This window comes from Scleropages formosus, chromosome 10 (assembly GCF_900964775.1).
Source record: "Scleropages formosus chromosome 10, fSclFor1.1, whole genome shotgun sequence".
NCBI classification, from domain to species: Eukaryota; Metazoa; Chordata; class Actinopteri; order Osteoglossiformes; family Osteoglossidae; genus Scleropages; species Scleropages formosus.
Genome location: NC_041815.1, coordinates 11820936 through 11893024, shown reverse-complemented (window position 1 = coordinate 11893024; position 72089 = coordinate 11820936). Strand labels below are relative to the sequence as shown.

The window sequence follows — 72089 nt, the reverse complement described above, 5'->3', positions numbered from 1 at the left end:
TCCAGCACCCTCATCAATAACGTGGTGCAGGACCCCCTCACAGGCCGCATCTATGTGGGAGCCATCAATGCCATCTACCAATTGGACTCCTTGCTCAAGCAGGAGAAGAAAGTAGAGACTGGTCCCAAGAGGGACAGCCGCCACTGCACACCCTCTATCCAGTCCTGCCACGATGCCAAGATGACAGACAACACCAACAAGCTGTTGCTAGTGCACCCGTCTAACGGCTCGCTCATCGTGTGTGGAAGCCTCTTCAAGGGCATCTGCTCCCTGCGGAAACTCAGCAGCATTGACCACCTGATCTACTATAACGACAGCAAGGGTGAAAAGGCTTATGTGGTCAGCAGTGAGGAGACGGTGTCTGTAGTAGGAGTGATGTCAACCTTCACCAAAGAGAATGATACATTTGATGTGTTTGTCGTGGGGAAAGGCTACGGAAGCCAGGGCAACGTGAAGCTTATCAGCACCCCCATCCTGCAGGACTTTGGCAATTGGGATGTGTTTGAGGACATTGTTGAGGCTCCTGCTATTCCGGTCACCCCATTTGTCAAGAAGTACAGGCACAATTTTCGCTACTCATTCAAGGAAAGTGGCTTCATCTACTTCCTCTTCACCCGCACAAGAGGGGGGCTACATAACAAAAACTTTACCTTCATCTCCCGCCTTTGTGAGGATGATCACCATTACTATTCCTACATGGAACTGCAGCTCAGCTGTGGCCCCAACAACATGTACAACAAGGCACAGGCCGCCTTTGTCTCCTCCCCTGGGAAGGAACTGGCCCGAAACCTGAGCGCATCCGGTCAGTACGGCCAAGTGCGGTCGCAGGACAAGGTTCTGTTCGTAGTGTCCAGCACCGATGAAGACAAGCCCCGTTCGGGGCTCTGCATGTACCCCCTGAGATATATCAACCAACGAATTATGGAAATCATCAGTGCCTGCTATACAAAAAATGGGAAAATTGGAAACAAAGTAGCTGTCGATTCTCCGTACACAACCTCAGCACATCTATTATGTTCAGTATCAGTCCGTGTAAGTAGCGCTCCGTTTCAAACGTGACATTAGCAATGTTTTCAGTAGTGTCTTGAGGTTCTGTAAAGTCGGAACAGTGAAATGGGATAGCTCACCTTAAGGTTTATTGTCTTTATTAGAATTTTCTAAAAGTGAAAACCTGAGTATCCGCTCTTGCACACTTGACAAAGTGATTGTATGAGGAAGCTGACGTTAAAGACTTCTCTCTCTGTGCCCATCAGCAAGACACGCTGACAAAGTACAAATGTAGTGCCGATTTCCTGCCTTCACCGCTGGCCAGCACACCAGGCTTTGCGCTGGCTGCCCAAGCTGTCCACACCACCAGAGACCTGCTCACGGCTGTCGCCGTTGCTGTGGAGGCTGAGCGCACGGTGGCCTTTCTGGGAACCAGCAATGGGAAGGTGTACCATGTGAGTACAGCAGCAGAGGGTGTACGGTATCTGAGAGCAGTCCCAGGTACCAGTGTGGTCAAACTCATTTTCATAGGAAAGAAAATGGTGTGAAACTAGAACACAGGTAAACTTCCAGGTACACCTGTCCAGCACACCAGAGGTGTACCGAACTGTCCCTGGACCCAGCTCTGGTGAGGCAGTGAACAAACACCTGCTATTCGACAGAAACCACAGGTATCTGTACGTCACCACAGGAAAAAGGGTACCGTCTTGGGAAGTGGACTGTATTTGTACTCTGTGTAAGACGCTTGATGCTGGATATCCTTGGCTCTGTGTCAGATCTCAATGGTACCGGTGGAGGAATGTGATATGATGAAGGACTGCAAGTCTTGCATGGACCTCAAGGATCCCTACTGTGGCTGGTGTGCCTTGGAGGGCAGGTAAGCACTCAGTTCACACCCAGTTAGCAGTGAGATATTCACTACTTTCTACACAACAGTTTGCTCCTACTGCTTTCTGCATGAATGGCTCCTTTGTCTAAGGCATAATAAATGCAGACAGTCCTATTTAACAACACGCCACATTTCACGTATCCATATTTTAATTGAATAAATGGTTTGATCAAAGTCATTGATGGAAAAAGTATGTGAACTTCTAGGGTAATGACATGCTGAAAAGAGGGTAATTGGAGTCTGCAGTCAATGCATTGGGTGTTCCAGTCGACTGAGGTGTGAGTTTGGCCTGCCCTGCCGTAAAAAAAAATACACACGGTTTTTAGTACCTGCTCTTCACAGCACAATTCAGTTGAAATACAATAGCCTGATCAAGCCTACATAAGAAAAATACTGAACAAGAGCTGTGTTTGTGGGAGGTTACCATGGAAGAAAGCAGTGCTCTCCAGAAAGACATTACTGCCCATCTCACCTTTGCTGTCAGCCGGGTGTTCACAGGTGGAACAACATTATGTGGACAGGTGAAACAAATTTGACCTTTTCTGGTAACTGTATAGAGTATTATTTTTAGAGAAAGCCAAACACTGCATACCCACATCAGTAGCCAATCCTGTGATCTAAAAAAAGGGGTTTTCAAACTGGGGTCCAGAAGAGGGAGTTAGGGGGTCCGCGGAAAACTTGACAGAAAAAAATATTACAGTAATATAATTTTTTACGTAATCTACGTATAGTTTCGTGATTTATGAGTGATTCCTTGTAACGTGTTTATCCCAAAATGCTTTGCGCTCTTTACATTTTGCACTTTTGCACACATGGCGCGTGCTAAGAAGCTGCGCACGACTGGCGAAGCCTTATTGTTACCAGCTACTAAAAACATTGTCAGGGAGTTATTGGGAGAGGGAGCAGCACGAAAAGTAGAGTGCGTGCTTGTGTCAGACAGTAACGCAGTGAGCAGATGCATAGGTGACATGGCCAACAATATTGCTTTGCAGCTTTTACAACAAGTGCAGGCCAACGAATACTGTGGCGCGCGGCGCTCTGGGTTCGGATGGGGCGAAAAAGGACGTGCAGGCAGTGTTCAGGAAGAACGTTTTACTAGAACACCGGCATACGGGGAAATGATGCTCGCGATCCGAGGACCCCATTTCCTCAAGAACCTGCACCTCATTTTATTTTTTTTTTCTTTTTCTTACGGATCAGAATGGGTCACCAGCCTACCCAAAGGTGTCTGACTCCACATACTGTCCAAAGCGACAGGAACTAATATCTCCATTCATCATTTCCGATAATTAAAATCTTTATTCAATAAATAAATCCTGAAAAACTGCCATGCCAAAAATAAAATTAAATAAAACAATAAGATCAATAAGTCCAACAAATATGAGAGAAAAAAAAAAAACGCATGGCAGAACCTTTAACACACTAAAAAAAAAAAACCTGCACCTCAAGCCCGCCTTCCCAGCCTGCTTTTTTTTTTCAAACTTTATTTAATAAAGTTATCAATAATACATAGAACCAAAACAATACATTAAAATCCACAATCAAACAAATCCAACACCGTTTTCCTACAGTTGGTCAACAAAATCACAAAGCAACCATTACATAAAATACATTGTCAAGACAAAGTCTTTCCCATAAAAATCCCCTTTCTGGCTTCAAAGAATATAACTGACCCATCTCTTCCCCACACCAACATACCCAAAAGGACTGTCCCAGCCTGCTTAGCGCCACCGGTTCGGTTTGGTTCGGTTCGGTTCGGTTTGTTTTTTCTTCCCCCCCCTCTCATTGGCAAACAGAGACACCCCTTTATTATCCCCTCAAGTCCCCCCAAGGGTTGCACTCTTTATTCACATTTTCCCCATAATGCAACTATTTACAATAAATGCATTCCCTGCTGGAGGATGTGGTGGTGCAGCATGTTTGGCTGGGTCTCGCTCTCTGGTGGGTCTGGGGTTTGAGTCCCGCTTGGGGTGCCTTCCAACTGACTGGAGTCCAGAGTAATGGCTGAATGAAGGTTGTATCTGGAGTTACAATGCGTGAACGGTTATGCCATGGATGGTCTGAAGAGATCTCGGGCAAAGTGGATCTGGAAGAGGTGGGTTTTCAGAGCCTTCTTGAAAACAGACGGAGTTTCTGCAGTCCTGAGTGACAGGGGAGGGTCATGCCACCACAACGGACCCAGAACCGAGAACCTCTGAGCTTTGCCTTTCGTGCGCGGGACCACCGAGCGAGCAGAAGTAGATGAGCGAAGGGGCCCGGCTGGGGTGTGCCGGTTGATCAAGTCCTGTAAATAGCCGGGAGCAGTTCTACTGATGATGCATTTGCACACAGTAACCGGGGTTTTGAATCTGATACGGGCAGTTATAGGAGGCCAGCGCGGAGAGGTGAGTAGAGGAGATAGATGGGAGCGCTTTGGCAAATCAAACACAAGTCGTGCAGCAGCATTCTGCAGAAGCTGCAGAGGTTTGACGGCATTAGCCGGAAGGCCACACAGAAGAGAGTTGCAGTAGTCCAGACGGGAAGCCAGCATGGCCTGCACAAGGAGTTGGGCGGAGTCACTAGTGAGGTAGGGACGGATCCTAGGAATATTTTTGCAGGATGTGTCTGCAGGACCGGCTTGTGGCTTCAACATGTTGAGAGAATGACAGGCTCGCATCAGTCGTAACTCCCAGACTCTCAGCAAAGGAGCGAGGCGTCCAGTTTGAGCGAGAGGTCGTGACAGGAGGGCAGGCCAGCTGAGGGGTAGAGAATCTCTGTTTTGGAGAGGTTGAGTTGGAGGCGGTGATCATACATCCGTGAAGAGATGTCCGACAGGCAGGCAGCAATGCGTACGGAGGTGTGCGACGCACCAGGCGGAAAGGAGAGGAAGAGCTGGGTATCGTCGGCATAGCAGTGGTATTTGAAACCACGGGAGGCTATGACCGGACCTGGGGGGGGGTGTAGATGGAGAAAAGAAGAGGACCCAATACCGAGCCCTGCGGAACACCGGTTGAGAGAGGCAGAGGAGAAGAACGAGCGCTCCGCCAGACCGCTTGATAGGACCTGTCAGAGAGGTAGGACTCAAACCCTGTGAGTGCCGCACCTGTGATCCCAAGCCGCTTAAGAGGGGAGAGTAGAACCCGGTGATTTACGGCGTCGAATGCCGCAGACAGATCGAGGAGGATGAGGATGAGGACCGAGGAGAGGGCGGCAGCTCTAGCGGCTTGGAGAGTGTCAGATACCACCGGAAGGGCGGTCTCGCTGGAGTGACCAACTTTGAAACCAGACTGACAACCATCAAGGAGATGGCTCCGGCTGAGTTGATCACAGGCTGCCCGCTCAAGGGTTTTTTTGGACAGGAAGGAGAGGAGAGAGACCGCTCTGTAATTTTGAACCGGACTGGGGTCCCAGGGGGATTTCTTTAGCAGAGGCGAAATGAGATAGAGCACTTTTGAAGGCAGCCAGGAAACAGCCAGAGGAGAGTGAGGAGATGGAGGAGAGTTGCGGGGAAATGTTCTGAAGGAGTGATGATGGGACCGGATCAAGCGAGCAGGTGGTGGCTCGGCGCAACATCAGGAGGTCAGCGACTTCAGATTCGGAGAGCGGCTTGAAGTTGGAGAGGACAGCTTTGCAGGGAGGTCCAGCGCGAACCGGGCAGGTCGATGGTGAGAATTTACCAGTGATTGCTTCGACTTTGTCTCAGACAAAACAAAGCAAAGTCTTCAGTGGTGAGAGAAGGGGGGGAGGGGGAGGGGGAGGAGGTGGCGGGGGACACAGAAGGGATGAGAAGGTGGCAAAGAGAGAGTGTGCGGGGTGTATTTTGTTTGCGGAAGAAGGAGGTTTTAGAATCAGAATCAGAATCAGAATCAGAACGAGCTTTATTGCCAAGTATGTTCGCACATACAAGGAATTTGTCTTGGTGACAGGAACTACCACAGCACAGACAGAATGACAGTGACAAGACACAGATGAGAAGATAGAATATGTGAATAAAGGATTAAAAAATATAAAGTACACAATATACAAAAATAGTACAAAAATAGTTGCTAGATACAAATGCAAGGGAGTGTAAGAGAAATGTGATAAATAGTTATAAATATAAATAGTATTATGTATTGCACGGTTTACTCTCTAGGGGAGAGATTTAGGTGTTCATGAGGTAGATGGCCTGAGGAAAGAAACTTTTCTTATGCCTGGCTGTCCTGGTGCACAGTGCTCTGTAGCGCCGGCCAGATGGCAAGGGTTCGAAGAGGAAGTGGCCTGGATGTGAGGGGTCTAGAATGATTTTGCTCGCCCTTTTACTGACTCTGGACGAGTGCAGTTCTTGGAGAGCTGGGGGGGATGTGCCGATGATTCTTCCAGCAGTCCGAACTATCCGCTGCAGTCTTCTGATGTCTGACTTCGTAGCTGAGCCGAACCAGACAGTTATAGAGGTGCAGAGGACGGACTCAATGACTGCAGAGTAGAATTGCAGCAGTAGCTCCTGTGGCAGGTTGAACTTCCTCAGCTGACGAAGGAAGTACAACCTCTGCTGGGTCTTCTTCACAATGGAGTCTATGTAGAACTCCCACTTCAGGTCCTGTGAGATGGTGGTGCCCAGGAACCTGAATGACTCCACTGTTGCCACAGTGCTGTTCATGATGGTGAGTGGGGATAATGCTGAGGTGTTTCTCCTGAAGTCTACGATCATCTCCACTGTTTTGAGCGTGTTCAGCTCCAGGTTGTTATGACTGCACCAGACAGCCAGCTCTTGGACCTCCTGTCTATAGGCAGACTCGTCGCCATTCCGGATGAGGCCGATGAGTGTGGTGTCGTCTGCAAACTTCAGGAGTTTGACAGAGGGGTCCTTCGCGGTGCAGTCGTTGGTGTACAGGGAGAAGAGCAGTGGGGAGAGCACACATCCCTGGGGGGCTCCAGTACTGATTGTGCGAGTTTCGGATGAGAATTTTCCCAGCCTCACTATCTGCTGCCTGTCTGTCAGAAAGTTGGTGATCCACTGACAGATGGAGGTGGGCACGGAGAGTTGGATTAATTTGGACAGGAGGAGGTGTGGGATGATGGTGTTGAAGGATGAGCTGAAGTCCACGAACAGGATCCTCGCATAAGTCCCTGGTTTGTCCAGATGTTGCAGAATGTAGTGCAGTCCCATGTTGACTGCATCATCCACAGACCTGTTTGCTCGGTAAGCAAACTGCAGGGGGTCCAGCAAGGGTCCAGTGATGTCTTTCAGGTAGTCCAACACCAGTTTTTCAAGTGACTTCATGACCACAGATGTTAAGGTGACAGGTCTGTAGTCATTAAGTCCTGTGATTTTGGGTTTCTTTGGGATGGGGATGATGGTGGAGCGTTTGAAGCAGGAAGGAACTTCGCACATCTCCAGTGATCTGTTGAAGATCTTTGTGAAGATAGGGGCCAGCTGGTCAGCACAGGTTTTTAGGCAGGCCGGTGAGACACCGTCTGGGCCTGGTGCTTTCCTTGTCTTCTGTTTGATGAAGACCCGACGCACCTCCTCTTCGCAGATCAAAGGTACAGGAGGGGGGGAGGTGGGGGTTACTTGAGTTGTTAAGTGATTGGTGGAGAGAGGGTCTGAATGGGTGTAGGGTGTGAGACAGGGTTTATCAAACCTGCAATAAAACTCATTCAGATCGTCGGCTAGTTGTTGAGTTGACACGGTGCCGGGGGGTGGTGTCTTGTAATTTGTGATGTCTTTCATGCCTTTCCACACCGACGCAGGATCGTTGGCTGAAAACTGTTTCTTCAGCTTTTCAGAGTAGTTTCTCTTAGCCACTCTGATCTCCTTTGCCATAGTGTTTTTGGCCTGTTTATACAAGACTCTGTCCCCGTTCTTGTAGGCGTCTTCTTTGGCCTGACGAAGCTGTTTGAGCTTTGCAGTGAACCACGGTTTGTCATTGTTGTATGTTAAACGAGTCCTGGTAGGGATGCACATATCCTCACAGAAACTGACGTATGATGTTACAGAGTCTGTGAGCTCATCCAGATCGCTAGCAGCAGCCTCAAAAACACTCCAGTCAGTGCACTCGAAGCAGGCTTGTAAGTCCTGCTCTGCTTCCCCAGTCCATCTTTTAACAGTCCTTATTACAGGTTTAGCTGACTTCAGTTTCTGCCTGTAGGTCGGTATAAGATGAACCAGGCAGTGATCAGAGAGCCCCAAAGCTGCCCGTGGAACAGAGTGATATGCATCCTTTACTGTGGTGTAGCAGTGGTCCAAAATATTACTGTCTCTGGTGGGACATGTAATATGCTGTCTGTATTTTGGCAGTTCACGGGAGAGATTTGCTTTATTAAAGTCCCCGAGAATGATTATAACAGAGTCCGGGTGTTGTTGCTCTGTGTCTGTGATCTGGTCGCCCAGCTGTTGCAGCGCTGCGTTCACGCACGCCTGCGGTGGAATGTAAACACTTACGAGGATGAACGAGGAAAACTCCCGCGGCGAGTAGAAAGGCTTGCAGTTGATGAAGAGCGCTTCTAGGTCGGGACAGCACATCTTCTTCAACGCTGTCACATCTGTACACCACCTTTCGTTGATGTAGAAGCATGTCCCACCGCCACGTAATTTCCCCGCTGATTCCGCGTCGCGATCCGCTCTGAACAGCTGGAAGCCCGGCAGATGTAGCGCGCTGTCCGGGATGGCTTCATTCAGCCAGGTTTCCGTGAAACACAGAGCAGCAGAGTTTAAGAAGTCCTTGTTTCTTTGGGACAGGAGGAAAAGTTCGTCCATTTTGTTGGGTAAGGAGCGGAGGTTCGCCAGATGGATACTAGGCAGCGCTGTCCTAAAGCCGCGCTTTCGGAGCTTGACAAGCGTGCCGGCTCGCTTTCCGCGCTTGCGCGTCTTGGAGCGCTTGGAGCGCTTGAGCAGCGCCGCTGCACCTCCGACTACAATGTCCAGCAAAACGTCAGAATAGTCGAAAACCGGTAAAATGTCGGGTGGTGTGTACTGCCGAATGTTCAGCAGTTCTTCCCTGGTAAAGCTGATTGTCGGAGTATAACTAAAGACAGGGCAAACTAACAAAAACAGTAAAACAACTGTGGAGCTCCACACCGAGGCGGCCATCCACGGCGCCATCATGCGTGATTTAGCTGAAGAGACAGCAGACTGAAAAGCAGCTAAGAGTGACTGGTAAGCATTGAGGTCCGACGGACTTTTGGACTTACGCCATCTTCGCTCTGCCGCCCGCACTTTGGTCCTGTTAGCACGTGACGCATCAGACAGCCACGGGGTAGCGATGGGGCGCGCCGGTCTAGAAGACACAGGGCAGAGAGAGTCGAGGGTGGAAGACAGGGCAGAGAGGAAAGCGTTAGTGGCATCATCTGTAGATAGAGCTGAGAATTGTGGAGCAGAAGGGAGAGCGGCCAGAGTAGCAGAGGCAAAGCAGGAAGGTGAGAGAGACTTTAAGTTGCGGCGAAGGGCGACAACGGGTGCAGGGAAGAGACGAAGAGTTAGCGGTGAGGGACGGTTGAAAGGAAATGAAGAAGTGGTCAGAGACATGCAGCGGCGTGACAGAGAGAATGGGATAGCCACAGGAAAACGGAAGGTCAAGACAGTTGCCCAATTTGCGAGTAGCAGGGGATTGGGACAGATCGAAGGACTGCAGAGCGACCGCTGAGCCGCAGTCAGCGGCCGACATCGTCACGTATGACCCTTCCTCGTGCAGGCGCGAGAAGGCAGTGGCAACGGGGTGTCCTCCGTAGGCGAGACGCAAAAGGGCAGCGGGCCCAGGCAGCGACGCGAGCTTCAGCTGACTGCGCGGGCAGGGCTTGTTGGGGATTTGAACCCGGGACCTTTCGCACCCTAAGTGACAATCATGCCCCTAGACCAACAAGCCCCGCCTGCGGCCTCGCTCAACTTTGCTTTTCGAGCCACCGCGTGTTACCGAGCCATTTCTTCATTTGTTGATCTATTTATTTATTTTTAATCCCGGCATCTTCCAAACGTAACGTTTCCCTTGGCCCGCCCGCTGGGCAGAGACGCTTCGAGGCAACGTGGTCCACGCACTCTCGTTCGTTTCCTTGCGAGCTGGAGGTGACCTCGCGGCGCGCCCGACTCCGCACGGGAAGGCTGCGCGTCGACGGGATCTTGTGACCCTGCGGAGCGCATTGCGATCCTCCGCTTGTGAAGGAACGCTGCAAATTCCGCGAGGCGCCGGTCGCCGAAGAGTGAGCGAAAGCCGCGCTTTTCCCGTGCCAGGTCGCAGGGCTCACGGCGCAAAAGGGAGCCTCTCTCCCGCCCAGCGTGGGGCTCGAACCCACGACCCCAAAATTGAGAGTTTCATGCTCTACCGACAGAGCTAGCTAGGCACACCTGCACTCTGTGGGAAGTGCAAGCAAGCTTAAGTGTGCAAATTCAGGAAACAGCCAGCTCCTGCACACACACGTCAACACCTTCTCCCTCCGCTACTCACCACAAAGCAGCAGTCTTGCATTGCAGCATTTGCTGGACAGAGACAGTCACAAAGTGCTTCACGCTTTGAGGATGTAACACTCTCCCTTGGCAGAGGAAACCACCACCCTGCAGAAAAGTGGCATGCGGGAGCTGCCACTCCTCCCTCCGGCCCAAAGGAAGCCGCTGGTTCACCCCCAAGGGAGCAGGCTCTGCTGCTGACCTTGACTGGAGCATGGCCAACAGAGGGGAGGGCTGGCCCAGCCCCTCCTCCCCCTTCAGCCAGGAGCCCCAGCCCTGCCCAGGCACAGCTCAGCTCCAACGCAACCAGGCAGGGAGCCCACAGGATTCATCCAGGATTTGAACCCAGGACCTCTCGCTCCTAAAGTGAGAATCATACCCCTAGACCAACGAGCCCCAGCAACACACACACCCCTTCCTCGGGAAAGCTGTCCAGAACCATGTCGTCCATAGCATTTGTACCTGGCTGGAGATTCTCACCAAACGTCTTTGGGACTTCTGAAGGAAGCGCGCCGCTTCGCACCAGTTGACCGGGCCACTCTGCAATGGAGACGGCGCAGTGACGCTGCCTCGGCAGGAGTTCGTTCCTCTCCCGCGCAACTCCCCGACGCGCTCATGGCCTGTCGCCCGGTCGAAGAAAGACGGCACGCGTAGCAGAACAACTCGAGTCGCCGACCTCCGGGCGGCGCAGGAGCCAACGCGGCCTTCCCTGACACCTTAGCACAGGTGGTGCGAGTCAGTCATTCAGTCAGTCAGTCAGCGAAAGGTTTAGTCACCAAATTCACAACAATAAATAGAGCATCCAGCAGTGGTTGCTGCGATGAAACGTCTTTTTTCCGCGTGCGGTAGGGTGATTTATGCAAAAAAAAAAAAAAAAAAAAAAAAACCCAGAATTGTAAGAACATACCTCAGGATTACAAATAACTTGATGTTCTCGAAGTGCAGCGCAATCGAAATCCGGTGAGAGCAATAACTATGAGGCGAGAGTACTTAACGAAGACCGGACGAGTTGCTGGATTCGGATGCCGCTCGACTGTCCGGGCGTCTAGCAGCCTGGAGATAGACGCTGTCCCGCAGTATGTCTGATTTTGACTAGATGCTTTGCCAACGTTTAGCGGACGGCAGGAGAGAAAACAGTGCGTGACCGGGACGACTGGGCTCCTTGAGGATAGCCCCGGCCTTCTTAAGGCACCTGGCTGCGCAGATGTCCTGGATGTTTGGAAGCTCAGAGCCACCGAGGAGCTGTGCCCACTTCACCGCCCTCTGCGCTTCCTCACAATGCTGGGCTGAGCAGCTCCCATACCGGCCAGCGATGCAGCCGGTCAGGATGCTCTCGACTGGGCCCCTGTAGAAATTGGCCCGGACCCGGGATGGCGTGCCAAACTTGTTCGGCCTACGGAGAAAGGACAGGCGCTCCCGCGCCGTTTTGGCCACGCTGATGTTGAGCCCCAGGTACTAAAAACCGCCCGCCCTCTCCACCGCTGCCCCGTCGATTTGAACGGTTGTGCGGCCTCCTCCCACAGTCATCGCCTTGGTTTCACTGATGTTCGGGGAAGGGCTCGTCGTCCTGACGCCAAGCCGCCGGGGTGTCAGCCTCTTCTCTCCATGCAGTCTCAACAGCACCTGCGATCAGGCTGATGACCGTTGTGTCACTTTTAGCAGACGCTGTTGTTCAAAGCGACGTACATCTCAGCGAAAGCACAATTTATGCATTACGTTGAGAGAAGGAGACATAGCTGCAAACATCAAAGTCTCAAGCAAACCTAGTTTGTTCCCTGCCACTTGCTACGCCGAGGTTCACCGTTCAAGTAGGTGCATAAGACACAGACAAATCCGGATACCCACGCCAATTTTTACCAGAGTAATGGCTGAATGAAGGTTGTATCTGGGGACGCTTCTGGAAAAACTGCTAAGAGCCAAATATCTTTTTTGGGTTCAGACAGGAGAACCAGAAACCTATGGTTTAGGTTTAGCTTTACTCACCTTCCTTCTTACAGTAATCCAGTCACAATGAGACCAGTTCAGGGTACCCAGCTTCTCATTAACTGTACTGGGGGCTGTAACTGACAGAGTTCAACACCAGAGGCAACAGGACACACTGAGTCCAGCAAAGTCTCCATCTCTCAAATAGAAATGAATTTTTAATTCACCTTTCTAAATCACATTCTTCCCACACCAAGTCACTATTTGTCACACATTTCAAGCAGATGAAATTGTCAACAATATCAGCAGGTGCAACTAAGCAGTACATATTACATGATACACAACATCTAAGCGCATCATCTAACAAAACATTCAGGATACATGAAACACGGATTCCATCATTTCTTAAACACTGTCTCAGCTGACACTGTTCAACTCTTCACTGTGGACACTCTGCCTCACACCCTTTTGCTGACTTATAAGAGTTTGAACCACTTCATATCTTGCTTACATTGTATGCGCTTTACCCTTCATTTCAGAGAAAGAGTGAACCACTGATGTACGGATGAGTGATCCACACACACACACACACACACACACACACACACACATTTTCAGAACCACTTGTCCCATACGGGGTCACGGAGCCTACCCGGCAACACAGGGCGTAAGGCTGGAGAGAGGGAGGGGACACACCCAGGACGGGACGCCAGTCCATCGCAAGGCACCCCAAGCAGGACTAGAACCCCAGACCCACCGGAGAGCAGGACTGCAGTCCAACCCACTGCGCCACCCCGCCCCTATGAGTGATCCATTATAAGTAATATATCTAGCAGTGTAAGTTGCCTTGGTGAATAAGGTGTGTGGGCTGATACTACACAGAGTTCACTGGAAGTCACTTTGGAGAAAAGCATCCATCATGGCAGTTGGTCATCATCTTCTGAAATCCATAAAATGGTGCTAACTTTCAAGGGGCTTAAATAGTTCACTGGGATGGATATGGACCATAGGAGTGATCTTGGATGCTCACCCATGACATATTAGGTCCCTGTTTCATGTCAGATTTTCACAGGGACCTTTTCGATATTTTGGAATCTATTTGAAAGGGTTGTCCTTATGGCCCTCAAAGACTGCATCAGTAGCCACTTGTAGAGGCCATACCAGCAGATTTTCCCTTTTTTCATCGTTAGTAAACTGTCCACTTAGATTCACCATTAACTCACTTGTTTGCTTTACTCTTTGCAGATTTGATTTAGGACCATGAAAATTCCATAATGCAGCAGTATAGCTAATCTCTGTACTGTATGACAAGGAAGCCAGTAATTTCAAAAAAGTGGTGGTGTGGTGTGGTGTGGTGTGGTGTGGTCCACAGTCCTGCTTTCTGGTGGGTCTGGGGTTCGAGTCCCGCTTGGGGTGCCTTGCGATGGACTGGTGTCCCCCCTCTGGTCTTATGCCCTGTGTTGCCGGGTAGGCTCCACGACCCTGTATGGGACAAGTGGTTCTGAGAGAGTGTGTGTGTGTGGGGCATCTGAAGTTATAAGCAACAGGAAGTTATTATAAACAAACAACATATGCATCAACAGGCAGTGAAAGTAAAGAATGGTGTTTTGTATATTCCATGCACACATCTTGAAAAAATTAATATCCAAACAATGTCTTAAAAGCAGCTCTGGCAAAATTGCTTTATCCATGTTCTGAATTAATCCAAGTGGAACTGTGTACCAATAATATTGGTTAATTAGTTAATATTGATATTATCAGCCTTTTATTTTTTGTTAGCGTGAAGTCTGTCCTCTGCACCTCTATAACTCTCTGGTTCTGCTCAGCTACAAAATTAGACCTCAGAAGATTACAGGGGATAGTCCGGACGGCTGGAGAAATCATCAGCACACCCCACCCTGCTCTCCAGGAATTGTACTCGTGTAGAGTGAGAAAAATGGCTAGCAAAATCATTCTAGACCCTTCGCACCCAGGCCACTTACTCTTTGAACTTTTGCCGTCTGGCCGGCGCTACAGGGCGCTGAGCACCAGGACAGCCAGGCACAGGAAAAGTTTCTTTCCTCAGGCCATCTACCTCATGAACAGCTAAATGCCCCCTAGGGAGTAAGCTGGTGCAATAAACAACACTATTTATATTTATTTTTCACATCATATCTCTTATTTACTTTCCCTTGCATTGTATATAACATACCTGTACAAACATATAATGTCTAGTGTCTATTTTGTATATTGTCTACTTTATACTCTCTCTCTCGCTATGTATATAAAAAAAAGTCTCCCCACTCGCCCCCTTTTAGCGGGCGGTCTTACTCCTTCAAACTTGGGTCCTCTACCAGAGGCCTGGGAGCTTGAGGGTTCTGCGCAGTATCTTAGCTGTTCCTAGGACCGCGCTCTTCTGGACAGAGATCTCGAATGTTGTTCCCGGGATCTGCTGGAGCCACTCTCCCAGCTTAGGGGTCACAGCCCCAAGTGTTCCGATTACCACGGGGACCACTGTTGCCTTCACCTTCCACATCTTTTCCAGCTCCCCTCTCAGTCCTTGGTATTTCTCAAGCTTCTCATGTTCTTTCTTTCTGATGTTGCCATCGCTTGGGATGGTGACATCTATCACTACGGCTTTCTTCCTCTGTTTGTCCACCACTACTATGTCCGGTTGGTTAGCCATTACCAGTTTGTCAGTCTGGATCTGGAAGTCCCACAGGATCTTAGCTTGGTCATTCTCGACCACCCTTGGGGGTGTATCCCACTTTGATCTTGGGACTTCCAGCCCATACTCGGCACAGATGTTCCTGTACACTATGCCAGCCACTTGGTTATGGCGTTCCATGTATGCCTTGCCTGCTAGCATCTTACACCCTGCTGTTATGTGCTGGATTGTCTCAGGGGCATCTTTGCACAGCCTGCACCTGGGGTCCTGCCTGGTGTGGTAGACCCCAGCCTCTATTGATCTTGTACTTAGAGCTTGTTCCTGTGCTGCTATGATTAGTGCCTCTGTGCTGTCTTTCAGTCCAGCTTTGTCCAGCCACTGGTATGATTTTTCGATATCAGCCACTTCTTCAATCTGCCGGTGGTACATACCGTGTAGGGGTTTGTCCTTCCATGATTGTTCCTGTTCTTCCTCCTCCTCCTTCTCGGGTTTCTGCTGCCTGAGGCATTCACTAAGTATCTCATCAGTCAGGGCCATCTTCCTGATGTAGTCAAAGATCTTTGTTGTTTCATCCCGGATAGTGGCTCTGATGCTCGCTAGTCCTCGGCCTCCTTCTTTCCGCTTAGTGTACAGCCTCAGGGTGCTGAATTTGGGGTGAAACCCTCCATGCATTGTCAGGAGCTTCCTTGTCTTGATGTCAGTGGCTTCTATCTCTTCTTTTGGCCAGCTTATTATGCCAGCGGGGTATCTGATGACCGGCAGGGCGTAGGTGTTGATAGCCCGGACCTTGTTCTTCCCATTCAGCTGACTTCTCAGGACTTGCCTTACTCTCTGCAGGTATTTGGCAGTTGCTGCTTTCCTTGTGGCCTCTTCATGATTCCCATGCGCCTGCGGGATTCCAAGGTACTTGTAGCTATCCTCAACATCTGCTATGTTGCCTTCTGGTGGTACAATCCCCTCAGTTCTGACTACCTTCCCTCTCTTTGTTACCATCTGGCTACACTTATCCAATCTGAATGACATTCCGATGTCATTGCTGTAGATCCTGGTGGTGTGGATCAGGGAATCGATGTCTCGTTCACTCTTGGCATACAGCTTGATGTCATCCATGTAGAGGAGATGACTGATGTTTACTCCATTCCGTAGTCAGTATCCATAGCCAGTCTTGGTGATGATCTGGCTGAGGGGGTTCAGGCCTATGCAGAACAGCAGTGGGGACAATGCATCTCCTTGGTAGATGCCACACTTGATGGTGACTTGCGCAATTTGCTTGGAGTTGGCCTCTAGGGTTGTTTTCCACTGCCCCCTTGAGTTCCTGATGAAGGCTCTTAGTGTCCTGTTGATCTTGTATAGTTCTAAGCATTCCAGGATCCATGAGTGAGGCATCGAGACATAGGCTTTCTTGTAGTCAATCCAGGCGGTGCACAGGTTGGTCTGTCTGGTCTTGCAGTCTCAAGTGACTGTTCTGTCTACCAGTAGCTGGTGTTTCACTCCTGTGGTGTTTCTACCAATTCCTTTCTGGGCCTCACTCATGTATTGAGCCATATGCCTGTTCATCTTAGCCACTATGATACCTGAGAGCAGCTTCCATGTTGTGCAGAGGCAGGTTATCAGGCGATAGCTGGATGGGACTGCTGCTTTCTAGGGGTCCTTCAGGATCACGACTGTCCGGCCTTCTGTTAACCTTTCAGGGTGGGTCCCATCTATTAGCAGCTGGTTCATTTGTGTTGCCAGGCGCTCATGGAGTGCAGTTAGCTTCTTTAGCCAAAAGACATGGATCATGTCAGGGCCTGGTGCTGTCCAGTTCTTCATACTTGAGACTCTTTCTTGGATGTCTGCCACTGTGATGGTTACTGGATCCTGTTCAGGGAGGTTGCTGTGGTCTGCTCTTAGATCCACTAACCACTGGGCTTTGTTGTTGTGTGATGCCTCCTTCTCCCATATGTTTTTACAGTATTGCTCAGTCTCCAACCTTGGTGGGTCCACTCTCATGTTGTTACCCTGCCACTGAGAGTACACTTTGGATGGTTCTGTGGAGAACATCTGGTTTATTCTTCTGCCCTCTATCTCTCTTGTGTACCTCTTCAGGCGGTTAGTCAAGGCTGTGAGTCTTTGCTTGGCAGTTTCTAAGGCCTCAGGTATACACAGCTTGCTGTACTTCTTAGGCAGGGTCTTCATCACACCTTTCTGTAGTTCTGATAGCTGGCTAACTTCCCTTCATGCTGCCTTGATCTTGGCCTCTAGCCTTCTTTTCCATTAAGGATACTGCTTCTTATGCTTGGTATTCATCTTGTATCCAAGCATCTCTGTTGTACATCAGCTGGTTGGTGTCAGTGATGGTGACAGTAGGGATTGTTCATAGTGCTGCATTCACATCTTCTAGTAGACTTTCAGTAGGTACTTCACTTGGTCATCAGCCATAACAGTTCCCTATTCTCATCTCTTGTCCAGTAGCCCACTTATCATCAGTATGTCCTGGTTCCCCAACATCTGAGCCAGCATGACTCTCTTTGTTTGTTTCACTCTCATATCCAAGGTAGGCAGAGCCAAGCATAAGGAGGTGTTGCCTAAGGACCCCCCTACTGTAGGTAGGGGGGCCATGACCAGGATTCAAACCCCAGTTTCCTATGTGAAAGGCAGCAATCTTACCACTACACTATCCAGCCACTATATATATCTTTGAATCTTTTACTAGCTGACTCAACTTGTATTATTTGTGTCTTGTCACTGTCATTCTGTCTGTGCTGTGGAAGTTCCTGTCACCAAGACAAATTCCTTGTATGTGTAAACATGCTTGGCAATTAAGCTCATTCATTGATTCATTCATTAAAAAGTAAGTAAAACAGTTGTTTATATTGTGTAATACAAGCAAATAGGTCAAATTTGAAGGAGAGAAGCCATTTGAGCTGGGTTGTTTCTTCTGATGATGATTATTCATGGTTATATATAAAGACTAGAGAAACTGAGATACTTCTCAAGTGTTTTTCAGCTTGCCATTTTACATTTCACATTGCAACATACTATACAGCTTACATTTTATATATAAAGTATATCTATTTGTATGCGCATTTGGTCTGTAAATTAGCACCACTGTAGCTAGAACAATCTGTCTTTCAATGTCTTAGTAACCAAAATGTAATAAATTTCAAAATTTTTATTGCACCTCTTTTCACATTTTTATATTTTTAATTTTGAAGCATTTTCTTTATTTACATTAATTTCAGATGTAAGGAAGTTATTATATGGAATGTATATTGATGTTTTGTTAAAAAAAACAATATATGGTGGAACATGAGAGCAGAGCAATAGAAAGATTTTTTTAGTTGTGCTTGTTGTGAGATTCAGTTAGTAAAGAAACTGAATAGTGTAGAAGAATAGATCTGACAGAAAGTGGAAAACGCAAAATAATTGGCTTTGTTGGTTTTATTAAAGGAACAGCACAATGAGGACGGAAAATTTTGTTCCTTAATTTATTCCTTTCCAAATCTGTTAATGATTTGACCTCATTGTACAGTTGCTTTTTTTTTCTCTAGAGTTAACTAGCGTAAAGCAAATTTCTCGGTGGGGTGCGATGGTGCAGTGGGTTGGACCAGGGCCTGCTCTCCGGTGGGTCTGGGGCTCAAGTCCTGCTTGGGGTGCCTTGCGATGGACTGGCGTCCGGTCCTGGGTGTGTCCCCTCCCCCTCTGGCCTTCTGCCCTGTGTTGTCGGGTTAGGCTCCGGCTCCCCGCGACCCCGTATGGGACAAGCGGTTCAGACTGTGTGTGTGTGTGTGTGTGTGTGTGTGTGTGTGTAAATTTCTCAGCTGTACTACAGAAAGTTCTTTCTTGAGCAAGGTACTCAACCTGAAATGCTACATTTGACATCCAGTTAAATAAGTGAGTAAAACTTTAAAAGACTGAAAAAACTGATGGCAAAACAGCAGTGATGATGATGGGAAAATGTAATCTAATTCCATTCACATTATAATCAATGATGAAAATACATTTTGTTTGAAACTGTTAAAAGTCTGTTAAAACAATTGCATTATACACTGTCAGTTTTTTTTTTTTTTTTCTGTAGAACCTCTGTCCCGACCTTGTGAAAATTGCCATTGATTTAGATAAGTTACCTTTTCTACAATTTACTAAAAACAACACACCCACAATCTGGATTGAACATTGTCACCTTCCATCACCTGACCTCAATACAATATATAGGCAATGCAGAGGAGTGGCGTAGAGACAGGTTTCTAAGATAGACTCCAGACCACCAAAATCTCAGGAAAAGGGATCGACTTGGAGTAGAGATGGAGTAGTTAATAATTAAAAATCATTCTGTGCTGTGTTAGGACTAGACTATGCTGTTTTGGAATAACCTTTTTCACTTCACAGTTATGTAACCGAGAGCCTTACTTTGAGCCAGGCTTATTTATAAGTCCTTAAGTTTGCTAGTTATAGCTACAGCCTACTCAAAACCCTATCCTTCTTGCTTTAAACTTTTTGCTCAATAACTCCTTAATTTCTTTAGTTCTGAAGCAATATATCAAAGGGTTGACCACTGGGGGAAAGAGGCTGTAAAGCAGAATCATAACAATCCGTACTTCTGCACTGAAGTTGAACCAAACGCGGTTGGCCAGATAATTAAAACAACGGGGGACATAATAGAGGCATATGACAAAAAGCTGAGGACTACAAGTAGAGAAGGTTTTGTATCTACCCTCCAAATGTGCTATTTTCATTACAGTGATAATAATGGAAATGTAAGAAAATAATATAAATGTGAGTGGACCTAACAACAGAGTCATGGCTGCAACATATGCTACAGTTTGGACCTTCCAAGTATTTTCACATGCTAGTCCCACTATTCCAATATGATCACAGTAACACTGGAAAATTTTGTTAGAGTTGCAGTATGAAAGAAAGTAGGCCTGTACAACAATAGTAATCATCCAGATTGATGGTATAAGCCAGGAGAGGCCACACAAGATCAGTACTGAAGAGTTTTTAATCAGTGTCTGGTATCTAAGGGGACTGCATATGGCTATGTAACGATCAAGAGCCATTATCATGAGAAGAAAAGAATTGATTGATCCCAACAAATGGACCATAAACATCTGAAGGAAACAGCCATTAAAAGAGATGATTTGGTCTTCTACCCAATATCGGGCAATGGCTTTGGGCAAAGTGGTGGTAGCAAAGGCAATGTCTGAAATGGCCAGATTACAAAATATGAGGTATGTAGGTTTTTGAAGACTTCTCTCAGTGCCCACAAAAACTAAAAGGAGCCCATTCCCTGATAAAATGGCCAGATAGACAACAAGGAAAAGTCCTGCCACTGGCCCATAGTACCAGGATTGGAGTCCAGGGAACCCCATCAACAAAAACTCGGTTATGGTACTTGCATTGGTGTACGACATGACAAACCAAAAGCAACGCTGACTGCAAAGCATCAAGAAGAGAGGAAAAAAAACATTAATTTAAAATGCTGAAACATTTCATTCAACACATTTAACAGTAATTAACTTTCACAATTTGAAATTGTGCATTTGTTCAAGTGGTCATTTAACACACGGTTGATAACAATATCTGAGTAACTGGAACAAAAATTAAATTATTTCATGCACTTGAAGAATTACATTACAGTAACATTCAGTTACTCCACTAATAGAACTAAAAATGATTTTGTTTAGCTGTGACAAACAATTCAGGCATATTGACAGATGTATACATGAGGATTATTCATAAAACAATTGTGCAATTGATATCTGTCATTTTATTATCGATTCAATTGATTTTATTTGATTATAACAATTTCAGAATGTGAAATTTTTTCAATTACAGTGAAATTGCTCCTTTATCTTGTCCTATTAATACATGGGGTCATTTTTTCATCTGCCTTCGAAGTATCGTTCTTACCTGCTCTAACAATCTGCCACAGGCACAAAACAACGCACACCCTGAGCTGTTCTCTGAGGCTTGCTGTGTATTAACCAATATTTAAATGCTGGGATGTATAGCATCAAGGATTTGAGCTCTCTGATTCCTACCTCACATTATTATTTGCATAATGCACAACTAATCTTAAGGGATTCATGGCATTTGAGAATTACCATGATAACTAAAAAACATCACCTGTAATGAGAGCGCGTTGCAGAGGGCAGCAGGACTGTGAAATGGTTTGGGCTGTTTACTTCCTATCTGAAGATCTCTAGTTCCAGTCTTCACTCCTTCTGTAATACCCTCGAGTAAGGTACTTAGGACTTGCACCACTCTGAACACCATAGTCCCCTTACAAAGCCAACTGCTTTCAGCTAGAAGTAAGGAATATAGAGCTCTATATTTACCTTAATGAACAAAAAGCAGATGCAGGGCTGAAAATTCATTTACAGGGCAATGAAGCCTACTACCACCAAGCCTTAGTGTTAACGCACACTTTAAGAAACTGCTTCACAATATGAAATTACAAGTTCTATGCAACTGGATTGTATTCTTTACATTATTCAAGAAGTGAACTACAGCAAATGCGTTGAAGCTGATTCTTGGCAAACACATACATTAATTTTGTGATATGAAAGGGTATAGAAGTGGTTCAGTGCTGTTTTGTTCACTGCATGAGTTTAGACTCTGGGAGGATACACACAAAACCCCACCCAGATAAAACCTAATATGAACCCCAGACCTGAAACCACAGCCCAGGAGTGCCGAGGCACTACTATTACCTGCTGCAGCATCATACCCCCATGAACATTTAAATGTGTGTATGTACAGTGCTGCTTGAAAGTATGTGAACCCCCTGTGTCTCTTAGTTTTACCACAAAATTATTAAATAAGAACCAGTCTTTTTTATCTGACATAATAGGTGTGTAATTACCAGCTCTGTATGTTGGTTTGGAGGAAATCATGTGAGTAGTACAAAAATGGAAGTAGTGCAGATGCAAAAATAACTGTACCCCAAGTTACATTCGTTAAACCAAATACTTTCACTTGTATATTTTGTACTGTATATATGACTAAGAACACTTTGTGAACCCATCACTTTGAATTATCCATTACAGAACAACCATGCCAAATCCTGCCTTATCCTTTATATGGAGAGAGAGGGAGAGAATCAGTGTGATACACTACACTGCTACATTTACATTTACATTTATTTACATTTACATTATTCACTTAGCAGATGCTTTTCTCCAGAACAACTTACAATGGTTACTATGTAGTGTTATCAGCCCACACACCTTATTTACCAAGGTGACTTACACTGCTAGATACATAACTTACAATGGGTCACTCATCCATGCATCAATGGAACACACAAACTCTCTCTGTGTCATTCACACAGTACAGGGGAACCTGAACAGCATGTCTCTGGACTGCACAATCTCCATAAATGTGTAGACAATTGTTTATTGCAGTGTATCTAGCATTCAAAGACAAATGTGTCAGCAAAATTCAAGATGATAATTATTGTATATCGCTTTGAAGAGAAGTGTCTGCTGTCCAAGTAAATGCAAACAAATATTATGATTACATAGAAAAATGACTTTATTTTTGACTTGAAATCATTTTCATATAGTTTATGAACTTTACATATTTCAAAGACTTTACTATGTTCTGTCATTTACTCCATTTTTACTTTGTTATTGTGTTGACTAATCACTCTTGACAACTCATCACTAAAATGATAACCCAGTTGTTGTATTGTCATGAATCACCTGTGTGAGGCTACCTGCATGCATTTGTGTCTAGTTTGCTCTTACTTGTTTTTCAGGTTCATGCAATGTAAAATAACCACAACAAAGACAAATACCATTCTACTGAATTATAAGTAGCCTGTTTTAAGAAGAAAAGAATTTGCATTATCACAAGCCACTTTAAAGGGTTTTCATTGTATGGGACTGTTATGGGAGGCATGAGTATTCAATTAGCAGTTGCTCTTCTCAAAAGCGGGTAGCATGGTGGCACTGTGAGTAGCACTGATGCCTAACAACACCTAAAATGTTAGTGTGTAGATCTGAATCCAGCTTAGTCTGTGTGACCTTTTGTGTTCTCCCTGTGTCTGCATGGGTTTCCTTTAGGCACTCTAGTTTCTTTCCTCAGTCCAAAGACATGTAGTTCATGTGAAGTGGAGACACTAAATTTTCCCATAGTGAGTGAATGTGTGAGCATATGGCTACCCTGCAATGCACTGGCATCCCATTCTTGCTGTAACCCCCTAGTTACTCTGGAATAGACTCTGGATGCCTGCAACCCAAAAGGGGGTGCGGTGGCGCAGTGGGTTGGACCAGGTCCTGCTCTCCAGTGGGTCTGGGGTTTGAGTCCCGCTTGGGGTGCCTTGCGATGGACTGGCGTCCCGTCCTGGGTGTGTCCCCTCCCCCTCCGGCCTTACGCCCTGTGTTGCCGGGTAGGCTCCGGTTCCCCGTGACCCCGTATGGGACAAGCGGTTCTGAAAATGTGTGTGTGTGTGTGTGTGTGTGTGTGTGTGTGTGTGTGTGTGTGTGTGCCTGCAACCCTAAACAGAACAATAGTAGTTGTGGAAAACTGAGCACCATTTGTCTGATACCACCATTTTTGCCAGTACTCATTGCACGAGTAGCTGCATATGAAATGGATAGGGAATACAAAGGTGATTATGATAATGTAACACATGTTATAGAAGATGGGGGGGGGGGGAAATTGATTCAAAACAGATGTATCTCCTACAACATGTGCAGAAGATGCCATACATCATGGGAAGGAAATCAGTCATCTGGCACAACTTCTCTAAGGCGTTTAATTTGAATTGCACTGCACTGGCTCATACAGTGTTTCAAGTGAGATTTTACGGTTCTTTATTACATTTTCCTCTCAAGTTGAGCAGCATAGTGGTACAGTGAGTAGCACTGCTGTCTCACAGTGCCTGGGTGGTGTGAGAAAATGTGAGTTTGATCCCCGCTCAGTCTGTATGGAGTTTGCATGTTCTTCCTGTGTCTGTGTGGGGTTTTGTCCCACAGTCCAAAGACATGCTGTTCAGGTTCCCCCATGGTGTGTGTGAGTGTCACAGAGTGAGTGTGTTTCACTGATGCACGGATGAGTAACCACTTGTAAGTAGTGTATCTAGCAATGTAGTCACCTTGGTGAATAAGGTGTGTGGGCTAGTAACACTACATAGTATCTGTTGTAAGTTGCTTTGAACAAAAGTGTCTGCTAAGTGAGTAAATGTAAGTTCAAAACACAAATTCTGGTACTATCAAGGATATGAACATGAAGTCAGGTTTTATGGAGTGTCCAGTTTTGTGATATCAGAACTGCATTACTGCTGTTTTTAGATGACGTGGTCCTGTTAGCCTCATCAGACCATGATCTTTAGTAATAAATAGAGTTTTAGAACTGACAGTGATAAGGTCAGATTGAAGGTCAGCAATTCCAGATATGGAAGATCATGATTCCAGATAGGTCATGCTTCATTCCATCTGTAAACCTTGAGAGTCATTCCAAATTGAGATGGACCAGTTAATGTGGTTTGGGAATATGTTGTATTTCATCTGAGTACCTCCCGTGAGAAGTACATTGGGATATCGCTCTATAAAGAGGCTTTAAATCCAGCACACAGTGAAGAGGTTATATCTTATATGCATCTTGAGAACACCTTAGGATTACATAGTAGAAGTTAGAGGTCATGTCCAGAGAAAGAGCAATCAGGTATGACCTGCACATCCTGTTGTCACCGAAATTCTTCCAAGGATAAGTGCTTTCATAAAAAAGATTAATGAGCCAACTCAGTAAACAATTACTTTATCAGGAAAGGACAGTTTTTTTCTTTAATTTCACCACCTATTTCATAAATGCGTTAATTTTTTATGAAAAACACAGTAAACCATTTTTTGATTAAGTGGCAAGCATCTTTACGTTTCCTATATTCCCTTTTTGTCTCTGCAGATTTTTGATCAGTACCTCCTTCACTTCTTTAGTCCTTAAACAGTAAATGAGTGGATTGACCATAGGGGGGAGCAGACTGTATAACATGATTATGGCAATGCGCAAATCTGTACTGAATGTTATTCCCACATTGCTTGCAAGATACACAAAGCACCGTGGAAGGAAGTAGAGGGCAATTACGACTAGCTGGGGACTACAGGTGGAAAGGGTTTTAAGGCGACCCTGACTATTGGCAATTCGAAGTACCGCTACAATGATGGCACAGTAAGAGAATACAATAAAGGCAAGTGGTACAAGTAACACAACCATAGCAAAAACAAAAGCTGGGAAAGCATAAGGAGTCCTGTCAGTACATGCCAGTGTTGTGATTGAAGTGTGATCACAGTAACACTGAATGATTGTGTTGGAGGAGCAATAAGGTAAGGGGTATGCCCTAATTACAATCATCACTGGGCTTACAACTGAAAGCACCCATGAAGTGATGCTAGTAATTAAAATAGTGGTATTTGTCATTATTGTACGGTATCTCAAAGGGTAACAAATTGCCACATATCTATCTAATGCCATTATTAATAATACATATGAGTTTAACGTTCCAAAAAAATGTACAAAGAACATTTGTAGAAAGCAAGCAGTGAATGAAATGGTTCCTGCCTTAAACCAGTACCTGGCAATGATCTTTGGTAAAGTGGTGGTGCTGAACAGCACATCAGATAGAACCAGGTTTAAAATGATAAAATACATGGGTTTCTGGAGGCTCCGGTCTGTTACAAATAGGAGAAGAAATGCTGCATTTCCCACTAAAGTGCACATGTAGACCAAGAAAAAAATAGATGCAATCAGACTATAGTAATTTTGCTGAAGTCCAGGGAAACCCACAATAAAAAACTCAGTCACCGATGTTTGATTTCCAACAGACATGTTGAACTGGAGTCTTCTGAAATGAGGCCTGTGGCAAAGAAGTATTTTTTTCTTAAATATTCTTGTTTTTTTTGTCTATTTTCATTTTTTTTGTAAACAGTATGTATTCTTTTGTTCTGTACTGTGACTTTGCTGAGCAATACATACAAAAACATACAAACAAAAAACTGATGTTTATGAGTACTTTCTAAGCATTAAATTTGAATCTAAAAGTTGTTACTGATTTTATGTTTTATTAGATATTAATTTTAAGAGAATAAATGATATCAAACAAAAGTTAAACATAATAATTTTTAAATCTCACATGTGGCAATATTTATGATGAGATGCAATTCAACTAACTTGCAGAAGGCTATAAAAAGGTAGAGAAAAATAGAAGTGTAAGTAACACAAATTATGATGTTTGTTCCCACATAGTTATTTTTTAAATATGCCATTTAAACATTTTCAATTTTTTTTTCCCCAACTACAGCTCATTTATTCTGATTTTTGAAAATCACTTTACTGTGCATCTCACAAATTGGATAGTTTGTGCTTAATACACACACACACACACATTTTCAGAACCGCTTGTCCCATACGGGGTCACAGGGAGCCAGAGCCTACCTGGTAACACAGGGCGTAAGGCCGGAGGGAGAGGGGACATACCCAGGACGGGACGCCAGTCCGTCGCAAGGCACCCCAAGTGGGACTCGAACCCTAGACCCACCAGAAAGCAGGACCGCGGTCCAACCCACTGTGCCACCACACCTTGTGCTTAATAAAGAATATGAATACCAGAGCAAACCCACAGAGACAACATGCAAACTCCACACAGACTGAGAAGGGATCAAACCCACATTCTCTTATGCTACCCAGGTGCTGTGAGACAGCAGTGCTACTTGTTGTGCCACCATGCCACCCCAGAGACTTACAATGTTAAGGTACTTGCAACTATTTACCCATTCATACAGCTGTGGCATTTTACTGGAGAAATTTAGGGTAAATACCTTCCTTAAGGCTGGAGGTGTATACTGAACCTGCAACCTTTCAGGCCCCAAGGGAAAACCTGTGACCACTGCACTACCAGGTAAGCAAGTAGTGCTGCTATCTCAGAGTGCCTGGGTGGTGTGAAAGGACATGGGTTTGAACCCCACCCAGTCTGTGTGGAGTTTGCATGTTCTCCTTGTGTCTGTATGGGTTTCCTGTGTGCACTGTTTTCCTCCCACAGTCTAAAGACATGCTGTTCAGGTTCACCCATAGTGTGTGAGTGACAGAGAGCGTCTGCTACAGAGCTAAAAATACAGGATAGAATATTCAGCCACATCCCATTTGATGAGATTATTTTTCCTGTACATGATGAGTTATATTTTTAACAAAAGCATTTGATAATTACAAGAACTAAAGAATAAGCAGTAGAGTAATGAGCTGTTTTGCATTGCAGGTCAATAGTCTCACACACACACATTTTCAGAACCGCTTGTCCCTTACGGGGTCACAGGGAACCGGAGCCTACCCAGTAACACAGGGCATAGGGCCAGGGGACACACCCAGGACAGGACGCCAGTCCGTCGCAAGGCGCCCCAAGCAAGACTTGAACCCCAGACCCACCAAAGAGCAGGACTGTGGTTCACCCCACTGCACCACCACACCCCCTGGTCAATAGTCAATCCCTTTCAATTTTTATTTCATTACCAATTCTGTTAAATACACACACACACACACACACACACACACACACACACACACACACACACACACACACACACACACACACACACACACACACACACACACACACACACACACACACACACACACACATTTTCAGAACCGCTTGTCCCTTACGGGGTCACGGGGAACCGGAGCCTACCCGGCAACACAGGGCGTAAGGCCGGAGGGGGAAGGGGACACACCCAGGACGGGACGCCAGTCCGCCGCAAGGCACCCCAAGCGGGACTTGAACCCCAGACCCACCGGAGAGCAGGACTGCGGTCCAACCCACTGCGCCACCGCACCCCCTGGTTGATAGTCAATCCCTTTCAATTTTTATTTCATTACCAATTCTGTTAAATATTTATAAATTAAAGAATAACCACTGTTAAATCGCTTCAGGAGAGGGTTTAGAAATTAGGAATTCATATATATAACAATATAAGGAAAAGTGTAATGCTGAATTATTTAAACACTTTGTCCAATCATCTACAAATGCAGAATAAAAAGATACCTTGTTTTGCTATTCTCTTGATGGTCTCTTTCAGCTTCAAATGCTCCAGTGTCTGAACACTACCAAGGTTGATGTGTGTGACAATGATAGTATAAATATATATTTTTTAAAGCTGTGTTACACAACCACAATCGAGATTCATCCACACCTGTCCTTACCTCTGATAAGACACTTTGTGGACTCCATAAGCATACTGTTGAAGAGAGTGTTATATTTAAACTCTCTTGTAGTGTTCATTCTTTTGGTACAACCATTGGCACTGGCTGATGTCAGCACATTCAGTAATAGAATCAGCCACAAGAGAGATAATTAAAACAGTTTGCTTTGAGAAATGTCTTAATGGTCAGGGAAAACAAAACATCAGATTTTGTCTGATACAGCTTACTCTATATTTACTTAAGCTTCATAACATTTTTACATTGATAAAGATTAACCTGAACAGTAATATAACATCAAAAACTGCATTACGAAATAAAATGCTTCAAAAAAGACAGAATTCAAACTCAGCTCAAACCATGCTTTTGTTAATATAACAACAGTAATAACTATTAGAGTAATCATCATACAGAAGTGCTTATAGTACTGAGTATTGATACTTGACAGGATTTTGAAAATGCAACATTTTAGGCATGAGTTCAGCGTTATAATGCTCATGGTAAGTCTGATCCTCACTTACTTATAGAACATTTATGGAAATTGGAGTTGTACACATTATTGGAAACAGATGCAGGGCAGCCTAGTGAAATTAATATGAATTTTAAATTAAAAGAGTGCTATTTTCCTTGGCTTTACAGTTTTTCTCAATTGTTTTGACACATTTCTCCAGATGAATGTAATTGCTCTCAAAACAATTAACACAGCCATGTAAACACACTCTTACCTTCACCAAACAGTTCAATTCCACTGCATAATGAAGTACTGTCTTTCATTCTACTAATGCATTTACTAAAAATAAATACTAACATCAAAAATACAAGTGTGTGCTCTGCTGATTGTATAACGTACTCTGATGTACACACACAAATACACACACACACACACACATATTTTCGGAACCGCTTGTCCCATATGGGGTCACGGGGAGCCGGAGCCTACTCGGCAACACAGGGCATAGGGCCGGAGAGGGAGGGGGACACACCCAGGACGGGACGCCAGTCCGTCGCAAGGCACCCCAAGCGGGGCTTGAACCCTAGACCCACTGGAGAGCAGGACCCTGGTCCAACCCACTGCACCACCGTGCCACCGCGCCCCCCCATACACACAAATACATGAATGAAAATATACGTTTATCGTGAAGTTCTCTACTGAGGAGTTCTGTTGTATAACAGAAGCTACTGCCTCAACATCTCCACAGCCCTCTTCCATTGCTTGAAGAAGACTGTAAGGGTTGCGATCATACACTTTCCATCTCCAACAGGAGAATAACTCCTCAGCTGAATTCAGGAAAGGAGAATATAGTGGAAGGAACACCATCATGAAATATGAGTGATGCTCAAACCACTCCCGCACCAGCGCCGAATGGTGGAATGGCACATTGTCCCAAAAAACTACAAAATCTCAATCCATTTGCTTCTGGTCAACCTGCGGGAAGAGGATTTCATTGAGGGAGTTTAAAAAATTTGTATCCTTTCGGTGTTGTATGGCTCTAAGATAGCATTGTGTGCCACAACACCAGTAGCTGAAATTGCAGCAGACATGGTGATGTTGCCTCCCCGCTGTCCAAGGACATTGACTGTGGCACGATGGCCAATCGCATTCCTCCCTCTTCTCCTTTTTTTCTTACAGTTTTTCTCGATCGATTTGACACATTACTCCAAACTCCGGTCACTTCTCTCAAAACAATTAACACAGTCATCTGAACACTTTGTAATTGTCATAAGTAGATTGTAAGTTCCTGTCTATCTCATACTACTTACAAATGAAATGCATACTTTTCCCAAAACACTATGCACAAAATTCTGCAATGTTTGCACAACAGTTCATGCAGCCAACCAGAACTGTAACATCCATCCATCTTCCTCCGCTATCCGGGGCCGGGTCGCGGGGGCAGCAGTCCGAGCAGAGTCCTCCAGACTTCCCTCTCCCCGCACACCTCCTCCAGTTCCTCTGGGGGAACCCCAAGGCGTTCCCAGGCCAGCCGGGAGACATAGTCTCTCCAACGTGTCCTGGGTCTGCCCCGAGGCCTCCTCCCAGTGGGACACGCCCGGAACACCTCCCCAGGGAGGCGTCCAGGAGGCATCCGGAACAGATGCCCGAGCCACCTCAACTGGCTCCTCTCGATGCGGAGGAGCAGCGGCTCTACTCCGAGCTCCTCCCGGGTGACTGAGCTCCTCACCCTTCCCTAAGGGTGCGCCCAGCCACTCTGCGGAGGAAACTCATTTCTGCCGCTTGTATCCGCGATCTCATTCTTTCGGTCATACTCCAGAGTTCATGACCATAGGTGAGGGTAGGAACGTAGATCGACCGGTAAATTGAGAGCTTCGCCTTACGACTCAGCTCCCTCTTCACCACAACAGACCGGTACAATGACCGCATCACTCCGGACGCCGCACCAATCCGTCTGTCAACCTGCCGCTCCATTTTTCCCTCACTCGTGAACAAGACCCCGAGATACTTAAACTCCTCCACTTGAGGGAGAAACTCCCCCCTAACCCGGAGGGGGCAAGCCACCCTTTTCCGACTGAGAACCATGGCCTCGGATTTGGAGGTGCTGATTCTCATCCCCGCCGCTTCGCACTCGGCTGCAAACCTCCCCAGTGCACGCTGCAAGTCTTGACTTGATGAAGCCAACAGGACCACATTGTCTGCAAAAAGCAGAGACGAGATCTCGCGGCCAGCAAAACAGACACCCTCCGTTCCCTGGCTGCACCTAGAAATTCTGTCCATGAAGATAATGAACAGAATCGGTGACAAAGGGCAGCCCTGGCGGAGTCCAACATGCACCGGGAACAGGTCTGACTTACTGCCGGCAATGCGAACCAAGCTCCTGTTCTGGTCATACAGGGAACGAACAGCCCATAGCAACGAGCCCCGAACCCCATAATCCCGAAGTAACCCCCACAGGATGCCACGAGGGACACGGTCGAATGCCTTCTCCAAGTCCACAAAACACATATGGACTGGTTGGGCAAACTCCCACGAACCCTCCAACACCCTAGTGAGGGTATAGAGCTGGTCCAGTGTTCCACGGCCAGGGCGAAAACCGCATTGCTCCTCCTGAATCCGAGGTTCGACTATTGGTCGGATTCTCCTTTCCAGTACCCTGGCATAGACTTTCCCAGGGAGGCTAAGGAGTGTGATCCCCCTATAGTTGGAACACAATCTCCGGTCCCCCTTCTTAAAAAGAGGGACCACCACCCCGGTCTGCCAGTCCAGAGGCACCGATCCCGAACTCCACGCGATGCTGCAGAGGCGTGTCAGCCAAGACAGCCCCACAACATCCAGAGACTCGAGAAACTCGGGGCGGATCTCATCCACCCCCGGAGCCTTGCCACCGAGGAGTTTTTTGACTACCTCAGCAACTTCAGCCAGGGTAATGGACGAGTCCCCCTCCAAGTCCCCAGCCTCAGCTTCCTCTACGGAAGGCGTGTCGGAGGGATTGAGGAGATCCTCAAAGTACTCCTTCCACCGCCCGAGGACATCCTCAGCTGAGGTCAGTAGCGCACCACTTCCACTGTAAACAGTGTTCGTGGAACACCGCTTCCCCTTTCTGAGTCGCCGGACGGTTTGCCAGAATCTCTTTGAGGCCGACTGAAAGTCTTCCTCCATGGCCTCACCGAACTCCTCCCAAGCTCGAGTTTTTGCCGCGGCGACTGCCAGAGCCGCGCTCCGTTTGGCCCGTCGGTACCCGTCAGCTGCTTCAGGAGTCCCATGAGCCAGCCAGGCCCGATAGAACTCCTTCTTCAGCTTGACGGCATCCCTTACCTCCAGTATCCACCACCGTGTTCGGGGATTGCACCCCGACAGGCGCCGGAGACTTTATGGCCACAGCTCCCAACCGCCGCCCCGACAATGGAGGCGCGGAACATAGTCCATTCAGACTCGATGTCCCCCACCTCCCTCGGGACCTGGTTGAAGCTCTGTCGGAGGTGGGAGTTGAAGACCTCTCTGACAGGGGCCTCCGCCAAACGTTCCCAACAGACCCTCACTATGCGTTTGGGCCTGCCAGGTCTGTCCAGCTTTTTCCCCCGCCATCGAATCCAACTCACCACCAGGTGGTGATCAGTTGACAGCTCAGCCCCTCTCTTCACCCGAGTGTCCAAGACATATGGCCGAAGATCAGAAGAAACGACTATAAAGTCGATCATTGACCTCCGACCTAGGGTGTCCTGGTGCCAAGTGCACTGATGGACACCCTTATGCATGAACATGGTGTTCGTTATGGATAAACCGCGACTAGCACAGAAATCCAATAACAACTCACCGCTCGGGTTCAGATCAGGGAGGCCGTTCCTCCCAATCACGCCCCTCCAGGTATCACTGTCACTGCCCACGTGGGCGTTCAAGTCCCCCAGTAGAACGACAGAGTCCCCGGTGGGAGCGCTTTCCAGCACGCCCCCCAGAGACTCCAAAAAGGCCGGGTACTCTACACTGCCGCTAGGCGCATAAGCACAAACGACAGTGAGAGACCGTTCCCTGACCCGAAGGCGTAGGGAGATGACCCTCTCATTCACCGGGGTAGACTCCAACACATGGCGGCTGAACTGGGGGGCTATTAATAAGCCCACACGCGCCCGCCGCCTCTCACCTTGGGCAACGCCAGAATAGTGGAGAGTCCACCCTTGATCGAGAAGCGTGGTTCCAGAACCCAAGCTGTGAGTGGAAGTGAGCCCAACTATATCTAGACGGTATCTCTCAACTTCCCTGCACCAGCTCAGGCTCCTTCCCCGCCAGTGAGGTGACATTCCAAGTCCCAAAAACCAGAGTTGGCGCCCGAGGTTTGGGTCGGCCGGGCACTCGGCCCCGACCACCGCCCAAATCACAATGCACCGACCCCTCACGGTTTCTCCGGCAGGTGGTGAGCCCACCGAAGAGCGGCTCCACGTCATGGCTTCGGGCTAAGCCCGGCCAGGCCCCGTGGGCATAGACCTGGCCACCAGGCGCTCGCATGCGAGCCCCCCCCCCAGGCCTGGCTCCAGGGTGGGGCCCCGGTGACCCTATACCGGGCGGGATGAACGAGATCCTTGATTTAATAATCATAAGGGGATTTTGAACCACGCTTTGTCTCGTCTGTCACCCAGGACCTGTTTGCCTTGGGAGACCCTACCAGGGGCATATAGCCCCAAGCAACATAGCTCCTGAGATCATTCAGGCACTCAAACCCCTCCGCCTCAAAACCCAGTTTTTTTCATTTATACAGGGCACAACTTTGATTTCAGATAAAAGGAAAATACAATTGGTTGAGATCATTGTAAGCATGGGTAATCTTTATTGCAGGGAAAAAGGTATTATTCTGACTGAAAAATTGAGTCTTTTTACTCAGAAAACAAACCTCATGAGTCCTGTTTAATTATATGTTCTTCAACTCTTTGTCTGGCCTAATGAAATGCTTGTGGACTCTTCAGCAATGACATTATGGGTATCTTTTAATTCTCAGTACCTATGTGTCATCCATGACAACAAAAGCAAAATATCATTATATTAATAACTCCAATTAGGATCTTTAGAAAGATATTAATCCTTTAGGAGATAGTTGGTTTTGGGCCATTAGACAGTCTTCTGGGATTTTAAATGTTTTTGATCATTATCTCTTTAGGCCACTGGGCCAAAATATTACTCCTGATAGATTTTATAGTGTCTAATCCTGCGGGATTCAAGATGTTGTAACATTTGTGCCAAATATCTAGCATAATCAGCTTCATTTATATTTCTATACATTTTACATTTACATTTATCTTTTTAGCAGACTACTTTCTCCAAAGCAACACACATCTCTGAGAATTTATATTTCTGTAATACTCTTTCTGTGACTTAATGAAAGTGAGTCTTATTACAGTTTAAAATAACCAGTTTCACTTTTTACCTAGGTCTGTGTATATCAGTTATTTACCAGTTTTATGATCTGGACACAAATTATAAACATCGATCACGTCTTCTGACTCTCTTAACAATAGCATGCACCAAAGTTGCAGTACTAGCTCTGGTGTGTTTAATGTGTTAAGCCCAAGAGCAAAAATCTCATTAGCAAAACTTAATTAAGGTCTTCACACACCTGAGCTTGACAGTTACACCTGATTAACAAAATACTGTCCGTTTGTATTGTTACTGAAAGTGGGTGCCCTCATCTCAAGAGACATAATTGGTTGTCAGATCATAGGGCTTGTTTGCTTTGAGCCTGAGCTGAGTATGCCATCAGGGATGTCTTCCAAGACAATTTCTGCCAGTGTTTACAGCCTATTATTCCCCATTTTAGCTAAACATCATTCTTCCAGTATAGTACCCAACTTACTAATAATAAAGGTACATAAATGTTGAGGAGGTGAAAGTTTGCTGTCGTTGCCTTGTTTTTCGGAAAGCTGTTAAGACATGAGGAATAATGTTCACTAAAGCAACTAAAAACAGGTATTATTCAGTAATATTTTGAATGTCACACAGATATCTGGGTATGTGAGTCTTATTTTATTTACATTTATGTGTTTGACAGACACTTACCTGTAAAGTGAAGTACACTAGCTCTTCAACTTCAAACCCAGTTTGGATTAGAAGTTTAATTGTTTGCAAATCCAGCCACTACATCATAATCAGTGGAATTATAACATAGAGAAATCATTGAATTTATTCACAGGTTAGGTTCTGTGAAAAAAAAAAAAGCACATAAATTAATAATGAAGGATAAATTTGAAATCACTTCAATCCCAGTTTTTATGAGTTGAATTCAGTTTGTCACCAGACCACTGTGACTATTAGTGAGAGACACACGCGATCAATAACTACTTATCCTGAGCAAGGGACACACCCTGGATGGGACGCCAAGCCATTGCAGGGCACCCCAAGCAGGGCTTAAGCCCGAGGCCTGCCACACGGTGGGCACTGGCCAAACCCATTGCATCACTGTGCCACCATGCCCCTTCAATACTGAGACAGAGAATTTAAAATAGTATGTAGTATTTAGCTTATACCTTTTATCTAGAATGACTTACATTTAATTGAAAATAAATGGATTGTAGGTATAGAGATAGTTATACTGTACTGAATAGATAGATAGATAGATAGATAGATAGATAGATAGATAGATAGATAGATAGATTTTCCAGCAGTAACTGGTAACAGAAAAATCCAAAGGCTTCTTCTCATTATTTCCTCAGTGATTATAAGCTATCCATGCCCAGTAGGAGCTTCAAACATTATGTTCCATACACCATGATTCATAATAGTGCAACATCTTGCTGTACAATGTTGTTTTCCCCAAACAATGCTGTGTCCATTTACCAGAAGTCTGATTTTGTTTCATTTGTCCACAGCAGTGATATCAAGCCATCAGGTGTTTGTGTGCCCATAGTTATTGTTTCAACTGATGCTTTTCTCTAGAACAACTTAATTTACCCATTTGTGTAGCTACATGAGCAATTTAGGGTAAGTACCTTACTGAAAGGTACTATAACCAAAGGTGGTATTCAAACCCACAACCATGGGGAACTTTTAGGTCCAAAGGCAGTAGCTCTAACCATTATGCTACCAACCATTGTTATGTTACCAGGGTACATAACCTCTTAGCAAACTTGAGATGCAGAAATGTTTTTTGGAGAGCAGTGATTTCCTCTCTGGTAACCTGCCATGATCACCACTCATATTCAATGTATTAATTACAGTAGACACATACATGAGATGCATACAGATCCTTAGCTATCACTCTAGGGTTCTTTATCACTTGAGGAGTTTGACCGCAAAATTACATAAATCCAAGTTTGATTGTTCTGAGAAAAACCCAGTTTTGTAATCCTAACATGCTACTTTGATCTGGTATGAAGCAATAAGCATAATAAATAGCTTGTGCTGATTGTGAAAAGATAATTGCTTGTTTTTTTGCAAAATGAAATAAATACAGCAGCAACTTTTTTTTTTTCAAAATGCTAGAAATTCAAACGTCTTTCTAACTTTCCTTTCAAACTTATAAAACCATTCAAAGTTTAACAAGTTTAGTTAGAGAAACAGTACTTGATGTTAACAAAATCAAAGCAACATAATGTTTTTATTCTATCATTCTCATCTTCACCAGTCACAGCCAACACTCCTTTGGAAAATTGCCTGGTCTCCTCATCCACTGATATGGCATCTAAGAGCTTGGTGACATCACTCTTCTTGGCTACTGATACAGTTGATGGGTTTGTAAGCTCTGTAAGGACAAGATTTGACTCTTTTTCCCTTCTGCAGAAGACTATGAAGGCATCCTTCAACAGTGTAGACAGTCGCATGCCTCCACTTTGTCTGACCCAGGTTGAATCATTTACACTTCAGCCTCAGAAAATTTAAAAGTCTTGTCTTTTTGATTACTGATGACACAATTTAAAATCTTGTGCTGAATGTTTATGGAATGGATATCATATTTGTTTTCTTTAGAATCATTCAGATCTAGTATTAGTTTCTTTGCACCATGTGATGACAATATTGCCATGCTATTTGGCCTTTTCCCCAAAATCCTCCTGACATACATGAAGATTGTTTACACTGTCCTGAAGCTTTCCAATGTTGCAAGCAGAAAGCAAATATTTGCCACCTGTGTGAGCCACATTATAGCTGTAGCCAGTTACCAACCCCTAAGCTGGCCATTGTGCTGTTAACTAGAATTAGAATGGTACTCAGTCTGACAGATCACAATACGTTGCTCATTGTAGCCACCGTAGTTCCATCCCTTATTAACCTGACTATTTACTGTCTTAGGACAAAGGACATCAGAACCAGACTGGGAAGAATAATAAAAACGGCAAAAGTATCATTGGTGAAATAGGACATGTAGAACATTTTGAGTCCATCTACTAAATTACAAGTGTGTGTGTGCATGTTTACTTAATTATGCTTGCCTGTTGCTGACCACTTAAAAGTTGCTATATAGCTTACATAGTACTTACATATGAAGTCTATAATAAAAAATGAATATTGAATAACTGATCATTTTGTTTGGTTCTTTCTTATGTTTGATGGAAGCTTGGAATAAGGAATGGAGTGGAAATGTCTTTCAGCTAAGCCTGACTTATAATGGTATACAATGTTTTTTGCATGTTTTTCCAGCTGATGGAGTGATTAAAAGCAGTTTACCTTTTACATCTATGGGGGACAAACACAGGGCAAAGTAGATTTGAACCCTCTCCTACCAAGCAGCATTGAGACTCAAGGTGTATCTATTGTTCCACCATGCCCCACAGGAAAGTTTATGAAACTGCTTGAAAAGTAGCCATAAGTATATTTTATAAGGATATTTTTTTTATTTTGTAAGTATATTTTACATTTACATTTATTCATATAGCAGATGCACACACACACACACACACACACACACATTTTCAGAACCGCTCGTCCCATACGGGGTCACGGGGAACCGGAGCCTACCCGGCAACACAGGGCGTAATATAGCAGATGCTTTTCTGCAAAATGATGTACATCTCATACAAAATACAATTTGTGCATTACAAGAAAGAAAGAGCTTCTGACATGTGATTCTTAAGTAAAGTTTGTTTCACCATTTGCACTGATGTTCATCACGTGGATACAGTGCATCCATCCAAACTGCTCACCTTACATGGAGCATGGGAGTCTAACCCAGCACACAGGGCATAAGGCAGGAGAGGACACCAGTCCGTCACATGGTACCCCAAGCAGGATTCGAACCCCAGACCCACCAAAGTGCAGGACCTGGACCAACCCACTGCACCACCACTACATGAGTACAGTAGCTGCATAAAACTTTCAGAATATTGACAATTCTAGATCACGTTCCAAGTAATTTTTTTTTTTTTTTTTTGCGCGATACATCTAAACTTTTACATTACATTACAGGCGTGGCTTCATAAAGGTTTATCCGAGCATGATCTTAAAGTTATAGTGCATAAACATTTATACTTTACATGAACTTAAGAAATCATGGGTGAAGTGAATCTGCAAAACGTGAGTTTTAAGACCCTCTTTAAATTTGAACAAAGATTCAGTAGTTCTGAGTGAAAGGGGGAGGTCGTTCCACCACAACAGAGCCAGAACCAAGAACCTCCATGCTTTACCTTTCGTGCGTGGGACCACCAAGCAGGCAGCTGTATATTTTAAAATGCTTACTTTTTCGCATTGGGAGAGGGAAAATGACCTACAGATTCATGTAAGAATGACAAATTCATGTATTACATTTTTCATTTAATGTATTGGATATTTTTTATGTAACAGGGTGAAGACAACAGGGTGTGCTGGCACAGCAGACTTGGCCAAGTCCTGCTCTCTAGTGGGTGTGGGGTTCAAGTCCTGCTTGGGGTGCTTTGTGATGGACTGGTGTCCCATTCTGGGTGTGTTCCCTCCTCTTTTAGCCTTGCACCCTGTGTTGCCAGGTTAGGCTCTGGTTCACTGTGACCCTGCCTGGAACAAGTGGTTTCAGACTGTGTGTGTGTGTGTGTGTGTGTGTGTGTGTGTTGGGGGGGGGTGAAGCCACAATTGTAATACTCCAGTGAGGCCTAAGGACACCAATAATTGCCCATTAATAAACCAACCTCTCCAATAAAAAAAGAGCTCACTAATGGCTCAGGAATTAATTCCACAGAGAAATGCTACCACTGCATTAATTGTATAATGAGGTTTTAGATAATTAAATTATATTTTCACTCTGAGGAGCAGCAGTACGGCCCCTCGTTTGTATAGCTGCTCCCATCAATATGTCAAAAACCTGCAGAACAACTATTATGCCAAAGTCTCACAATAATTTCCAGTTATAAATTACCAGACTGAATATTGTTCCATAATACATAGATTTCCACTGGAATAAACAAAAATGAACTATGATATCTGTCATTGTACCTCGTAGCATTAAGCGCTGTCATTATGATTCTATCGTCTTACTCTGTCTTACATGTTAAGAAAGAATTAATGGGCTTCATGACATGTTTTTAACAAGTTTCTGCATCAGAATGAGGACTTGTAATATCAAACAAGCCCACAAACACACACATACATTGACTTAAACCGCTTGTCACAAGCAGGGCCGCAGCAAGCCGGAGTCTAACCCGGCAACACAGGGCGGAAGACTGGAGGGGGAGGGGACACATCCAGGACAGGATGCCAGTCCACCACAAGGCACTCTAAGCAGGACTCAAACCCTAGACCCACCAGAGAGCAGGCACAGGCCAAACCCGCTGCACTACCACACCCCCCAAACAAGCCAAAATATGGCCAACTGTTTTCTGTGCCTTTTGTGCTGTACTTAAAATTGTTTTTCCATTAAATTAAAAAAAAAAGAAAAAGAAAAAAAAAAAAAACAGTTCTAAATGTATCGCTTGAACCAGACAGGCTCCAGGGAGTCACAGGCCTTTCAGGTTGGACTCAAGAATGCTGTGGTCTGTACCCACCAGATATAGCACACTGTTGCATCACCTCCTGAAACATCTGTTAGATATTTCACAAATGTCTCTTGCTCAGATGGGATGCCCCCAAAAATGACTTCTACTATTGAACTGTTCACTGTTTACTGTCAACTCTGAGGAGACAGCATGAGAACTTAATCAGTCTCTATGGGAATATTACAGCTTCCAAGCAGGCTGCCATCAAACTGAGAAGGGCATAGACAAACCTGCCAGGTTTTGACAGTATAAGCTAAATGTATGATGTAGAGGAAGTCTTAACTTTACAGGAGAACAAACAGTCTACAGAAACAAATGGTTAAGAAATTATAAGTTGTATATTGTATTGAATTCACTGCTACAACACTGTAAAAAAAGTTCTCCCTATTTTCTCTGTTTGTATATTCCAATTTTGGCCCACTCCTCCATGCACAACTGATCAGTTTATTGAGCATAAATTGACACAAAACTAAAATCTGATTCACCTCAGGATCATTAGACTTTTCCATAAGTGGTTGTTTAGATCATTTCTGATATCGACTTGCCTGTATTTTTGTAATCATTGTCTAACTTCATGACTCACTTGTGCTTCAGTTTCAACTCAGAACCATGATGATTTGACATGCTCCTTTAAATTTTCAGATATAAAGAAAAAAAAAAAAATCACAGTTCCTTCAGTCACTGCAAAATGCCAAGGTTATGTGGCAGAAAAACATCCCCAGACCATCACACTGCCATCACTGCGTTTGAATATTAGACAACAGCTCATACTCTGAAATGTTGTGCTTGGTTTTCACCAGACTTAATGACACTAATGTCAACCAAAATGCTCAATGAGATATTCTTGCAGAAGTTTTGAGAGGTGTCCAAGTGCTCTATGGCAAACTGTAAACAGAACTTTCATGTTCTTTTCACAGAATGTTTGCACTTTGCCATTCTCCTTTGTCCCCCATTTTTAGTTTTTTTATTAGTTATTTCAATTTTTTTTTTCCCCATCAGCAACCTTCATTGTTTAAACCATTTCTTCAATAATGAATGAGAATGAGAATACAAAATGTCATGTGTGATAGTTAACTAACTGCCTTAATTTATTGTTTTAACTTACAGTAGTGAAAAAAGTACACCACATGTAAAGATTGATCCTTTTTACATTTTTTGAACAAAAAGGATATATAAAGGATAGATGAAGACAGTCTAATGTTAAAAATAACTGAAAATTACCTTTTGCACTCATTTGTGCTATTTACATCAATATAAATGCAATTTCATGGTGCAGAAAAAGTTAATACCCCGTGCCTTTTCAATGCATCAAAGGCCTAAAATAATAATCAGGTGCACTAAAACAGCTTACAGTTGTGAAAACATTGAAAGAAAGTAATGCGAGGGGCACTGCCTCATATAAATATCAGAAACTGAGGTCTGGTTTGGTCTTAGCAATTGAGGTGTGTGGCTACATAATGCCAAGATATAAGAAGTTCTCTGAAGCAATCAGAAGAAATATTGTTGATGCCTATATGTCTGGAAAGCATTCTAAATCCATTTCCAAACAATTTACAGTCAATCATTCTACTTTCTGAAAAATCATCTACAAAATAATGGAGAAAATTTCAAACCACTGGCAATCTATCCAGGCCAGGTTATGTCATCAAATTCAGCCCAAGAGTTACCTGAAAGATGCTATTGGCAATCTCTATGAAAAACGAGTACATTAAATGATTTGTAGGCAAATCCTACCTCAGTCAAGGTTAAAGTGCATGAGTCAACCATTCCAAAGAGACTGCATAACTTTGATCTATGTGCAAGGTCTCAAAAAGAATGTAGTTTGCCAGACACCTTTGCGGAGAACAGGACTGGTGGAACAATATGCTCTGAACAGATGAGACAAAGGTAGAGCTGTTTGGCCACAGTGTCAGATGTCATATCTGGTGAAAACAGAAAACTAACTTTGACCAAAAGGACCTCATACCAGCTGTAAAGCATGGTGGTAGAAGTATACATATGTATGAGTTGGAGCTACTTTCTGCCTCAGGGCCTGGCCAGCTTTCCGTCATAGTCAACCATGAATCCCACACTGTACCAGAGAGTACTTGAGGAGAATATGAGTCCATAATCATTATTGCAGAGATTATTTCTGCCAGCTGTTAATATACTCTATAATGAGTCCTTTCACAGCCCGTTAAGTGGTATTTTATTGAACTGGGCCATCTCTACTATCTTTGTCACTTATTTGTTAATTTGCATTTATTTTTGTCTTTCTGTCTATGTGTCTCTCATCGCTGTTTCTTTGTTTGATTACTTAATTGATTTGCCGATCCCATTCCCATGGTAACTTTCATTGCAAGAGTCTTAATATGTTGTAGTATGTTCTGCTAAAATAACATGTACTAACAGTCCATGTTACCATATTTTACAAATATTTTAGTAATTACATCACAACAAAGCTGTAGAAAGACATTGCACTCTCACAAAAAATGTTCATAAAATGTCAAGTTTTTGTGCTTATTGAAGTGAAACTTGCCTATGCTTTCACTGACTTTGGCTATTTACTTTTGAGTGGAGCGTACATCTTCTTGATTATGCTGTGGTAAATGTTCGTATACTCACTGGACTAATTAGTGCTTTACAAACAGTCAACAGATCATTAGCCAAGCTCACTGTGGATTCTTCGCATGTCTCCTGAGCAGGACCTGTTGTGACAAATGACACTGACAGCTATTGTCAATACCTTTGTGCATACCCTTCCAGAGGTGGTGTAATACTCTTATTATCCAGATACACCCATGGAGGCTTAGCTAACAGTTTTTTTTTTTTTTTTATGTGCTAGAAGGTGAGACCATTTGCTCTGAACCTGGCACAAGCTGCCTGTATATTTCAGGCCATGCATGTATTAAGCCGTTCAGTATCCTATTTCTTCCTTCCTCCTTTAAATAAAGGCTGGCATATTTCAAAGTCATAGGAAGTGTTTTGTTTAAGCTTTAGTTTATGAATAGACTGGCTTAAACTGAACAGAAATTAAGTCCAGATTCCCCTCTGAGAAATACATACTACACATTTCATAGAATTATAAATTCTACAGTTACATTTATTCATTTAGCTGACACTTTTCTCCAAAGCAACTTACAATGTTAAGTTACTTACAATTATTTATCCATTTACACAGCAGGGTAATTTTACTGGTTCCATTTAGGGTAAGTACCTTGCTCAGGGGTACTACAGCTGCAGGTAGGACTCAAACCTACAACCTTTGTGCTCAAAGGCCTCATCACTAACCACTACTGTCACGCCCCCGGGAACAAGCAGATTGCCAACACCTGCGACCAATCAATGAGACCCGGGATAATAGGAGCTCCATGTCCGCAAGACAATGCTGAATCTTGCAATCGCCCTTGCGGTCTTGCAGTATCACCGTCCTTGTTCTGCTCTTTGCATCTTGCCTAGTGTTCCTGGTTTTCGACCCTCGCCCGTCTTCTACGACCACTGGTTTTTCCTTGCCTGTCTATCGACGTCTGTGCCTTGTACAACCTTCGAACTTCGAGAAAAGGAATAAAACCAACCCGCACTTGGGTCCACTCTCACCTGTCTCCAGCCTGTTTGTGTGACAACTACACTATCAGCTATCTTTTGAAATATAAAATTTAAGGTAATTTGGAAACCAAGTAAAAGTCTTGTTCAAAGCAGGAAGCATTTTTATTAATCTGTCTAATTAAAAAGGTGACTTTATCAAGGACACTACATGAGGGCTGGTGAGGTGATGAGAGCTGAGGCAAAGCTCATCAGTGTAGGAAAAGCTCACTGCGAGAGCCTTTGTCCAACAAGGACTTAGAATTTTTTCCAGGAAGGTGAAGGGATAGAATCAACACTAAGAGCCAGTGTAGGGCTCCATGTTATGGTTCATGATCAATAGTTGATGGCTGACCAGGTCAGGTTTCTGGTGACCGGCCAAGTGACGTGCTGGTCATAAAGCTAGCACCTCATGCATACACCACACAACTTGGGCCTAGCCAATGAGTGGAACTGGACTTTAGCTGCAAGTTGTACAAAGGATTCAGACAGGACAATAGAGCCCAGCTATTTCTTAAAAAAAAATGCATTTGTCACAGCTTTCAATCCATGTAATAGCATGAATAATGAATTTGTGTCAGGGTAGTTTTCCTTTTATTCTTTAAATTTTTAGTAATAGTTATGAAGCTTTTCATAATTTCTTTAAATTAACATACTTTCAAAGGTGGTTAATAATGCAATTACAGAGGAAGCCATATTGCTAAAATACTGCCAGATCCCCGATTTTCAACATATAAAACAAAATACAAGATGCAGTCTGCACAGAACAAATTAGTCTGCAATGTTAAAAAACACTCATATGTCTGTTGCCTCTTTGGCAACCATACACATGTTCAACATCACATATATTGCAGGGAAAACTTGCAAAAGGCTATTAGTGACAGTCAAGGAATTTATTATCACGTGTCACACACATGGAATTATCCAGAGTACAATGCATAAAGCCAAGGGGTGTTTTGCACATCCACCGATAGGTTGAAGGTGGTTCCATTAAAATAAATAATGTTTAGCTTTTACTACGGAGCTCTTTATATTTTGGCAAATGAAAGATTCATACATTCCATTCACATTTATTCATTTAGCAGACACTTATCTCCAAAGTGATGTACATCTCAGCAAAATACAATTTGTGCATTACAATAGGAGAAAGAGAGACATAGTTGCGAACATGTGATTCTTAAGTAAACTTAGTTTGTTTTTTTTCACTTTATGCACCAATTTTCATTGCAAGAGTAGGTGCATAAAACAGAATAGACGATCCCTGATCACCTTCCTACATTTTTTTTTTTTTTTAAGGTACACAAACATTTACGTACAATACTGGAGTAGTGGCTGTATAAAGGCTTATCTGGGCATGATCATGAAGTTATAGTGCATGAACATTTACACCATATATAAGCTTGAGAGATGATGGACGAAGTGAGTCCAGAAGAGATGAGTTTTAAGACCCTTCTTGAAGGTGGACAGTTTCAGCAGTTCTGAGTGAAAGGGGGAGGTCATTCCACCACAATAGAGCCAGAACTGAGAGCCTCCATGCTTTACCTTTCGTGCACGGGACCACCAGTCTAAATTAACATTACTGTAACAGCATACGTCAAATGTAACGGTGAGCACTGAAAATGCTTTTTTATACTGTAGTTCTAAACAAATTTTTGATATACTGTAGCACGCCAGGGCGGTTGGAAGAGGGGGTGGAGTCAGGGACGGGCCAGCAGCAGCTGGGACTGATCACAACCTCTATTTCTTCCCCCGGACCTGCCAGTGAAGGAGAGAGAGAGTTGGAGGAGCCGCTGAGACAGAACGGCCCCAGACGACCACAGCCACGACCCTGATCACGACATCGACCCCAATCGCAACCCCACCCTCGAAGCCCCCTCACGGACTACCCATTCCCTGTTCCCCCCTTCGTCTCCTTCCCTGCACGACCCTGAATAAACCACCCCCTTTAAGACAAAATTCTTACCTGTCCCGGCGCATCCTTAACACATACATTCAAGATATTTTTTATTTATCAAACATTGTTTTCCTGAAAAAGGGTTTTGCATTTCACATACAAACTTTATTCAGAGCAAATTGTTTTCTGCTGAGGGGGCATGGTGGTGCAGTGGGTCAAAGCGGTTCCTGCTCTCTGGTGAGTCTGGGGTTCAAATCTTGCTTGGGGTGCCTTGTGATGGACTAGTGTCCCATCCTGGGTGTGTCCCCTCCCCCTCCACCATAACGCCCTGTGTTGCTGGGTTAGGCTCCGGTTCCCCGCGACCCTGTATAGGACAAGTGGTTCAGAAAATGTGTGTGTGTGTGTGTGTTTTCTGCTAAAACTTCATTGTGAGGAAACACAATTTCAGGCAATGTGATATACAAATTTTATACAATATACAAATATAGATATACAAATATACAAAATTTATATACAAATAAACACACTCAACACTATTTAAAGTACGGTGGATGGATATACATGTATGTACATACAAATACATGTATGTAAGTGCATATATGTATGTAGTGATTAAGGACTTTTATAGTTTCAGATCAGCCAAGCCAAACTGGAAGAATACCTGCACGATGATGTCCAAGAATTCCTCCTCAAATGTTACTGTACGATCTGGATTCTTCTTCATCAGTGGATTTTCTAACATTCCACACAGCAACTATTACCACATTTTCTTGTCTTTTGTTTATGTTGTTACTATGTTGGGAAACTCATTTGTCATGATTATTATTTACAGAGGGCACAGTCTTCACACTCCAAAGTATATGGCTATTTTTAACTTAGCCATCACTGATATGTGCCAGAGCACTGCACTTATTCCTAATGTGATTAAAACCTTCCTGTTTCATTCACAGGAAATTACTTATGAGGCTTGCTTGGCAAATATGTTTTTGTGTTTTTCTTCAGCTGTATGCAGTCAACCGTTCTTGTTTTTCTGGCATATGATAGATTTGTTGCAATATGTTTTCCATTGAGGTATCATGCTGTAGTTGGGGGGCGCGGGGGTGCAGTGGGTTGGACTGGGTCCTGCTCTCTGGTGGGTCTGGAGTTCAAGTCCCACTTGGGGTGCCTTGCGATGGACTGGCGTCCCGTCCTTGGTGTGTCCCCTCCAGCCTTACGCCCTGTGCTGCCGGATTAGGCTCCGGTTCCCCACGACCCTGTATGGGACAAGCGGGTCAGAAAGTGTGTGTGTGTATCATGCTGTTGTCACAAACATCTCAGCAGGGGTGCTTATCACTATCACATGGATGTTCAATTCAGCAGTCATGTGTTTCACAGTGGGTTTGATCACCAGACTCTCCTTCTATAAGTCTACAGTGATTGACAGCTACTTCTGTGACAATCGACCAGTGTACAGATTGGCTTGTAATGACTATTCTCTGAACATCATGATGTCTTCTCTTAAGATAGTTACATTTATTTTTCTACCACACCTCTCTTCCTTAGAGTGCACTCAGTTACAACATCAAAACCCTGGAAAGGTAACACATGCAAGAGTTCAGATTTTTCCTGTTCCTTAGCCCTTGCACTAGTAATCACACCATACAGAGTTGTTTTACTGACCAAGTCAGGCAACACAGGGAGGTCTTGCCCCAGTAGCATAGGGTAGGGCAACCTTGGCACTAGTCCTACCCTCAACAAGAAGGTCTGGTCACAAACCCAAATGTACACATCAATAGTGATATGCTCACTTTGGTCACCATGTACACAGCGCATGGTGAGCCTGTCCTCCTCATTCCAAAATTCTGGGGGGACTAAGGTTTCCTGCACTAATGTCTGTGAACACCCAGTATCTACAAGACCTACAACAGGTTTCCCATTGAGGTCAACTATAACAACAGGTTGCCTGTTCTGTATAGTTCCTATAGGGGAGGTGGGCCTCATAGCACAAATGAGTATATTTGGTCTTTTTAACTGGACAGAATTGACTTTTATGACCTGGGACACCACAATTAAACCATCACACCAAACTTTATTTCTGGGCTCAGACTTTACACTATCAAGACCAGTGGGCAAGGTGTTCCTAGGATAATTGGGTTTAACATCAGAACCAGCTCCTTTACACACACCATCAGACTTACCCCTGGCTTGACAGTCCGGTCACCAGCATAGTGATGGGTCTTGGAGCTTTTGTGGGCTACTACATAGTTCTCCACCAGTTCAGCCGAATCTGTTGCAGTTGCAGGAAGACGTTCTTTAACCCAGATCTTCACTTCAGGGTAGAAAACTCGCAAATATTGTTCTAACACCACTACCTCCACGATATCCTCTTTGCTGCTTTGTTCAAACTTGACCCACTTACAGAAGACTTCAGCCGTACATTGAGTTTTCGGGGGTCTCCTCAATGCTGGTTTCCATAGACCTGAACTGTTGATGATAGGTTTCTGGGTTGATTTCATACTTTTTGAGCACTGATTTTTATTTTGTCATAATCCATACTGCTCTCTGACTCCATAGCTGCAAAAGCACTCTGGGCCTTACTCATTATCAATGGAATTAAACAAGTGGCTCAAACTACTTTTGGCTAGCCATAGACTACTGCCAGCCTTTCAAATGTAGTCAGAAAATGTTCAACGCCAGAGTCCTCCTGCTTTACCATCTTGGGTTCATAACACCTCACTGCTGTGGACACTGAAGGCCCTGAGACTGGAGCTGGTAGAGGAGTGCTTCCTCACTCCCTCTGTTGTTCCACATCAAGCTGTAACTGTTGCACCTGATGAGACAGGACTTTAAACTGTTGGAACTGATGGGCAGTCTTTATCTCCATCCATTCATCGCTGACTCTCTGGAAATCCATGAAAGTTTCAAACATCTTTGCAAGTTGCACCATGGCAAGATCACCAGCAGAAGGAAACAAAACTTCTGCAGCACCTTCATCTTCTGCTCCATCTTCTTCCTTCCATCACTTCTCCTCTCTCCTGGGGGCCGTTTACTTCAATGATCACTTCTCTATCAATTCTCTACTCAGTCAGTCCAAACTTCCACTTCTGACACCACACGCGAGCATATGGACAACAGATGGACACAGCAGTGGAGAACTGAAAGAGTTAGACCAAAAATATTTATTTTTCTTTACTTAAAAAAATCTTCAAAACACTTTAACCACAGCCAAATACAAAAATAAACATTAGGTTACAAAAGAAAATAAGGCCCATAGGCAATCCACAGTTCTCTGTGTGAGTACCTGTCTACCTGAGTCTCCTAACTAGTGACCAAATACAAGCTTTATAGCAGTAACTCCGCCCTTCTGGCTACACCAACAGCCTCAACAACTAATTCCAAAATACACACACACACACACACACACAACATTACCTGAACTGCTTGTCTCATACGGGGTCGCAGGGAACCGGAGCGTACCCAGCAACACAGGGCATAGGGCCGGAGGGGGAGGGGACACACCCAGGACAGGACGCCAGTCCGTCGCAAGGCACCCCAAGCAGGACTCGAACCTCAGACCCACTGGAGAGCAGGACCCAGTCCAACCCACTGCGCCACCGCACCCCCCTCCAAAATACATATTCCCCAAAAATAATACACAACTTAAATACAAAAACATACAAATCATAGAAAACATTTGTCTGATAAAAATATCCCTATCTTACAATATATAAAAACATTTATCCCATTACACTTCCCAAACACCTCTTTCAAGTTGGTTGTACCCAAGGACTCCCACCTAGAAATACCCCAAGTGGTTCACTCCTCTTAGTTTGCAATACAAGCTACCCAGCTAAACAAAATGCCAAGTAACTGAATGGTAAGCAAAAGATAACAGAAATGATTTTTGAAAACTGCAATAAATGTATTTACTTTTAACAACCAACTGCATGTACTTGTACTTTAATAGAAAAGGAAATGTTAATAGTTAATGACAAACATGGATACCGGTAAGCCTTTCCCAGCACCCAGTCTGATTCAAACAAAAAATGTTAACTGACATACTGACACCAAAATTAACAATATAACAGTACAAAGCAAAATGCATGTGAACAGGCAGCAGCAGCAGCAAGATTCAATATTTTATTGATGGTATTTTTGCCGGCATCTGGCTGAACCTTTGCTACCAGAATGCCCATCACAGCTCAGTATGTGACAGCCCAGATCCAGGAAGGCCCTTTAATTACAGCACAGGCAATATAACTGAAAAGATACGTTAAGTGACCTGTCATGAAAGATTCCACAGCACTTAGCAAGAATTCATAGAGGAGGTTAGTGATAGGAAGTTGAGCAACTATGAAGGGACTGATGGATATGTTCTGCTCACTAAATAGTTGAAAAATAAGGAGTATGATCTAAACTGCAGGGGCTTTGCAGGGAAGTGCAGGAAAGATAGGCTTTGTGAATAATAAGAGCAGGGGAAACCAACAAAATTGTTACTGAGGCCATGGAAGAGACATCAAGATGGTATAAGTTGATCAACAGCCTATGTTGCACTGGTTTTAAGAAGCATCTCACTTTTAGGGTTGTAAAGATGGATACTGAATCCTAGGAGATATACTGAAATGTGCCCATGTACCAAGCACAGTGTGGAAATACACTATAGGGCCATACCACTCCTAATTATTGACCTCAAGCTTCAGCCATTGACAAACACTAGCTGTAGAATAGCTTGTTCTAACGATCTCCACAATTTTAAACATGCCATTTTCATAGGATGCCACATTTGCCCCAAGTCAGTTCATGAAATATGCTCTGCTACATCTGCCCCAGTTGACTGTAAGTGCTATTGTTGTGAACTGGAAGCATCTAGGAGCAAAAACAGCTCAGCCACAAAGTAGCCAGAAGAACATCCTTTGAATGGTGGCTGACAATGCAATTCCAAAGGAACTTATACATCTTGAGTACTGTCAGAGTCCTTACTTTCAACACAGAAAACCAAAACCCTAGATTCAAAACAGAAGAGTTAACCAGGCAGTAATTCTGACCTTAAATGGAAAATTTTAAAAAATTCAATTACACTGTCATTCTTTTACTGTGATGTCATACAAGTGGACTTATTCAGAGTGCCATGCATAAAAGCCATGGAGTTGTTTGCAAATCCACTATTAGGTTTTAGGTTACATTGAAGATGACTCCACCAAAATAAATATTTAGCTATCAGGAAACAGGCAATAATATACAATCGGATGACTGGTTAATACAGAAAAAACAATTAGTAACTTGTGAGACTAAGATGTTATGGTGAGTATTGTGAATGCTTTGAAATATACATTTAAATGTATTTCTGATTAAGGTTTTATTTATCATACATTTTTTTGATTATATACTTTACAGGTGAACTTTTTCATATGTCTTCTTAATATTCTTCAATTTCATGTTCAATTTTAGTCAGTCAATTTTGATCAGCAATAAAAAGGCTTTTATAGGTACTCAGCCCCATTGTTATAAAAACATTATCATTTAAATCAAGATTTATACAAAATTTACATGTGGCTGAAAAAAATATTCAGCTCCACATTTCCCTTGTGGTTGATAATTGCAGATAACACAATAAATTTTATACTTATAGGTCTGAAAAGTTGAAGCCAGAGGAAAATGAGTGTCATGTTTTCCAAGAATTCCTCCTCAAATGGTATTGTGCGACCTGCATTCTTCTTCATCAGTGGATTTTCTAACATTCCATATAGCAACTACTACTACATTTTCTTGTCTTTTGTTTATGTTGTTACCATGCTGGGAAACTCATTTGTCATGATTATTATTTACAGAGACTGCAGTCTTCACACCCCAAAGTATATGGCTATTTTTAACTTAGCCATCGCTGATGTGTGCCAGAGCACTGCACTTATTCCTAATTTGATTAAAACCTTTCTCTTTGATTCACAGGAAATTACTTATGAGGCTTGCTTGGCAAATATGTTTTTTGTGTTTTTCTTCAGCTGTATGCAGTCAACCACTCTTGTTATTCTGGCATACGATAGATTTGTTGCAATATGTTTTCCACTGAGGTATCATGCTGTTGTCACAAACATCTCAGTGGGAGTGCTTATCACTGTCACATGGACATTCAATTCAGCAGTCATGTCTTTCACAGTGGGTTTAATCACCAGACTTTCCTTCTGTAAGTCTACAGTGATTGACAGCTTCTTCTGTGACACTGGACCAGTATACAGATTGGCTTGTAATGACTATTCTCTGAACGTCATGATGTCTTATTTTAACATAGCTACATTCATTTTTCTGCCACTAACCCTAATTGGATTATCATATACCTGTATTTTGGTGGCACTATTTAAAATCACATCATGGGAAGGGCGTTTAAAAGCCCTTAAAACCTGCTTTTCCCACTTGACATTGGTGTCAATATTTTACATTCCTGCAGTGTGTACTTACATAACTGCAATGACTGTCTCCATCTACGGCAATGCCCGAATAATCAATACATCACTGTCATGCTCATTACCTCCAATGATTAACCCCATCGTGTATTCACTGAATAATGCGGAGATCAAGGAGTTTGCCAAAAAAATGTTCAGAGTAACTAGACTCAATAGAGTTGCAACTGCATTAGTAAAATAATCTCATCATTCTCTATCCTTTTTGTACCGTATTCATATAGTGTATAATTACATTCCAATTTTAGCAATATTTCTTTTTCTTTATCATCTTTCTCCGTCATTCAAGAAAAAGACATCCCGGAATGTAGGCAGCTGTGGGGCAATAGAAACAGACACCGTTAAAATATGCACTGACAAGGATGGTGTTTCACTGATGTAAAAACAACAGATTAATTACATTTAAAGAACCCACGTAAGACCGCTGCTTCTAATCAGGAGTGCTGAAATGTGCTTGAAGTTTAATTTATTTATATCCTGAAGAACTTTTGTAGAAGTCTGAGATGTCTTATCCTGTACTGTCTTGTATTTGCACTCATCTATTGGTAGAACACTGCACTATACATTATATGTAGAACGGAGGTCCAGGGGAAACAAAATTTGTCTCCTGTGTGTTTCACTAAGCTATAGGTGAAGGGACATTAAAGTTCACTTTGATTTTTACATGAATCTAGACTTAATGAAGATATTTTTTTTAATGAAAATACAACACCAATTCCAAAAAACCTGGATCATTATGGAAAATGTGAAAATAACATAAAACAAAAAGGAATGACTTTCCTTTGGAATGAATTCAGACAAAAATAGTATCAAGACAAGGCATTTCATGTTTTACCAAATCAGCTGCATTGTTTCTTGAAGATATACGTTTATGCTGAAATTAATGCCTTCAACATGTTCCAGAAAAGTTGGGACAGTCAAGTGTTTAGGACTGTTAATGCTGTGACTAGTTGAAATAACAGGTGATGTGAAACAGATGAGGTAATCATGTTACACTGTATAATGAGCCATCAAAAAGGTCTAGTCCTTCCTAATATTTTTGAAATTGGGGTTGTATTTGAAAGCTTTGGTGTGGTTTTATGTAGATAATAACAGGCTATATAAAACTTACACCTGAAAAAAAAAAAATCACACAAATACTGTATGTGTAAAATGTACTTATATTTGAAATAGCTGAAGTTTTATGTTTTTTAATGAGACAAGGGATCTTCTAAGAAGAGCATTTAATATCTTTTGTGCCTTAAGGCTTTATGGTCTGTAGTCTCTTACCAAAGCACTTACTTATTTTAAATTGTTGTTTTACACAGTACTAAAAACAAGGCATCTAAAGTCTATATCTTTTTGTAATTATTTTCTGTCTCTTGTTTCCAGTTGGAGAACACTGCATTAAATGAGCACAGAAAAATGTTTAAAATTCTATATTAACAGTTTTGCTACAGAAACTGAGGTTTTCATCTTAATTTTATTTTTAATGACCATGAGCTAAATCCCAAATTCATTTTTTTCTACTAAGGACAGACATCAATTTTGTACTTTTGAGGAGCATATAATCTGAAATGTTAAATATGAAACAGGATGAATGTATAAACTATTAAATTATGTCTCTAACTGGGTTCCAATCATTATTTACTTCTTGTAACCTGTTTAACTCACACCCCCAGAAAGTGCAACTTATACATCACCTTTCAAACTTTTTACTGCTAATTTGCTAATGGGAGCACGCCTACAGTTGAACCTGTGTCACACACCACTTTTTGAATGGAGGAGACCTGTGTGTAGAAAGGCATTTAAATTCCATGATTATTTTTACATTAATTTATTCTACGTTTTCTCACAATACTTTTTAATTTGTGTTTTGTCTAGTGCTGTTGTCTCAGTCTCAATAAACACTTGATTTCACTCAAAATCTTGTAGTGTCATTTATTTCTTAACAGAGCAAAGCACTGACCACCATTACACAAAACCCCACAGAGAAGAGCACTAAGCTCAGACTTAACTGAGAGCAAATAATACAACTTGACAGGCCTGATTTGTTTTAGCTCATATTAAAAACCTGATTATTGATTAATAAACCAGAAGGAACATAACTCAAGAAATAATAGAGCGGCAACTGACAGATGATATAGAAAGGCCAACAGCACTGAGACAGTCCGAAGGTCAAACATTGCTCCGTTGTCTAAAACCTTTCTGAATCTTATGCCACACCCGCAAAGAGGGGTGGAGAAGTAAATGCCCTAAAAGCACAGATATCAGTTCAGATTCCCCAGACTGGCCAGGCAACATAGGATACACTTCAAAGGCTTAAACTTAAGTCATAGAAACATGTCTGACAAAACAGAAATACAAATACAAGATTTCAAGCAAACTGAAAGGATGCAGTGGGTCTCAATAAAAACAGCTCTGCCAACACTGGCCACGGACCTAGTCAGTCAGCAGGCAACCCTGATCACAATTCTGGTCCTTTATCTAGACTCTTCATGGGGGAGATAGTCCACAATAGACTGGGATCCTTTAACAAGTGGTTGGAGACATGGTGCCGCTCTAATCGCATATCATTTGTTAATAACTAGGATGATTTCTGGGAAAGGCCCAGGTTTTTCACATGTGATGGTGTAAACCTCAGCTGGAGGGGTTCGTTTGCTCCATTCCAGAACTTGGCCTGCAAGTTGCAGGACTGACTCATCCATGGGTCATCTGCTTTAGCAGCTGTTTGCATTGATGGGTCTGTTACTTGTTAATAAGTAACAATATGTCATTACTAAATGGCTGTGTTCCAAAAGCTTTTAATATTGCCGGTATTAGACCCCTACTAAAGAAATCGGATCTGGATTGTAATAACCCATGTAATTGCAGACCCATTGCCAATCTACCATTTTTAGCCAAAATTCTAGAAAAAAATTGTTGCTTCCCAAATTGTAAAATAGCTTAATTATCACTATATATTGGACAAATTTCAGTCTGGTTTCTGCACTGGTCACAGCACTGAAACAGCACTCACACGTATTGTTAATGATATTCTCATCTTTTCTGATGCTGGTCAGATCTCTGTTCTTATGCTACGGGACTTGAGTGCTGGATTTGATACTGTAGACCATAGTATCCTACTAAGTAGACTTGAAAACATGGTTGGACTAAGGGGTACTGTTCTCAAGTGGTTTGACTCGTATTTAGCTAACCGTGAACAATTTATGTTGAAATCTGATGACTGCACCCCCTCCATACCAACTACAGTTCAGTATGGTTTACCACAGGGCTCTGTGTTGGGGCCATTACTGTTGTCACTGTATATGTTACCATTGGATGACATCATTCGCAAACACAATGTGAATTTCCATTTGTATGCCGATGACTCACAGCTATATATATCGTTTAAGCATGATGATCCATCACATGTGGTGTCTTTAGCTAACTGTTTTACCAATATAAAATTATGGATGCTGGTAGCGGACATGGGAAAACAGCTGCAGATGCCATAGTGCATTGCGATCACGGCGTTGAGACCCGATATTGTGCTGTACTCCGAGGGTGCACGGATAGTGTACTTCATTGAATTAACGATACCCTTCGAAGACTCATTGAAAGATGCCTTTGAGAGGAAGAAATTGAAGTACACTGAGTTGGCTGGTGAGGTGAGAGAGTGAGGCTGGCAGTGCATTATTAGACCGGTGGAGATCGGTACTAGAAGGTTTGATGCAAAATCAACCATGTCACTACTGTTGGAGTTTGGTTTTAGGGGTCAGTCGGTGAGAGCAGCAATTAAAAGCTTGTCAGAGGTAGCAGAAAGATCCAGTCAGTGGTTGTGGATGAGGAGGCATCAGCGTGTTTGGGGGAAGCACACTTGAGTGGGGAGTACTCGCTTATGTGAACATCAATGGTTTGAGTTTTGTTTTCACCTCCATATGCTGATGTGGTGCGTTGGTTGGTTGTTGATGGTTGGGGTGGTTTTTTTTCTTTTTTTTTTGTGGGTAGAGTCGCTGGGATGGCACTGCAGGCATGGAGGGGGGTGGGTCTGGGACACCAGATCTCGCCGTTGAGCCTTCTGGAGGTGTCGTGGGCTCAATTCAATGAAACATCAACGAAGGAAGGTGCCCACTTGAAAACCCCAACGAAGCGCTCGCGGTGGCTCCCGGCGAGGAGGATGGTGTTTGCCCATGATGTGGGCTGATTTTTCTTGTGAAGGGAACTGTTTGGTGGGGTTTTGGGAGTGATGGAATACTGTGGCGTGGTTGGTTTGTGTCCAGCCCCCCTTGATTTTGGCACGAGGGGTTGAACATCTTTCCCTGTGTATTATTGTATGGATGAGTAAAAATTTTTTATCTCTAAATGCTAGTAAAACAGAGGTACTTGTGCTGGGTGGTAATGCCAACTCTCGACATAATCACGCCAATCTTTACAACAAATGCTATTACTTTCAAGCGTACAGATTGTATCAGGGATTTGGGTGTCCTGTTAGATAGGAAGCTGTCATTTGTATCTCATTTAATGCTTTGACTAAATTGTGCTTCCTTCAGTTAAGAAATATAGTTAAACTATGGCGATTCCTGTGTAGACGAGATGCTGAGAAACTGGTTCATGCTTTTGTTTCAAACAGGCTGGACTACTGTAATGTTTTATTATCAGGTTGTCCATACTAGACTGTATCCACACTACAGTTGGTACAACATACTGATGCAAGAATTGTCACTAGAACTAGGAACTACGACCATATAACACACACACACACACACACACACACACACACATTTTCCAAACCGCTTGTCCCATACGGGGTTGCAGGGAACCGGAGCCTACCCGGTAACACGCGTAAGGCCAGAGGGGGAGGGGACACACCCAGGACAGGACGCCAGTCCGTCACAAGGCACCCCAAGCGGGACTCAAACCCCAGACCCACCAGAGAGCGGGACTGTGGTCCAACCCACTGCGCCACTGCGCCACCGCACCCCCCACCATATAACACCCGTACTTAAATTGTTACATTGGCTCCAGGTGGCGTTTAGAGTTGATTATAAAATCCTACTTTTGACCTATGAGGCAGTACATGGCGTTGCTCCAGCTTACCTTTGTGAGATTATTGATTCTTATATCCCAGGACAAAATCTTTGTTCATTGGATGCAGGTTACCTTAAAGTACCTGTGATCAATAAGACCTCAGTAGGAGGCCAGGCCTTTAGTTACAGAACACCTAAACTGTGGAATACTTTGCCAGTTACTGTCAGAAATGCCCTGTCTGTTTCTGTTTTCAAATCCAGACTAAAGACTTACATGTTCATTCAGGCATTCCACTTCGAAATGTAATTCAACTTGCCTGTGTTTGATTTTACCACCTTTATACAAATGCTTATTAAATTGACTTGTTTAAGTTACAAATTACGAACTCTGTTCTTTCTTCTTGTTGAGCATTGCCTCGTTACATAAAACTTGAGGAGTTCGGCCGGTGGTGACAGATGAATCCCATGCTAACTGAAGATGATAACCTACTGCCATGGTGGATGGGACGTACCATGCTGAGCTGGGGATTCAAGATACCATATAGCAACAATATCATTATTACTTGTTAACTGGCCTAGAATTGTTACTTAATCTAGAATGCCCAGAAGGGGTAGGCAACCACCTTCCCTTGGACCCCCTGAGGTTTTTTTCTCCCTTGATTTTCAGTTGCGAGTTTTTGTTCCTTTCCTCCGTGGCCAGTAGGCATACTTATATCTCTATAAAAGTACTATATTATGGCAGTCATTAGTCAATTGTCTTCTTTGTTTCTCATTTGATATACTTGTTTCTCTTGTCTTATGCCTGTGATAAAGTGTTCTGTGTCACTGTGTGAGAAGAGCGCTCTATTAAAATAAATTGAATTGAATAAATTGAATTCCCTGCACTCTGACGTAAAAGTAGGCATGAAAGGCACTCATGAAAGGCAAGAAAAGAAAACATCAATCTGCGAACCATTACATGAACAAAACCCAAACAAACCTACATGTGTCTCAGAAGAGCTATTTACAAAGTTGCCCAGCACCCTGTGCAGGTCTAGGCCTGCTAGCCTACAAGTTCTCCTAAACTACAAATCCCCTCGAGGCAAGAACAAAAATACATGGCCTGGACTGGTTGGCTCTCTTCCTGCTAACCAGTAAAACATGCAACCCGCCACGATGCCTGAGGTTTTCAGTCATGCCTGGTGGGATGATCTGCTCCACCACACTGCTTCAGCTTCAATTTCTGGTTTCCATGTGAGGGCCAGGGTTCCTGTCAGTCAACACTAGGAATAAAGCATGGTCATTACACACCCACTCAAATCTCATACACCAGCTGGCTGTAAGGAAGGCTAATTCCTCTTTGCAGTTTAGTAGCCAGCAGTGCCTGTCCATGCATTTTACTTTGGTCAAGGTCTCCACCAAGCTGCTAAGCTTTCTCCCTGTCCAGAATGACAACTGAAGACCTCTTCTACCAGTAATAGAGACTGCCATGTAACAACAGTTCTGCCCATTTCAATACCCACCCAATTTCCCATTATGTACCTGCAAATAATTCCCATTAATTATGTCCATTCATCCATCCATCCATTTTCTTGCCCACTTGTCCTTCTAGGGTCACGGTGGCAACAGGGAGAGCAGAGAGGCCCATACACCCCTGTCGCTCACAACTTCCTCCAGCTCAACCCGGGGGATCCCCAGCCGCTCACAGGCCGACTGGGAGACATAATCCCTCCAGCGGGTCCTGGGCCAACCTCGGGACCTTGTCCCAGTTGGCCGTGAATGGTATACCTCCTAAGGGTGGTGCACAGGGGGCGTCCTTAGCAGATGGTGGAACCACCTGAACTGGCTCCTCTCAATGTGGAGGAGTAGTGGCTCTACTCAGGGTTTCTCCCAGATGTCCGAACTCCTCACGCTGTCACTGAGAATGAGTCCCAACACCCTGCGGAGAAAACTTGTTTCAGCGGCTTGTATCCGTGATCTTATTCTTTCGGTCATTACCCAGAGTTCATGAGAATAAGGGAGGGTAGGGATGTAGACCGAACAGTAAATATAGAGCTTTGCCTTATGGCTCAGCTCCCCTTCGCCCACTACAGCCCAGTACAGCAACCACATTACTGCTGCCGCTGTTCCCAGTCTGCAGCAGATCTCATGCTCCCTTCTCCCCTCACTCGTGAACAAGACCCTCAGATACTTACACTCCTCCAGCTGGGGCAAATTCTCTCCCCTTACCTGGAGGGGGCATGCCATCTGTTTCCGTGAGAGAACCATGGACTCAGACTTGGCCAGAGGCTTCTGATACCACGGGAGCCTGTGGCCCTGACTTCTGTGAGGGAGGCATATTTTTTCGGTTTAAGAGTTCATCAAAGTGCTCCTTCCACCTCACGACAATGTCCACATTCGAGGTCAGAGTTTCTCCACTTTTGCTGAGCGCAGCTTCAGCAAAGCTCCTCCGACCCCTCCTGAACCACCGAATGGTTCTCCAAAACCTCTTTGAGGCCTACCGAAAGTAATTTTCCATGACCTCTCCAAACTCCTCCCATGCTCTGGATTTTGCTTTGGCAACTGCAGCTGCTGCCGCCTTTTTTTTTGCCTGCCAGTACCTATCTGCTGAGTTAGGAGTCCCCAGATCCAACCAGGCCCCAAAGGCCTCCTTCTTCAGTTTGATGGCTTCCCTGCATGTCGATGATATTAATGGAAGCGGCCTTCTGTTGCTCCTACAGTGCTTCAATCTCTCCCTGTTCCAGTCCCCTGCTACTCACAAAGCGGGCAGCTGTCTTGACCTTGTATTTTCCCGCAACTGTGGCTGTCCCTGTCCTCCTCTCTTAACCAGCTTGGGATCTTAGGTGTGGCACTAAGATGGTTTGAGTCCTACCTCTCTGACACATCCTATTTACAGGACTTGATCAACCAGTACACCCCAGCCAGGTCCCTTCGCTCATCTACTTCTGCTCACTTGGTAGTCCCGCGCACAAAAGGCAAAGCTCGGAGGTTCTCGGTTCTGGGTCCGTTGTGGTGGAATGAACTTCCCCTGTCACTCAGAAATGCAGTAACTCTGTCTGTTTTCAAGAAGGGTCTGAAAACCCACCTTTTCCAGATCCACTTTGCCCAAGATCTCTTCAGCTCATCTATGGTGTAACTGTTCCTTCATTGTAACTCCAGAAGCATCCCCAGATACAACCTTTATTCAGCCATTACTCTGGTATTGTACTGCTCATTTGTGTATCTTATAATATTTAATAAAAAAAAAAAAAAAATTAAAAATTGGTATGGGTATCGGGATTTGTCTGTCCTGTGTCTTATGCACCTACTTGAACGATGAAACTCGATGCAGCAAGTGGTAGGGAACAAATTAGGTTTGCTTGAGACTTTCATGTCTGCAGCTATGTCTCCTTCTCTCAATATATCAAATATATCAAATGTCCCTGTTTTACAATATATAAAAGCATTTATCCCATTACATAGTAAAACACCCCTGTCAAGTTGGTTGTGCTCAAGGACTCCCACCTCAAAATACCCCAAGCAGTTCACTCTTTCTGGTTTGCAAGGCAAGCTATCCAGCACAACAAAATGCCAAATAGCTGAATGGAAAGCAAAAAGATCACAGAAATGACTTTTGAAAACAGAAATCAATCTGTTTATTTTTAACAACCAATTACATGTACTTGGCATACTTTAATAAAAGAAATGATAATAGTTAATGACAAACAGGTACCAGGTGGCCTTTCCAAGGCAGCCAACCTGGTTCAGACAGAAAATGTTAAGTGGAATACTGGACCAAGACATGCAGTGTAGCACCACAAAGTGAAATGCATGTGAACAGGCAGCAGTGACAAGATTCAGTACTTGATTGGTTGTATTTTTGCCGGCATCTTACTGATTCTTTGCTACCATTATGATCATCACAGCTAAGAATGTGACACACCCCTCCTCATTATTGACTTCAGGCTTCAGCCATTGACAAACACTGGCTGTATAATGGCTCATTCTAAAGATCTCCGCATCTTTAAATGTGGCATTTTCAGAGGATGCCACCTTTGCCACAAGTCAGTAGATGCTCTGCTACATCTGCTCCAGTCGTCTGTAAGTGCTATTATTGTGAACTGGAAGCATCTAGGAGCAACAACAGCTCAGCCACAAAGTAGACAGAATAATGTATTTTGAATGGTGTCTGACAGTGCAATTTCAAAGGAACTTATACAACTTGACTACTGTAAGAGTCCTTAGTTTCAACATAGAAAACCAAAACCCTACATTCAAAGCAGAAGATTAAACACTGCAGGACATCTGACCTTAAATGGAAAATGGGAAAAAAACTAATCAACTAAACTGCCATTCTTTTACTGTGATGTCATGCAAGTGGACTTATTCAGAGTGCCATACGTAAAAGCCATGGAGTTGTTTGCAAATCCACTGTTAGGATGTAGGTTACATTGAAGATGACGCCACCAAAATAAGATCTTTGCTTCCGGGAAATCGGCAATAATATTCAGATGACTGGTTTATACAGAAAAAAATTAATTACTACCTTTTGAGACTAAGTGAGATGTTATGGTGAGTATTGTAAATGCTTTGAAATATATTTCTAAATGTATTTCTGATTAAGGTTTTATTCATCATCCATTACTTCTGATTATATACTTTACAGGTGAATTGTTTAGTATAAATTCTTAATGTTCTAAAATCCATCCATCCATCCATTCATCTTCCTCCACTATCCGGGGCCGGGTCGCGGGGGCAGTAGTCCAAGCAGAGTCCTCCAGACTTCCCTCTCCCCGCACACCTCCTCCAGTTCCCCTGGGGAAACCCCAAGGCGTTCCCAGGCCAGCCGGGAGACGTAGTCTCTCCAACGTGTCCTGGGTCGGCCCCGAGGCCTCCTTCCAGTGGGACATGCCCGGAACACCTCACCAGGGAGGCATCCAGGAGGCATCCGGAACAGATGCCCGAGCCACCTCAACTGCCTCCTCTCGATGCGGAGGAGCAGCGGCTCTACTCCGAGCTCCTCCCGGGTGACTGAGCTCCTCACCCTATCCCTAAGGGTGCACCCAGCCACTCTGCGGAGGAAACTCATTTCTGCCGCTTGTATCCGCAATCTCATTCTTTCGGTCATGATCCAGAGCTCATGACCATAGGTGAGGGTAGGAACGTAGATCGACCGGTAAATTGAGAGCTTCGCCTTACGACTCAGCTCCTTCTTCACCACAACAGACCGGTACAATGACCGCATCACTCCGGACGCCGCACCGATCCGTCTGTCAACCTGCCGCTCCATTTTTCCCTCACTCGTGAACAAGACCCCGAGATACTTAAACTCCTCCACTTGAGGGAGAAACTCCCCCCTAACCCGGAGGGGGCAAGCCACCCTTTTCCGACTGAGAACCATGGCCTCGGATTTGGAGGTGCTGATTCTCATCCCCGCCGCTTCGCACTCGGCTGCAAACCTCCCCAGTGCACGCCGCAAGGCTTGATTTGATGAAGCCAACAGGACCACATCGTCCGCAAAAAGCAGAGACGAGATCCTGCGGCCACCAAAACAGACACCCTCCGTTCCCTGGCTGCGCCTAGAAATTCTGTCCATAAAGATAATGAACAGAATCGGTGACAAAGGGCAGCCCTGGCGGAGTCCAACATGCACCGGGAACAGGTCTGACTTACTGCCGGCAATGCGAACCAAGCTCCTGTTCTGGTCATACAGGGAACGAACAGCTCGTAGCAGCAAGCCCCGAACCCCATAATCCCAAAGTACCTCCCACAGGATGCCACGAGGGACACGGTCGAATGCCTTCTCCAAGTCCACAAAACACATATGGACTGGTTGGGCAAACTCCCACGAACCCTCCAACACCCTAGTGAGGGTATAGAGCTGGTCCAGTGTTCCACGGCCAGGGCGAAAACCGCATTGCTCCTCCTGGATCCGAGGTTCGACTATCGGTCAGATTCTCCACTCCAGTACCCCGGCATAGACTTTCCCAGGGAGGCTAAGGAGTGTGATCCCCCTATAGTTGGAACACAATCTCCGGTCCCCCTTCTTAAAAAGAGGGACCACCAACCCAGTCTGCCAGTCCAGAGGCACCGATCCCGAGCTCCACGAGATGCTGCAGAGGCGTGTCAGCCAAGACAGCCCCACAACATCCAGAGACTTGAGAAACTCGGGGCGGATCTCATCCACCCCCGGAGCCTTGCCACCGAGGAGTTTTTTGACTACCTCAGCAACTTCAGCCAGGGTAATGGACAAGTCCCCCTCCAAGTCCCCAGCCTCAGCTTCCTCTACGGAAGGCGTGTCGGAGGGATTGAGGAGATCCTCAAAGTACTCCTTCCACCGCCCGAGGACATCCTCAGCTGAGGTCAGTAGCGCACCACTTCCACTGTAAACAGTGTTCGTGGAACACCGCTTCCCCCCTCTGAGTCGCCGGACGGTTTGCCAGAATCTCTTTGAGGCCGACCAAAAATCTTCTTCCATGGCCTCACCAAACTCCTCTCAAGCCCGAGTTTTTGCCGCAGCAACTGCCAGAGCCGCATTCCGTCTGCCCCGTCGGTACCTGTCAGCTGCTTCAGGGGTCCCATGAGCCAGCCAGGCCCGATAGAACTCCTTCTTCAGCTTGACGGCATCTCTTACCTCTGGTATCCACCACCGTGTTCGGGGATTGCCGCCGCGACAGGTGCCGGAGACCTTATGGCTACAGCTCCGAACCGCCGCCCCGACAATGGAGGCGCGGAACATAGTCCATTCAGACTCAATGTCCCCCACCTCCCTCGGGACCTGGTTGAAGCTCTGTCGGAGGTGGGAGTTGAAGACCTCTCTGACAGGGGCCTCCGCCAAACGTTCCCAACAGACCCTCACTATACGTTTGGGCTTGCCAGGTCTGTCCAGCTTTTTCCCCCGCCATCGAATCCAACTCACCACCAGGTGATGATCACTTGACAGCTCAGCCCCTCTCTTCACCCGAGTGTCCAAGACATATGGCTGAAGATCAGAGGAAACGACTACAAAGTCGATCATCGACCTCCGACCTAGGGTGTCCTGGTGCCAAGTGCACTGATGGACACCCTTATGCATGAACATGGTGTTTGTTATGGATAAACCGCGACTAGCACAGAAATCCAATAACAACTCACCACTTGGGTTCAGATCAGGGAGGCCGTTCCTCCCAATCACGCCCCTCCAGGTGTCACTGTCGCTGCCCACGTGGGCATTAAAGTACCCCAGTAGAACGACAGAGTCCCCAGTGGGAGCGCTTTCCAGCACGTCCTCCAGGGACTCCAAAAAGGCCGGGTACTCTACACTGCTACTAGGCGCATAAGCACAAACGACAGTGAGAGACCGTTCCCTGACCCGAAGGCGTAGGGAGATGACCCTCTCATTCACCGGGGTAGACTCCAACACATGGCGGCTGAACTGGGGGGCTATTAATAAGCCCACACCTGCCCGACGCCTCTCACCCTGGGCAACGCCAGAAGAGTGGAGAGTCCACCCTTGCTTGAGAAGAGTGGTTCCCGCCAGTGAGGTGACATTCCAAGTCCCAAAAACCAGAGTTGGTGCCCGAGGTTTGGGTCGGCCAGGCACTCGGTCCCGACCACCGCCCAAATCACAATGCACTGGCCCCTTACGGCCTCTCCGGCAGGTGGTGAGCCCACCGAAGAGCGGCTCCACGTCATGCCTTCGGGCTGAGCCCGGCCAGGCCCCGTGGGCATAGACCTGGCCACCAGGTGCTGGCATGCGAGCCCCCCCCCCCAGGCCTGGCTCCAGAGTGGGGCCCCGGTGACCCCATACCGGGCGGGGTAAACGAAAGCCTTGGTTTTAATTTCTTCATAAGGGGCTTTTTAACCGCACTTTGTCTCGTCTGTCATCCAGGACCTGTTTGCCATGGGAGACCCTACCAGGGGCATATAGCCCCAGGCAACATATCTCCTGGAGTCATTCAGGCACTCAAACCCCGCCACCACGGTAAGGTGGCGGTTCACGGAGGGGATGTTCTAAAATTTCATGTACAATTTAGTCAGTCAATTTTGATCAGCGATGAAAAAGCTTTTATATGTACTCAGTCCCATTGTTATAAAAACATTATCACTTAAATCACCATTTATACACAATTTACATGTGGCTGAAAAAAAGCACTCAGCACCATGTTTCCCTTGTGGTTGATATTTGCAGATAACATGATAAATTTTATACTTATAGGTCTGAACTCTAAATCTGCTGGTCTGTGTTTCACGGAAACCTGGCTGAATGAAGCCATCCCGGACAGCGCGCTACATCTTCCGGGCTTCCAGCTGTTCAGAGCGGATCGCGATGCGGAATCAGCGGGGAAATCACGTGGCGGTGGGACATGCTTCTACATCAACGAAAGGTGGTGTACAGATGTGACAGCGTTGAAGAAGATGTGCTGTCCCGACCTAGAAGCGCTCTTCATCAACTGTAAGCCTTTCTACTCGCCGTGGGAGTTTTCCTCGTTCATCCTCGTAAGTGTTTACATTCCACCACAAGCGTGCGTGAACGCAGCGCTGCAACAGCTGGGCGACCAGATCACTGACACAGAGCAACAACACCCGGACTCTGTTATAATCATTCTCGGGGACTTTAATAAAGCAAATCTCTCCCGTGAACTGCCAAAATACAGATAGCATATTACATGTCCCACCAGAGACAGTGATATTTTGGACCACTGCTACACCACAGTAAAGGATGCATATCACTCTGTTCCACGGGCAGCTTGGGGCTCTCTGATCACTGTCTGGTTCATCTTATACCGACCTACAGGCAGAAACTGAAATCAGCTAAACCTGTAATAAGGACTGTTAAAAGATGGACTGGGGAAGCAGAGCAGGACTTACAAGCCTGCTTCGAGTGCACTGACGAGTGTTTTTGAGGCTGCTGCTAGCGATCTAGATGAGCTCACAGACTCTGTAACATCATATGTCAGTTTCTGCGAGGATATGTGCATCCCTACCAGGACTCGTTTAACATACAACAATGACAAACCGTGGTTCACTGCAAAACTCAGACAGCTTCGTCAGGCCAAAGAAGACGCCTACAAGAACGGGGACAGAGTCTTGCATAAACAGGCCAAAAACACACTGGCAAAGGAGATCAGAGTGGCTAAGAGAAACTACTCTGAAAAGCTGAAGAAACAGTTTTCAGCCAACGATCCTGCATCAGTGTGGAAAGGCATGAAAGACATCACAAATTACAAGACACCACCCCCCGGCACCATGTCAACTCAACAACTAGCCGACGATTTGAATGAGTTTTATTGCAGGTTTGATAAACCCTGTCTCACACCCTACACCCATTCAAACCCTCTCTCCACGAATCAATTAACACCTCCAGTAACCCCCACCTTCCCCCCTCCTGCACCTTTAATCTGTGAAGAGGAGGTGCATCGGGTCTTTGTCAAACAGAAGACAAGGAAAGCACTAGGCCCAGACGGTGTCTCACCGGCCTGCCTAAAAACCTGTGCTGACCAGCTGGCCCCTATCTTCACAAAGATCTTCAACAGATCACTGGAGATGTGCGAAGTTCCTTCCTGCTTCAAACGCTCCACCATCATCCCCATTCCAAAGAAACCCAAAATCACAGGACTTAATGACTACAGACCTGTCACCTTAACGTCTGTGGTCATGAAGTCACTTGAAAAACTGGTGTTGGACTACCTGAAGGACATCGCTGGATCCCCTGCAGTTTGCTTATCGAGCAAACAGGTCTGTGGATGATGCAGTCAACATGGGACTGCACTACATTCTACAACATCTGGACAAACCAGGGACTTATGCGAGAATCCTGTTCGTGGACTTCAGCTCAGCCTTCAACACTGTCATCCCACACCTCCTCCTGTCCAAATTAACCCAACTCTCTGTGCCCGCCTCCATCTGTCGGTGGATCACCAACTTTCTGACAGACAGGCAGCAGATAGTGAGGCTGGGAAAATTCTCATCCAATACTCGCACGATCAGTACTGGCGCCCCCCAGGGATGTGTGCTCTCCCCACTGCTCTTCTCCCTGTACACCAACGACTGCACCGCAAAAGACCCCTCTGTCAAACTCCTGAAGTTTGCAGACGACACCACACTCATCGGCCTCATCTGGAATGGCGACGAGTCTGCTTACAGACAGGAGGTCCAAGAGCTGGCTGTCTGGTGCAGTCATAACAACCTGGAGCTGAACACGCTCAAAACAGTGGAGATGATCGTAGACTTCAGGAGAAACACTTCAGCATTATCCCCACTCACCATCATGAACAGCACTGTGGCAACAGTGGAGTCATTCAGGTTCCTGGGCACCACCATCTCACAGGACCTGAAGTGGGAGCCCCACATAGACTCCATTGTGAAGAAGGCCCAGCAGAGGTTGTACTTCCTTCGCCAGCTGAGGAAGTTCAACCTGCCACAGGAGCTACTGATGCAATTCTACTCCGCAGTCATTGAGTCCGTCCTCTGCACCTCTATAACTGTCTGGTTCGGCTCAGCTACGAAGTCAGACATCAGAAGACTGCAGCGGATAGTTCGGACTGCTGGAAGAATCATCGGCACATCCCCCCCAGCTCTCCAAGAACTGCACTCGTCCAGAGTCAGTAAAAGGGCTAGCAAAATCATTCTAGACCCCTCGCATCCAGGCCACTTCCTCTTCGAACCCTTGCCATCTGGCCGGCGCTACAGAGCACTGAGCACCAGGACAGCCAGGCATAAGAAAAGTTTCTTTCCTCAGGCCATCTACCTCATGAACACCTAAATCTCTCCCCTAGAGAGTAAACCGTGCAATACATAATCCTATTTATATTTATATTTGTAAGTATTTATCACATATCTCTTACTCACACTCCCTTGCATTTGTATCTAGTGACTATTTTTGTATATTGGGTACTTTATATTTTTAAATATTTTTTATCCCTTGCTCAGGGGGTGCGGTGGCGCAGTGGGTTGGACCGCAGTCCTACTCTCCGGTGGGTCTGGGGTTCGAGTCCCGCTTGGGGTGCCTTGTGACGGACTGGCGTCCCGTCCTGGGTGCATCCCCTTCCCCCTCTGGCCTTACGCCCTGTGTTGCCGGGTAGGCTCCGGTTCCCCGTGACCCCGTAAGGGATGAGCGGTTCTGAAAATGTGTGTGTGTGTGTGTGTGTGTGTGTATCCCTTGCTCACATACTCTGTCTTCTCACCTGTCTTGTCACTGTCATTCTGTCTGTGCTGTGGTAGTTCCTGTCACCAAGACAAATTCCTTGTATGTGCGAACATACTTGGCAATAAAGCTCATTCTGATTCTGAAAAAGTTGAAGCCAGAGGAAGATGAGTGTCATGTTTTCCAAGAATTCCTCCTCAAATGGTATTGTGCGACCTGCATTCTTTTTCATCAGTGGATTTTCTAACATTCCACATAGCAACTACTACTACATTTTCTTGTCTTTTGTTTATGTTGTTTCAATGCTGGGAAACTCCTTTGTCATGATTATTATTTACAGAGACCGCAATCTTCACACCCCAAAGTATATGGCTATTTTTAACTTAGCCATCGCTGATGTGTGCCAGAGCACTGCACTTATTCCTAATTTGATTAAAACCTTTCTCTTTGATTCACAGGAAATTACTTATGTGGCTTGCTTAGCGAATTTGTTTTTTGTGTTTTTCTTCATCTGTATGCAGTCAACCACTCTTGTTATTCTGGCATACGACAGATTTGTTGCTATATGTATTCAACTGAGGTATTATGCTGTTGTCACAAACATCTCAATGGGGGTGCTTATCACTGTCACATGGACATTCAATTCAGCAGTCATGTCTTTCACAGTGGGTTTACACACCAGATTTTCCTTCTGTAAGTCTACAGTGATTGACAGCCTCTTCTGTGATTATGGACCAGTATACAGATTGGCTTGTAATGACTATTCTCCAAACATCATGATGGCTTATTTGAACATTGCTACATTCATTTTTCTACCACTAACTCTAATTGGGTTGTCATATACCGGTATTGGGGTGCGGTGGCGCAGTGGGTTGGACTGGGTCCTGCTCTCCGGTGGGTCTGGGGTTCGAGTCCCGCTTGGGGTGCCTTGCGACGGACTGGCGTCCCGTCCTGGGTATGTCCCCTTACGCCCTGTGTTGCCGGGTTAGGCTCCGGTTCCCCGTGACCCTTTATGGGACAAGCGGTTCTGAAAGTGTGTGTGTATACCGGTATTTTGGTGGCACTATTTAAAATCACATCATGGGAAGGGCGTTTAAAAGCCCTTCAAACTTGTTTTTCTCACTTCACACTGGTGTCAATATTTTACATTCCCGTAGTGTGTACTTACATAACTGCAATGACTGTTTCCATCCACCGCAATGCCCGAATAATAAATACATCACTGTCATACTCATTACCTCCAATGATTAACCCCATCGTGTATTCACTGAATACTGTGGAGATCAAGGAGTTTGCCAAAAAAATGTTCAGAGCAAATAGACTCAAAAGAATTGCACCTGCTTTAGAAGAATAATTTCATCATTCATCATCCTTTTTGTACTGCATAAAAACAATGTATATTTACATACCTAGTTCAGCAACATTTGTATTTCTTTGTTTTTCATCTTTCTCTGTCATTCAAAAAAAAAAGACATCCCAAAAGGTAGGCAGTTTTGGGGCATTAGGAATAGACACCCTTAAAATATCCATTGACAAAGATGGTGTTTCAATGATCTAAAAACAACTTTTTTAAATTTGAAGAATCCATGTTAGATCATTGCTTCCAATCAGGAGTGCTAAAATGTGCTTAAAGTTTAATTTATTGATATGCTGAAAAACTTTTGTAGAAGTCTGAGATTTCTTATCCTGCACTGTCCTGTACTTGCATTTGTCTATTGGTAGAACACTGCACTATACGTTCTATGTAACACGAAGGTCCAAGAGTAACAAAATTTTATTCTCCTGTATGTGTGACTAAGCTGTAGGTGGAGTGACAATAACACTCACTTTGATTCTGACAGGAGTAGATAGTCTAGACTTAATGAAGAACATATTTTTCATTAAAATACAACACCAATTCCAAAAAACTTGGGACATTATGGAAAATGCTAAAACAACATAAAACAAAAAGGAGTGATTTGTAAATTTACTTTGGTTTGTATTCAAACAAAAACAGTATCAAGACAAGGCATTTCACGTTTACCAGATCAACTGCATTGTTCTTGAAGATATACGTTTATTTTGAAATAAATGCCTGCAACATGTTCCAAAAAAGCTGTGACAGTCAAGTGTTTAGGACTAATAACAATGTGAAAATTTGAAATAGCAAGATGTTCTGAAACAGGTGAGGCAATCATGTTTCACTATATAATGAGCCTGTATTAAATATATATAAAGGCCAAGTCCTTCCTAACTTTTTGGAATTGGAGTTGTATTTGAAAGCTTTGGTGTGGTTTTATTTAGAGAATTACAAGCTATTTAAAACTTACTGCTGAAAAAACTACCCAAATACTGTATGTGTACAATGTATGTATATTTGAAATAGCTGAAGTTTTATGTTTCTTTATATTATGAGACAAGGGATCTTTTAAGACTACCATTTAATATGTTCTGTGCCTTAAGGTTTTATGGTCTGTAGTCTCTTACCAAAGCACTTCCTTTGCCTAATAGGCAAGGATCTGGGCAGAACTACTAAAAATACATATTTTAAATGGCTTGTTGTTTCACACAGTACTAAAGACAAGGCATCTAAAGTCAATATCTTTTTTTTTTAGTTCTTGCCTTTCTCTTGTTTCCAGTTGAAAACCATTGCTTTGAATGAGCACATAAAAACTTGTACAGTTCTGTAATAATAGTTTTGCCACAGATACTGAGGTTTTCACACACTCTGGCTGAAACCGCTTGTCCCAAGCCGGGTAGCAGTGAACCAGAGCCTAACCCGGCAACACAGGGCGCGAGGCTGGGCGGGGGCCCGTCTGCCACAGGGCACTCCAAGCAGGACTCGAACCCCAGACCCACCAGAGAACAGCACACAGCTGTCACGACCCCATCTGCCAGCATATCAGCAACACCTATTGCACCCTGATGGGATAGCAGATAAAAGGCAGCGTCGATGGGTTGCCTACTGGGTACCTCAGTAATGGGCAACCGCTACTTCCTGCTTGACCCGCGTTTGTTGCAACTCGTTTTGGATTACCGACCTTCTGCCTGTTTTCTTCTTGACCTCAATTCCTGTCTTGTCCTTTCAACAACGTTTACCGATCACATGACCCTTGACCATTCTCCTGCCTGCTCCCTGTGTTCCAATAAAAAGGAAAACTCAATTTGCGCTTGACTGCATCACCTTCCTGAGTCCCGTCGCCATGACAGAAGGTTCCACCTCTACTCCGGACTCAGCAGAACTTGTCTATATGCGGAGTGCTTTGGCGTTGCGGGGCGCACTTCTCGGTGCTCATGAACAGACCCTTAAATGCTTTGAAGAGATGCTAAACGGGCTGATAAACGTCCTCCAAGCCAGGGGGGGGTTCTCGAACCCACCGAGGAGGCTGAGCCCGCTCCCCCCTAAGAGAGCACTGCGCCAGCACCTCCTACCCAGGGATGCACATCGCCACCCCAGAGAGGTACGATGGAACATCAGAGCAGTGTTAAGGTTTCTTGATGCAGTGCGAGCTGGTGTTCGCCTGCTCTCCTTTAATGTACCAATCCAACAATGCAACGATTGTGATCATGGTGGTGCTGCTACTCGGTCCAATGTGCACCTGGGCGACGGCGGTGTGGCGCACGCGCCCGAAGACGATCTACGCCACCTTTCAGAAAAGGTTTCAGGCGGTGTTCGACCATCCTTATGCAGGTCGTTCGGCCAGTCACCGTCTCCTGCACCAGCACCAGGGAACCCGGACCATGGCCGATTAGGCCCTCGAGTTCCAGACCTTGGTGGAGCAAAGTGGTTGGAACTCCACAGCCCGTCTTACCTGCTTTTGAAACAGGCTCCAACCCCAGATCCAAGAGGAGCTGGTCTATCGGGGGGAAAATTGGAGCTTCGACCACTTCGTGGAGACTGCCATTGCGGTGGACAACCTCAGCCGGGACCAAACCCTGTGAAGTGGCCCAACTTTTTATCCTTTGCCACCACCCGGTTTGCAGGTGGGCCAGAGCAAACCAGACCCCAAGGGGAGGAGGTGCCACATTCTGGGAAACCTGTCCCTCTACTGTGGCTCCCCGGGCCACGTCCGATCAGCCTGTCCGTTGCGGCCACCTCAAAGGACTCCAGGGGAAACAAACGTGAGTCCCGGGGAGTACAGGGCCAACTGATGTTGCCGGTCTGTATAGCCTAGGAGGGACACCTGTTGCATGCCCGTGGCTTGATAGATTCCGAGGCAGCCAGTTGTTTTATGGATATGGTGTTTTCCAACATGTACCACATTTCCCACCAGACCTGTGAGGTCAAGCTGCGTGTGAGTGCCCTTGACAGCCAACCCCTAGGGTCGGATGTGGTGGACACTTGCACCATCGCTCCAGACTGGTATAGGGGCATGTCACCAGGAGAACCTAACCTTCTTTTTGATCCATGCTCCAGACATCCTGATCATTCTAGGCTTCCCGTGGCTAGTCTGTTGTGACCCGATGTTCTCGTAGAGTACCCGGGAGCTGGTGGCCTGGGGCGACAGGTGCCAGTACTCCTGCCTAGCACTTCTGTGCCGGGCTACGTCCGTGGAGGGAGTTGCTGGGCTTCCCCCAGTGGAGGTGCCTCAAGAATATAGGGACCTTCAAGAGGTCTTTAGTAAGACTTAAGCGGCTGACTTTCCCCCTCACTGACCCTGGGATTATGCTATCGATCTGTTGCCGGGAACGACACCTCCCCGGAGCCAGGTGTACCCCCTGTCCTTACCTGAGCAGAAGGCCATGCAGGAGTACATCAC

General features: G+C 44.8%; 5 protein-coding genes and 1 pseudogene across 5 annotated transcripts in view; 4 read left to right on the top strand and 2 right to left on the bottom strand.

Annotated features, from left to right (window-relative positions):
• LOC114911632 (plexin-B2-like) overlaps nucleotides 1–2079 on the top strand; it is a 6437-nt gene extending 4358 nt beyond the window's left edge. Inside the window, exons 5-8 of the mRNA XM_029255569.1 lie at nucleotides 1–1032; nucleotides 1254–1442; nucleotides 1561–1686; nucleotides 1764–2079. The exon at nucleotides 1–1032 is cut by the window's left edge and continues 80 nt beyond it. Of these exons, the coding sequence (XP_029111402.1) occupies nucleotides 1–1032; nucleotides 1254–1442; nucleotides 1561–1686; nucleotides 1764–1868 (1452 nt within the window). The 3' untranslated portion in view covers nucleotides 1869–2079. The remainder of the gene's footprint in view (nucleotides 1033–1253; nucleotides 1443–1560; nucleotides 1687–1763) is intronic.
• Nucleotides 2080–19292: 17213 nt separating this feature from the next.
• Nucleotides 19293–20240, bottom strand: LOC108941412 (olfactory receptor 2AT4-like). Its single transcript, XM_018764074.2, has one exon. It carries the CDS (start codon nucleotides 20238–20240, stop codon nucleotides 19293–19295), a length of 948 nt encoding a protein of 315 aa, XP_018619590.2.
• A 4447-nt stretch (nucleotides 20241–24687) lies between these two features.
• Nucleotides 24688–25659, bottom strand: LOC114911630 (olfactory receptor 2AT4-like). Its single transcript, XM_029255566.1, has one exon. The coding sequence runs from the start codon at nucleotides 25657–25659 to the stop codon at nucleotides 24688–24690; it is 972 nt and encodes a 323-aa protein (XP_029111399.1).
• A 19857-nt stretch (nucleotides 25660–45516) lies between these two features.
• LOC114911629 (olfactory receptor 24-like) lies at nucleotides 45517–46473 on the top strand (annotated as a pseudogene).
• A 4006-nt stretch (nucleotides 46474–50479) lies between these two features.
• On the top strand, nucleotides 50480–53193 carry LOC108935878 (olfactory receptor 1-like). Its single transcript, XM_018754833.2, has 2 exons — nucleotides 50480–51414; nucleotides 53157–53193. The coding sequence occupies exons 1-2, from the start codon at nucleotides 50480–50482 to the stop codon at nucleotides 53191–53193; spliced, it is 972 nt and encodes a 323-aa protein (XP_018610349.2).
• Nucleotides 53194–67517: 14324 nt separating this feature from the next.
• LOC114911651 (olfactory receptor 1-like) lies at nucleotides 67518–68704 on the top strand. The gene is made up of 2 exons (XM_029255651.1): nucleotides 67518–68196; nucleotides 68385–68704. Exons 1-2 carry the CDS (start codon nucleotides 67518–67520, stop codon nucleotides 68702–68704), a joined length of 999 nt encoding a protein of 332 aa, XP_029111484.1.
• The last annotated feature ends 3385 nt before the right edge of the window (nucleotides 68705–72089 follow it).

Excerpts from the sequence above, each read along its gene's own strand:
- LOC108941412 (XM_018764074.2), bottom strand. The coding sequence starts at position 20,240 with ATGTCGTACACCAATGCAAGTACCATAACCGAGTTTTTGTTGATGGGG.
- LOC114911630 (XM_029255566.1), bottom strand. The coding sequence starts at position 25,659 with ATGTCTGTTGGAAATCAAACATCGGTGACTGAGTTTTTTATTGTGGGT.
- LOC114911651 (XM_029255651.1), top strand. The coding sequence starts at position 67,518 with ATGAGTGTCATGTTTTCCAAGAATTCCTCCTCAAATGGTATTGTGCGA. Across the intron at positions 68,197-68,384 it reads AATTGGGTTGTCATATACCG|TGTGTGTGTATACCGGTATT; the intron begins GTATTGGGGTGC and ends CGGTTCTGAAAG.
- LOC108935878 (XM_018754833.2), top strand. The coding sequence starts at position 50,480 with ATGAGTGTCATGTTTTCCAAGAATTCCTCCTCAAATGGTATTGTGCGA. Across the intron at positions 51,415-53,156 it reads AAGGAGTTTGCCAAAAAAAT|TCTCAATAAACACTTGATTT; the intron begins GTTCAGAGTAAC and ends CTGTTGTCTCAG.